The sequence below is a fragment of the Engystomops pustulosus genome, chromosome 1 (assembly GCF_040894005.1).
Source record: "Engystomops pustulosus chromosome 1, aEngPut4.maternal, whole genome shotgun sequence".
Taxonomy (NCBI): domain Eukaryota; kingdom Metazoa; phylum Chordata; class Amphibia; order Anura; family Leptodactylidae; genus Engystomops; species Engystomops pustulosus.
Genome location: NC_092411.1, coordinates 242,562,361 through 242,634,449, shown reverse-complemented (window position 1 = coordinate 242,634,449; position 72,089 = coordinate 242,562,361). Strand labels below are relative to the sequence as shown.

Below are 72,089 nucleotides of genomic sequence, written 5' to 3'. Positions count from 1 at the left end.
CAAGAGCACAAAGGTTGAGACCAAGAGCTGAGTAGTCTGCAGCACAGACAAGTCACATGTTGTTTTTTGAAATGCATCCAACCCCTGGGACTACACAGGGGATGCAAGGTAAGTTATAACACGCAATTCTATATCAATGCAAATTCTTAGATAAAGCAGAAATGCATATTTGCAATACCGGTGTAATTGGCTTCTGTAACCTGCCTTTAGTGATAGTGAGGTCCCTGGTGACATTTTTTTTAACCATATACCGGTAATATGTATGGTTTCACCTTTGGTTAACCAAACTTTACACATTCAGACCCCTTGCAAAAGGAAATACAGACAGACCATTATACAAATAGGAATAGCAAATCCTTTTTATTAGTTACAATTTATAAACAATCTATTTTTTACTAACCCAACTAGTTTTCTCATTCTTGAGACGTCGTGATGAGTCAGAAAAGTGCGGTCCATGATGTGCTGTTATTCTGGGATAATAGATACCTCTGCTGTGCAGCTCTCCCGGTGAAACACTTCAGTAAATATCTCAAAATTGCAACTTCAACGTTTATCATGTTAAGTAAGTACTTTGCAAGAATGCTTTGAACACACTGTATGACTGCAAACTCCCCCGGGCCTGGGATTAACAGTTTCTCTTCTTGCCCTTTATTTCTTTCCGGAAATGACTATATGTTGTTGTGTAACTTGAGTAAATACTCTGGAGGCAACTGAGGTTTAACTGCGATTGACTGTAATGTAATGGTCCTTTCCTAGGATGTGCAGTGAATTTTAACCCTCATTCATTCAATATATGACCATCAAGTGCCGTGACCCATCAGTTCAAGGGTCAAAGGGATATCTATATCTATAGAGGCCACTTGACCTCTAGCTGTCTAGTATGACTTTGTATGTATACATTTACAATATGTCATTGAGAAACATAAATGACTTTTAGATTAATATTTCAGATAAAGATTCAGATTAAGTAACTTATGCAATCAATTGATTTTTCCATCACTTTACATGATGAGCACTACCCTTCAAATTTAATGGGATTGCCTACTGAAACTCAATGACCAATTCATTGGATAGCAGAGAAGTGGGAGGACAACATTTGGGACCCATGGGATCAATTGATTCTCATAAAAGCAACACTGAGAAAAAACAGCACCATTCTCTATGCTGTGGACAGACTGGCTAACTGCACCCCCAATGAGTCCCTTAACTCCTTAAGGACGCAGCCAATTTATAGCTTAAAGGAAACCTACCATTTAGAATGGCAGGGGTAAGCTGTAAGTACCGAGCACCAGCTCAGGGTGAGCTGGTGCCGGTACTTACTTTCGTTAGTGTTATAAACTGCGGTATCGCGGTTTTAACACTTTTTAAACTTTAGAGCGCAACATCTCCGCTTTTTCCTATGTAGGCGCGCACACGATCGTTCGAAGCCTGTTCTGGTCTAGAGTTTAAAAAGTGTTAAAACCGCAATACTGCGGTTTATAACACTTACGAAAGTAAGTACCGGCACCAGCTCACCCTGACCTGGTGCTCGGTACTTACAGCTTACCCCTGCCATTCTAAATGGTAGATTTCCTTTAAGGCTCAGCCCCATTTTTTGGATTCTGATCGGAACGGACCTGATCGGACCCCAGGGCTGCCATAGCAATGATCGGCGCCCCCCGAGGACGGCGCGGTGGGGGCGATCATGGGGGAAAGACCACCCAAGGTCAGCTCTGCGTCCGATATATTGGATGCTGAGCGTTAACTCACTGCACTCAGCGTCCAATATATAGCAGTATATAGCAATATAGCAGTAGCACATCACAGCCACTAAACCGAGAGTGGAGCTATTTTTTTGTTCACAAGAGGAGGTTAGAATTGGCTTTTTAAGGTTATTTAGGATATCAATAAAATAGGTCCACCTCTTTTATCTTACACATATCTGAATGGTTTCTGTCTTCACACCTTTAATAAATTCTTATAATGCTTGAGGGTAGAAAAACATTTTCAATACTCTTCATTGTAGGTCAGTAAAGACCAAAGCAATTATTTCAATAGAGACACAATGTAACACTATAGATAATGTAAGTATTGTGCTGTGACTGTGTGCTCCTTCCTCATTTTACAGGAATCTATTTGAATGACAACATCCCTTTAAGACCATCTCAGATTATCTTTCAGTTACCCACAGAATGGAACTTTTATTCTTAAAATTCCATCTTGGACATGCGAGATAACATCTGAGTTCAGGCCAATTCCCACCATTTCTTAAATCAGGGAAGGTCGATATGCCAAAATCTCCTAGCACCCTGAGTAGATTATTTTACTCTGCACAGAACACCTTCTGTCCCCAGCTCTGTGTAATCTCATTGGTAATGTGGCTTTTTGTTGTAAACAGCTAGTTACTCTGTATGTAACTGGAAGCCTACAGCCCACAATGGTGATGAAAGGCACAGACAATGTCCATTGTAACTGAACTAGGCTGATTTCTTTCTTAAAATGGCCATACACCTGTGTAAAAACAGCCCACTTCTGTATTAAACAATACTTGTAAATAGATAAGACACCTACAGGAAGAAATTCTCATCTTAAACCTAAATGTACTGTCCACTTTAAGCAAATTCCAGAAAATCATTTATAATGAAAAATTATACAATATTCTAATATAATTTCTATATCAATTCTTCTCAGTTTTCTAGATCTCTGCTTGCTGGTATTTTATAGGAAGCTTCATTTACTTAATTTACTTCCTGTCTATAAGCACCACTCCATGGTCATATGATGTCACACAGGTGCACGGCCAGTTATATCCCTGGTCATGTGATGTAATACAAGTGCACTGCTCATTATATTAAAGAGTAATGTGTGTTATAAGCAACCATTCAACTGTGTGACATCACATGACTATCGGCCGGTGTTCATCCACAGGAAGTAAAAAATGAAGCTTCCTGTAGAAGGACAGCAAGGAGAGATCTAGAAAACTCTGAGGAATTGATACAGAAAGTATATTGTATAACTTTTTATTACACAAATAATATCAATTATTTGCTTGAATTTGTTGAAAGTGATCACCCTCTTTAAATCCTAAATGGATTGAATTTAATCAATTATTGTATTTAGGATCCCCGGATATTCACATTAGACAATGATCAGATATGGTATCTTGCAGATTGTCAATGTAGATGCTACACAAAAAATACAATAACTGTGGATGTGCTTTTGAAAACTGCTCTGGATTTGCACCTGTTTTGTCTGTCCAAACACTTCTGCTTGTGGCTCTTGACAACTTATGCAAAAAAAAAATTATCAAATTCAATGAACCATCCCTATAGGGTACATTCATACGAGGTATGCCCGCAGTGCGCCAGAGTTGAGGAAACAGCGTTGCATGGCTGCACACTTGAAAAAGATAGAGCAGGCTCTATCTTTTTGCAGTGGTCGCCGTGGATAGGTGCCACACATGTACGCCACTGGGCCACCATTGCCGCGTGGTGGCAATGAACGGCCGTGTGAATGAGCCCTAAGTCCTACAGAAAGCAACAAGCTTAATGGTTTTTGAGGTAAATGTCCGGCAGCTAGCTTGTCTAGCCTAATTCTCTTGTAAATTTGCAGAATCTGTTTTAATTTTAGAAAAAGTGAAGTCCACTTGGCCTACAGCAGAAACAATATGGGGGAAAATTTTCAGAACTGTTCTAGTTGCCCATGGAAACCAATCAGAGCTCAGCTTTAATTTTATAAACATCTGTGGGAAAATGAAAGCTGAGTTTTGATTGGTTGACATGGGCAACTAGAATAGTTCTGCTCTCAGACACTACTGATAAATCTCCCCATATTATATTGTTTTTCTCAGCATATCCCTTGCTCTCACCCAGAAATGCCAAGCCTAGTCCTTCTTTGTACACACTCCGGTTGTAGCAAACATCCCCCCTTCCATTCTTTTGTGCAAGTAGTCTAATAGGATGGCTAGATATACAATACATATTCTCTTACGATAATTCACAAGCCTTGATTCTCATTAAAATAGTCTCTCTCTGTATTGCAAGTCCAGGCACCAAAACATTCTGTGGTGGAAGGGATGTCAACATCTTCGAATAAGACATTCCCCAAAAATAAGACCTCATGCAAACTTAGAAATGCCTGCAAATAAGACCTAGCTAGTAGTAGATCATTTAGATACTGCAAAAGGTTGTGACATTCATGAGATGAAATGGGATCACTGACTGACAGCTGATTGGAAGTGCTCATTGAAGGAAAGAGCTATTCCTAAACACAAGTTTGAGAGAGTTTGGGACCAATGATTCGAATAGAAATGGAGTCACAAGAAATTCAGCATGAAATTCCAAGTTTGGAGAGTTATAAGGAAGTTGTTGACATAATGGTCTTTAAATAAAAAGTGTTGTTTTTTTTTGTTCATAAATACCTGCATATATATACCATATATTGTTGTGTATGGAAATAGAGTCACAAGACTTTCTTGATGTAATTCAGATGTTTATGCTGATGTATGTGGTGACATAACTACAGTATATTAAGAAATGTTCATTTTTTTGTTCAGCAATAAATGTGAATTCTTGTTCATGGAAAAATAAGATAATAATCTCCTGAAAATAAGACCTAGTGACTATTCTGAGTCTGGGCAAGATTTACTAAAGCCCCTGCGCCTGTCAAAAATGCTTGCACATGTATTTAAGAAGTGTCCGTGAAACATTTGTGGCACACGCAACACTTTGTGATGAACGCTGCACAATACTCGACATAACACAAAATTCTGCATTCTCAATAGGACCGACACATTTTTCAAGCAAAGTTCGACAGAAGTGTGTTGCACGTCCGATTTAAAGGTGCACCAAAAAGAAATGGTGCACTCTGTCGGAGCAGTGTAAAGGGCGCCAGATTCATGAAGAATGGGCGCCACAAATCATGAACCTTGCACCCTCTACACACTACACAGGCAAACTGCACATAATACAGACTACACAGTTCTTAGTAAATGTGGGCCATTGTCTTATTTTTGGGCAAACACGGTACATTCCACCCAGATTCATGATACCATGGGTGTAAATATGATATTACATTGATATTACAGTGATACATCACTAATAACTATAGCATGCAAACATAGCACTGACATACTGCCCCCCAAGGACCCCCTAACGCATAGACTGCTCCCACATTTTCCCACTGTTCTCTGTTTCCCTCAAGGCCAGGGGCGCACCTGCCATGAGGCGAGTTGAGAATCTCGCCTCAGACGGCGCGCCACCTGCTGGACGAGGGGCGGCATTGTGCGCCCGGCCGTCCATGCTACCACCTGCCAGTCTGCCTATGCTGCCGCTGGAACCCCCACCCGTGCTGCCGCCAACCGGACCTTGCTGCCGCCCGCCGGCCTGTCCTGCCGTCCACCTGACCACCATCCCAGGCTGACCCCCCCCCCCCGCTCTCCCCCTCCTCTGCTCTGTTCCGCGCCGCTCCCCAGCTCTCCTCCACTCTGCTCCGTTCCGCTCCCTCTGTCCCGTTCATATCCGCTCTCCCCCTCCTCTGCTCCGCCCCCCCTCTCCTCCACTCTGCTCCGCTCCTTCTGTCCCTTTCATCTCCGCTTCCTCCACTATGCTCCGCTCCGTCCTCCTCCGCTCAGTCCTCCCCCTCTCCTCCACTCTGCTCCGCTCCCGGCCTCCTCCGCTCGGCCCCCCCTTCTCCTCCACTCTGCTCCGCTCCCGGCCTCCTCCGCTCCGCTCCCCCCCTCCTCCGCTCGCCCCCCCCCTCCTCCGCTCCGCTCCCCCCCTCCTCCGCTCGGCCCCCCCTTCTCCTCCACTCTGCTCCGCTCCAGGCCTCCTCCGCTCGGCCCCCCCTTCTCCTCCACTCTGCTCCGCTCCCGGCCTCCTCCGCTCCGCCCCCCCTTCTCCTCCACTCTGCTCCGCTCCCGGCCTCCTCTGCTCCGCTCCCCCCGCCCCTCCTCCGCTCGGCTCCCCCCCCCCCCTTGTACGCCCAAGCCCCCCCTCCCCCGCTCCTGGAGAACCTTCCTGGAAAATACAAGAAAATAAAGTAAGTTTATCTGTTTATATGTATGGGATGTGTGTATGTAATGTATATATATGTGTCTATGTATGTGATGTGTCTATGTATGTGTGTATATGTGTATATGTATGTGATGTGTGTATGTAATGTATATATATGTGTCTATGTATGTGATGTGATGTGTCTATGTATGTGTGTACATGTGTGTATGTGATGTGTGTATGTAATGTATATATATGTGTCTATGTATGTGATGTGTCTATGTATGTGTGATGTGTGTATGTAATGTATATATGTATATGTATATGTTTGTGTACATGTATGTGTGTATATGTGTATATGTATGTGATGTATGTAATGTATATATGTATATGTTTGTGTACATGTATGTGTGTATATGTGTACATGTATGTGATTTGTGTATGTAATGTGTATATGTATGTGATTTGTGTATGTAATGTGTATATGTATGTGATGTGTATGTGTATATGTACCTGTTTATTTGTGTATATGTATTCCGTATGCATTTTATACTACATGGTGGCACGTTGTATGCGGTTTATTCTACATGGCGATACACTACATGCATTTTATACTATGTGGCGATATGCTGTATGTATTTTATACTACATGGTAGTAAGCTGTATCCATTTTATTCTACATGGTGGTACGTTGTATCCATTTTATACTACATGGCGATATGCTGTATGTATTATATACCACATGGCAATATTCTGTATTCATTTTATACTACATGGCGATATGCTGTATGCATTATATAGTACATGGCGATATTCTGTATACATTTTATACTACATGGCGATATGCTGTATGCATTTTATACTACATGGCGGTATTCTGTATGCATGTTATACTACATGGCGATATGCTGTATGCATTATATAGTACATGGCGATATTCTGTATACATTTTATACTACATGGCGATATTCTGTATGCATTATATAGTACATGGCGATATTCTGTATGCATTTTATACCACATGGCGATATGCTGTATACATTTTATACTACATGGTGGTACACTGTATGTATTTTACACTACATGGCGATACGCTGTATGCATTTTATACTACATGGCAATATTCTGTATGTATTTTTTACTGCATGCCGTATACGCTGTATGCATTTTACACTACATAGCAATATGATGTATGTATTTTATACTACATGGGGGGGATGCTGTATGCATTTTATACTACATGGGGGGACGCTGTATGTATTTTATACCACATGGCAATATTCTGTATGCATTTAATACTACATGGCGGTATGCTGTATGCATTTTATACTACATGGTGGTATGCTGTATGCATTTTATACTACATGGTGGTATGCTGTATGCATTTTATACTACATGGCGGCATGCTGTATGCATTTAATACTACATGGCGGTATGCTGTATGCATTTTATACTACATGGTGGTATGCTGTATGCATTTTATACTACATGGTGGTATGCTGTATGCATTTTATACTACATGGCGGCATGCTGTATGCATTAAATACTACAGGGCGGTACTCTGTATGCATTTTTGCATTGCTTTATTTTCACACCAAACCAATATGATGGATCTGGTCCTGACACTCCCTGAAATATTACATATATGGGCGGGGGGGGGGCGTCTCTCTATGGCTCGCCTCAGGCAGCAGACAGGCTTGGTACACCCCTGCTCAAGGCCCTTAATTTTTTCCGCTCTACACAGAGACTGCCCCTGTGGCCCCCCTCTCAAAATATTTCCTCATGTGCCACTCCATTCCTCCAGACACTTATGGTTCCCTATTCCAAACACCACGTCCCTATGGTCAACTCACTCAAACAGACTGTCCCCCCATGGATTCCACTGTTTTAGTAAAATGTGATGCTTTCAAATAGACTGCATCTCATTTTTCCCAACCCTCCACATAGAATACTCTCATAGCCTCCACTTCTGACATGGACTATATATACCCCATTGCTCTTCTCACATAGGAAGCCACTGTGGTGCCTGCTCTTATGCAAACTGACGCCCCTATGGTCCTAACTCTTGTGTACAATGTCCCCATAGTTCCCCTTTCAAAGACTTTAACCTAAGGTTTTCCCATTTATTTATCCCATGGTCTCCCATTCTCATACAGAATGTTATACGTGGCCCTCTCTTCTCATAAACTTCTTCCTGTGTTCCCCAATCCTCTTACATAGACTACCATCCATCCATTCACATACAGTCTAACTTTAGAAGGACTTTTCAAATCCTCGGTAACTTCATAGTCACCAAACCTAGACCTTTTCAAAATCTCTTGTAAAAACTATACAGTTTGGTTGGAAGTTATTTAGACATGCACGTGGCATATAGACATGCATAGATATGGCTCAGATGGCATGTGCACCTCTGCCAACCCCTACACATGGATATGTGCAGAATATACACCAGAACTTTCCCAACTCATATGCTACATAAAAACAATATAAACAAGTTTCATCCAGCTTCTATTCGTATTCTGTGTTACAATATCTCATCCAAGGAAATAAAGTAATTTTATATTATAGTTGACAACAGGAGGCATTTTCCTATGGCCTGCAACCAGTGATCCACAGAAGCGGCGGATTCCTCGCATACTTCCAACACACAGCACATTTTGAACTCCTATTCAGGTATTCTTGCAAATGAAATGCAGCCTACCATGTGAGAATGTAAGCGCGGAGCTGTGGGTTTCGTACAGAATTACAGAGTGATTTGAGAACGGCTTTTGGGCCACACACAGAGGTACAGAGAGGTCATTGTACTGATTTGAAAGGGAAAAATCTGTTGTCCTCCAGGAATAAACTATAGTCTTGGGCACTTTTCTAGAAAATGATTGAAAAAAGATTATGAGTTTACAAATAAAGTCAGCAAACAGCGGCACCATATAACTACAGTGTGGGGAACATATTGTGCCTTTTACAAAAAGCTGTGTTATTAAAGCAGCGGGAGAGAATGAAATATGTTGTAGAAGTTTACAAAGTGCCAAATTAAGTTATTTATGTATTACTTCCCCTAGTAGTCTTGACCTACCACAATCAGCTATTAGCTGCAGGAGGACTGTTATATCAGTACTGAGGGCTTCAAGGTATTACATGTATTACTAGGTAACCCAGAAAGTCACAGCATCCAATATTTGCTGTTCTTCAATGGAGCAGCCAAAGGTTTTCTGGGTCTCCCTATCTTTGTAATCATCTTTACTATCTTTACACCTATCCATTGTAATCCATCCTGTGTTCTCCTCCTGTGTGTTATCCGGCAAACACCAGATATATACCAAGCTCCAGGCTTCTCTGCAGTGCCATGACTTGTCTATTTTGTCTTTTGAAATGAAAACTATTGATGTTTTATTTACATCAGACCATAAAATCTTGATCGGGTCACCAGAAAATCCTCCAGTGGACCCAATTTATAACAGTTCATAAAGGGTCCAAATGACCTAGCAGAAGGCAAGTCCATTTTGAAGTTACATTTCAATGCCCCATTATGCCATCGCAATCATCTTTTGTGATATCATAATGCTATCATGACATCTCAATGTCTATATAACATCATGACATCATAAAGACGTTTATGACACAAAAATGCCTATATATGGACATCACATATACAGTATGGCCATTGTGACATAATAATTGTCCTTTATAATATATAAAAGTTCTACTGCTTGAACCAGCCACCGGCCACCATCTTATGTACAAAGTCCAAGGTGAAAGTGACTGCAGAGAAGCCTGGAGCTTGGGATACATCTGGTGTTTGCCGGATAAGAGACGGGAGATAGGACATAGGATGGATTAGTAAAGGGAGAGTTGACATTTCATGCAGTTAGCGAGCGTGATACGTTTGCCTAAAAAGATGGGTTTTAAGAGCATGTTTGAAACTTTGGAGGGTGGGTATTAGTCTGCCCCACTCTGACAAAACAATACTCCATTTTGACATCCCAATGGAAGTAGTAAGTGGTCATGCACTACTTCTACATGCCATGTCAGATTTTGGTAAATACAATAACACTGTGTAATTTGTCACAAAATATAGTGACAAAATATGGTTCAGGACCTGGTCTTTAGGTCAAACTTGAAACCAAACACAAATCCCACTAAAGTCAATGGGGACCTGGATGGTAACTCCCAAAAATGGCCGTAAAAGGGGCTAGTAAGACCTAGAGGACTGAGAAATGGTCTAACAAGGTAGTTACCATGCTCACAATGGACTAGGAAAAGTACTTGAAATAATAACATAAAAACTAAGAAATATTAGAAAAATATTAGAAAAAAATGAAGTCACAGAGGTTAAAGGCACTCTGGGTATTCAGGACTAGTTATTTATATTTAGGATTTGAGTGGCAATGGAAAAAACACAAACCCTTTCTCTCACTGTGGTTAAAGATGCTCTGGGTGTTTAGACCCAGTTAGCTATTCTCATAGCGGTAAAAGAAATATTAAAACCACATATACTTCCTCACACTGCGGGTACATTTGCTCTGGGTGTTCAGACCCAGTTATTCAAATGCAAATTGAAACGTTAATCTGGCCTAGGCCACTTTAGAATCTGAGGTATAATCTTGCCTATGCCAAAGTATAGGGTATAATCTGGGATAGGCCACTTAAACCCAGGGTAAAGTCTGGGCTGGGGGTATGTTCTGGCCTGTTACACCAGATTCCGAACAATGATGTGTGCTCGGTCTACGGGTCCATGGGTGCCGACCTATAAAATTTCATGAACTAATAACCAGGACCAGATTAAAAAATATATATAAAGGTAGTCCCAGGGTTTCTTACAAGATCGGTTCTGTAGGTTTGTTCTTAATTCGAATTTGTATGTAAGTCGGGACCCCAGACAAATTTTTTTGGTCTCTGAGACAATTGGATTTTAAAAATGTTGGGTTGTCATATGAACCAGGATTATCAATAAAGCTTCATTACAGACACCTTTAATAATGGTGATAGCTGTTTATTGTAGCTTAAGGCTAAAGTACAGTAAGTTACCAACATCCAGAGGTCCGATTGTAACTAGGGGCCCTCTGTAAGTCGGGTGATCTTAAGTAGGGGACCGCCTGTATTCCATAGAATTCATCCATTGCATATTCAACCTATTAATGGTTTATCTGGAATGAAATCACAGCACAATAATCCTATTAAAAGAGGATTTACTTTTGGTAGGAGAGCTACTTGCATATAACAAATGCAATTTATTATACCAGTTAATTCCATGTACATGAATTACCCAACATGGTAAAAGAAGTCAGAGATGGTATAATACATCTTACATTTGTTGTAATGATGACAATGACAGGCATCCTCTCTTCATAACAATTTATCCCAATAATTATGAAAATAGCAAAACCAGTTATACACATTTCAAATGAGTTTTTTTCATTGCTGCTTCATTGCCCATTTGGTTCTATTGTAGACACCATTCTCTGTATAGTGGCTGAGCTGTGTCACTGCAGCTCTGATCCCTTGAATTTGAACTTTGCAACAGTTCCTAGGGCCACCACTACACAGAGAATGGAGCAGTACTGTATTGGGATTGTAAGTGATTGGGATTGATGTATTGTTGGACTTGGGGCCTAACACCAACAGTAAAATTGGTTCTGGGAGTTCACTTACTGCTAAATGGATACTGTTTTTGGACTACGTTCACATGGTGGATTTAAATAGCATTTTGAAATGCATTGCAAATTCAATTAGCAAAATGCAATGCAAAATGCATCATTATTAAAGGGAATCTGTCAGCAGGGACCTCATTTTCAATAAGGACAGGTTTGCAGAAGCCCATTACAGCTGCATTGCAAATTTGCCTTTCTGCTTTCTCTAAGCATTTGCATTACAATATAACTGTGTGTTATACTTACCTTGCATCCTGACAGAATCCTCTGTGTAGTTCCAGGGGTTGGGCTTTAGTTTGGATGCATGTGACTTGTCTGTGTCACTCACTCCTTAGCTCTCAGCCCCCACATTTGTGCTCCTGTAGAGCTCCTCCCTCTGTGACATTTGTGTAGGAGCAGGAGGGAGGAGCTGCACAGGAGCACAGAGGTCAGGGCCAAGAGCTGAGCAGTCTGCAGCACAGTCACATGTTGTTTTTTTAAATGCATCAAAACCAAAGCCCTATCCCTGGGACTACATAGATGATTCTGTCAGGGCAAGGTAAGTTATATCACACAATTATATTGTAATGCAAATACTTAGAGAAGGCATAATTGCAATGCAGCTGTAATGGGCTTCTGTAACCTGTCTTTAGTGAAAATGAGGTCCCTGGTGACAGGTTCCCTTTAAAGATGGTAAGAAGAAACATACAGCCCTTGGATTTTGACACTATGATTTGATTTTGATTCTATCTAAAAACCAAATCCACACAATTTGAATGTAAATAAAACCTGCAAGTAAATAAAAGTGATGCCTTTCAGGAAACACTTGGAGATATGTTTAGAGAATTTGGGCAGTCACATACTGAGTATTGGAAGCACTTCTACTGTAAATCCTTTTCAACAATTAAAGGGAACATTTCTCTTCTTTTTAGCAATTACAATGCGTTCAATGCACGCATCCAATCTACCGTCACTAACTGACGGGCTGTGCCTAATTCACATTATGCCGTTAGGCTCAGGTAATCGATAACATTAACCCCACAATCACATGTTAAATACAAAACCTTCCATTCAATGAAAACAAGTTAAAAATAATGAAGGTTGGAGCTGTACTTTGACTTAAAGATTGTAAATAGGGTTTAAGAAAGTAATGTTTTTCTACTGAGCAGCACCGAGGCGGCGGCATCACACAGATTGGAGCTATTCTTGGTATAACTTTGCATGTTGTGGTAATGGCACTAGATTTCCATCTACCTTTGTGCAGAGCACCATTTATAGTCTCAGTTAATGGTGTGAGTTGTTTTCCTGGTAACACAATAGCTTTTGTCTTAATGTTGGCTGAATGTAAGGAGCAGGAAAACCACAAATTGATGTATACTGAGCCTTTATGTAAATGTTGGGGAAATAAATGTCTAGAGGAATGAAACATTCCTGGCATTCCACGTTCCAGAAGAATGTTTCATTTATTAATCACATTTACACAGTAGTCATTTCATTCATTTAAGTTATTAAATGTGTAAACCAGGAGTATTCTGAAGCCCAAAGCTGGGTTTATCTATAAGGCTCTGTTCACATTTGTGTTTGAGGTTTCTTTGAAGTTTTCAGAACCAATTCTGTCAGAATGGGAGACTAGAGTTGCGCGCCGGTACTCTTACTGCTTAAATGAGTATAGAGCAGTAATAGAGATGAGCGAACATACTCGTCCGAGCTTGATGCTCGTTCGAGCATTAGCGCACTCGAAACTGCTAGTTGCTCGGACGAATACTTCGCCTGCTCGAGAAAATGGCATCTCCTGCCGTTTTGCTTTTTGGCGGCCAGAAACAGAGCCAATCACAAGCCAGGAGACTCTGCACTCCACCCAGCATGACGTGGTACCCTTACACGTCGATAGCAGTGGTTGGCTGGCCAGATCAGGTGACCCTGGAATAGACTAGCCCCTGCCCGCGCTGCTTGGATCATTCTGTGTCTGGATGCCGCTAGGGAGAGAGCTGCTGCTGCAGGGATAGCGTTAGGGTAATATATTAGCTTACTGTTAGGCAGGAGTGAGTCTACGAGAACCCAACAGCCCTTCTTAGGGCTACAATAACGTTATACATTTTTTTTTTATTTGCTTGTGGCTGGGCTTGCTGGCACTAGTAGTGCAGCTAGTACCATATCGTGAGGAATTTGCAGGGGGACTTGCTACCGTTGTGTTTATCTCTTAGTGACACACATATCCACCTCAAACACCAAAGTGGGACAATTTATTAGGGGTTTGATTAGAATTAGGCAGAGTCTGCTGATTTATTTTTTTTTTACCTTTATTTCATTTTATAGCTCAAACTCATCTTGCAAAGCAGTGTGCTTTCAGTGTAGGCTACAAAATAGCCATAGGAGAACCCCAACGGCTTACTTAGGCCTACAATAGCGTTATATTTTCCTTTTTTTTTGTTTGCTTGTGGCTGGGCTTGCTGGCATTAGTAGTGCAGCTAGTACCATATTGTGAGGAATTTGCTGGGAGACCTGCGACCGTTGTGTTTAGTTCTTAGTGACATGCATATCCACCTCAAACACCGAAGTGGGACAATTTATTAGCGGTTTGATTAGAATTAGGCAGAGTCTGCTGATTTTTTTTTTTTTTACCTTTATTTCATTTTATAGTTCAAAGTCATCAGGCACAGCACAAAATCCAGTTGTGTGCTGTCAGTGTAGGTTAGAAACTAGCCATAGCAATAGGATAGCATCGTTTTGTTAAAAAAAAAAAATAAACACAAAAAAAAAAAAAAAAATTAAAAGTTTACACTTTAATTTGGAAAATGTTTAACCCAAGGGCTAGGGGTAGAGGACGAGGGCGTGGACGTGGGCGTCCAACTACTGCAGGGGTCAGAGGCCATGGTCCTGGACGGGGTGAGACACCACCTGCTGATGGGGGAGCAGGGGAACGCCGCAGAGCTACACTCCCTAGGTTCATCATGTCTGAAGTTACTGGGACTCGTGGTAGAGCACTGTTGAGGCCAGAACAGTGCAAAGAGGTGATGTCGTGGATTGCGGACAATGCTTCTAGCCATTTGTCCACCAGTCAGTCTTCCACGCAGTCCACCCAAGTCACCGAAATCGGCACTCCTCCAGCTCCTCCACCTCAGCCTCCTTCCCCCCAGTCTGCCCCCTCCCACCAAAATTTGGCATTTGAACCGGCATACTCTGAGGAACTGTTTTCTGGACCCTTCCCACAGTCACAAACCACTTGTCCGGCTGCTGCTGAGCTATTTTCCGATGCCCAGGTTTTCCCCCGGTCGCAGTCTGTGTGTGATGAAGACATTATTGACGTAGTGGAAGAAGTGTGTAAAGAGGTGTCGGACGATGAGGAAACACGATTGTCAGACAGTGGTGAAGTTATTGTCAGGGCAGGAAGTCCGAGGGGGGAGCAGACTGAGGGATCGGAGGATGATGAGGTGACAGACCCAAGCTGGGTTGATAGGCCGGGTGAACACAGTGCTTCTGAGACGGAGGCGATTCCTATAGCAGAACAGGTTGGAAGAGGCAGTGGTGGGGCCAGACGGAGAGGCAGGGCCAGAGCTGATGCATCAGCACCAAATGTTGCCCGTAGTCAAGCTCCCGTGGCGAGGGCTAGATTTTCAGAAGTCTGGAGGTTCTTTAAAGAAACACCGGATGACCGACGGACTGTGGTGTGCAACCTGTGCCAAACCAGGATCAGCAGGGGTTCCACCACTACTAGCTTAACTACCACCAGTATGCGCAGGCATATGAATGCTAAACACCCCACTCAATGGCACCAAGCCCGTTCACCTCCGGCCCGGGCACACCACTGCTCCTTCCCCTGTGTCATCTGCTAGTCAGCCCCCTGCCCAGGACCCCGGCCCAAACACCTCCCGTGCGAAAACCCCATCTTCGCCTCCACGATCCTCCACAGCATCCACCAGCGTTCAGCTCTCCATACCCCAGACGCTGGAGCGCAAAAGGAGGTATAGTGCAACCCACCCACACGCCCAAACCCTCAACGTCCACATCTCCAAATTGCTTAGCCTAGAGATGCTGCCCTATATGCTGATAGAGACCGAGGCCTTTCGAAACCTCATGGCGGCGGCCGCCCCTCGGTATTCGGTCCCCAGCCGACACTACTTTTCCCGATGTGCCGTCCCAGCCCTGCACAAGCACGTGTCAGAGAACATCATCCGTGCCCTGACCAACGCCGTTTCTGACAAGGTCCACCTGACCACGGACACGTGGACGAGTGCTGCCGGGCAGGGCCACTATATCGCTGACGGCACATTGGGTTAACTTGGTGGAGGCTGGGACCGAGTCTGACCCTGCGGCTGGTCATATACTGCCGACGCCGAGGATTTCAGGGCCTACCTCGGTCCAGGTCTCAAAGGCCTACTATGCCGCCTCCTCCTCCCACCCCTCCTCCACCTCCTCCTCTGAATTACCATCCGTGGGCATGGCGCCATCAGTCGGTAGCTCTAGGCACAGCAGCAGTGCCATCGCTAAGCGACAGCAGGCGGTGCTCAAACTGCTGAGCCTAGGCGATAAAAGGCACACCGCCCAAGAGTTATTACAGGGCATCACAGCGCAGACTGTTCTGTGGCTGGCACCGCTGAACCTGAAGCCAGGCATGGTTATGTGTGACAACGGCCGTAACCTGGTGGCGGCTCTGCAACTCGGCAGACTGACACATGTGCCATGCTTGGCCCATGTGTTAAATCTCATAGTTCAGCGTTTCCTCAAGACATACCCCAATCTGTCTGATTTGCTCATGAAGGTGCGCCGCATCTGTGCGCATTTCAGGAAGTCCAGCACAGATGCTGCCACTCTCAGGGCAGCGCAGCGCCGCCTCCAACTGCCCGCTCACCGACTCTTGTGCGACGTGCCCACGAGGTAGAATTCAACATTAACCATGTTATCCAGAGTTTACCAGCAGCGCAGAGCGATTGTAGACTGCCAGATGTCAACTTCCACCAGAACTGGTAGTCAGGTCAGTCAGCTTCCTCAAGTCTACAATGAGGAGTGGACGTGGATGTCTGATATCTGTCAGGTGCTGAGTAACTTTGAGGAGTCAACACAGATGGTCAGTGGTGATGCCGCCATCATCAGCCTCACCATCCCGCTGCTTGGCCTGTTGAAAAACTCTCTGGTCAGCATGAAGTCGGAAGCTTTGCGCTCGTCACAAGAGACGGGGGAAGAAGATTCCCTTGTTGATAGCCAAAGCACCCTTAGGTCTGTTTCTCAGCGCATATCGGAGGAGGTGGAGGAGGATGAGGAGGAAGAGGAGGAGAATGTTGGCGAGACAGAAGAGGGGACCATTGTTCAGTCCTTCACTGTTCAGCGTGTATGGGCAGAAGAAGAGGAGTTGGAGGAGTTGGAGGAGGAGGAAATGGACAGTCAGGCCAGTGAGGGGAGTGAATTCTTGCGCGTTGGGACTCTGGCGCATATGGCAGATTTCATGCTAAGCTGCCTATCCCGTGACCCTCGCGTTCAAAGAATTTATTCCAGCACCGATTACTGGGTATTCACTCTCCTGGACCCACGGTACAAGCAAAATCTTTCCAGTCTCATCCCTGGAGAGGAAAGGAGTGTGAGAATGCATGAATACCAGCAGGCCCTGGTGCACAAGCTGAAACAGTATTTCCCTTCTGACAGCGCTAGCGGCAGAGGGCGTACTTCTGCGGGACAAGTAGCGAGGGAGAGTAGGCGAGCAGGCAGCTTGTCCAGCACTGGCAGGGGTACGCTTTACAAGGCCTTTGCCAGTTTTATGTCACCCCAGCAAGACACTGTCACCTGTCCCCAGTCTCGGCAGAGTAGGGCTGATCTTTACAGAAAGATGGTGAGGGAGTACGTAGCTGACCATACCATCGTCCTAAATGATCACACAGCTCCCTACAACTACTGGGTTTCAAAGCTGGACATGTGGCACGAACTGGCGCTGTACGCCTTGGAGGTTCTTGCCTGCCCTGCCGCTAGCGTGTTGTCCGAGCGGGTTTTCAGTGCAGCTGGTGGCATCATCACCGATAAGCGTACACGCCTGTCGACTGACAGCGCTGACAGGCTGACGCTTATCAAGATGAATAAAGCCTGGATTTCTTCGGATTTTCATTCTCCACCAGGTGAAAGAAGCTGAACCTGAATAATGTATGCACTCCTCCTCCTCATTGTCCTCCTTCTCCTTCTGTACACTAAAGCAGAGGAAACTGGCTATTTTTTGCCAGGGCCAACTGTCTCTGGCTATAGTACTCTATGTATTTAATTTTTCTGGAGGACCACCTACCCGGTCCTCTGTTTTAAACAATTTTTGGGAGTGCCACATACAGGCACTCAATCTATGTAATTTTTCTGGAGGACCACCTACCTGCTCCTCTTGTTTGAAAACTTTTTTGGACTGCCACATACAGGCACTCAATCTATTTAATTTTTCTGGAGGACCACCTACCTGCTCCTCTGGTTTGAAAACTTTTTTGGACTGCCACATACAGGCACTATCCAAATTAAATTGTCTCCATAGCAGCCTCCACATGTCGTCTTTTTAGCTGGCTCCACACGTTGTCTCCATTGCTACCTCCACACGTCATCGTCATAGCTGCCTCCAAAAGTCGTCCATATAGCTGCCTCCATACATGGTCTCCTTATCAAACGAACTGTGTCAGGCAGAATTTTGGGTTGTTTTCATGGCTTCCACATCAAACTTGTTAACTTTGTCGCCACCCTGCTGTGTAATCCACAAAATATACTGGCAAACTTTTATCATTTACCGATATTATTTCAGCGCTTCTTGCGCATCTGTTTACATTCCCCTCACCCGCCATATCCCAAACTTATAAGAACGCTACTACACTTGATCTTATACAAAAGGTTCTTAGAAGTGCTGTTTGGGGAGTAGCCTAGAGACAGGGGCTTGGATTGGCGCCAGCTCCGTCTCAAGATCCAACTAACATAGTTTTAACTGCAGCACCTTTAATCTACTACTAGTTCACTGCCTCCATACATCGTCCTCTTATCAAACGAGCTGTGTCAGGCAGAATTTTCAGGTGTTTCACCAGATACATAGTGGAACTCGGCCCATCTGTCGCCGCCATGCTGGAGACCTGAAGTTGCAATCATAGCAGCGCAATATGGATGCCCCATACTGTCGCCCTTAATCATGGAACCATTTCCGTAAAAACAATTAAAAATAGAACCACTATGCTATTCCATTATTCCTAGGTGAAATATTCAAACGACCCGGCCTGCTTTGAAAATTATAATTTTTTCAAAGTAAACGCTTCTGGCCCCCAGGCCCATTTTGGGTGGGGAGGATCCGAGAGACAGGGGCTTGGACAGGCGAAAGCTCGCCTGGCAGCGGACCGCCAGCTCCATCCCAAGATTAGGCAGCCTCAGATGCATCCATGCATGCTGCCCCTGCTGTTTCCTGTCCATTTTGCCTCCACGATCCTCCACAGCGTCCGCCAATGTCTCATTTCAACTCTCTATACCCCAGACGCTGGAGCATGAGATGATATGCAGCACATCATCCACTTATCAAACGAGCTGTGTCAGGCAGAATTTTCAGGTGTTTCACCAGATACATAGTGGAACTCGGCCCATCTGTCGTCGCCATGCTGGAGACCTGAAGTTGCAATCATAGCAGCGCAATATGAATGCCCCATACTGTCGCTCTTAATCATGGAAGTCGTCTCCATGGCTGCCTCCACATGTCGTCCCCTTATCAAAAGAGCTGTGTCAGGCTCATTTTTCGGGTGTTTCACCAGATACGTTATGGAACTTGGTCACTATGTCGACACCATGCTGTGTTATCGACTAAATATACCGTCAACCTTTTGTTCACATAGGAAATCATTTCAGCGCTTCTTGCTCACCTCCTTTGGTTCCTCTCTGCCACCCATTGGTTTGAAGCCTGAGTCCATTTAGGGTATGTCGCCATGACACTCTCTAGCCTGCCGCTGCTGCCGCTGCCTCTGCGTGCCGTCCCCTATAGTGTCAGGGTCAATTATTGCATGTTTTAGATGCTATCTAGCCTCATTCGGTCACTCTGTCATTGCCATGCTGTTGCCCATAATTTTGGCATAATGGTGCGATTAAGCAGCCTCACATGCATCCATGCATGCTGCCCCTGCAGTTTCCTGTCCATTTCCATGGTGTTTTCATCCTTTTCTGAGGTTCCCAGGTGCTTGGCCAAGCTTCCCTGTGCAGATCCTTGGTCCCCTTGAAAAATGCTCGAGTCTCCCCTTGACTTCAATGGGGCTCGTTATTCGAGACGAGCACTCGAGCATCGGGAAAAGTTCGTCTCGAATAACGAGTACCCGAGCATTTTAGTGCTCGCTCATCTCTAGTAGGTAACTTTAAAGGGAACCTGTCAGCTAAAAAAGCAGGACTAGCTTTATATACTAATAAAAAACTGTGCCTAGCCCTCTTCTATTAATGCCACTGTCAAAATAATTGAGGAAGCATAACATACTGACAAGCACTGCCACACTGTGGCACTTAGCGGTCCGACGACCGTATCTTTCAGTGGTCCAGCGTATTCATCAGGGGGTCGTCCAGGCACTCCCCTCTTTTCTGTCTCTCCGCCCCTCCCTTGCTAGATGACTGCAGAGTGGGCCAGGTTTGATGCTGCAGTCACCGTCCCCCTGGACGGCCCCCTCACAAATACGTCGGCCCGCTGCAAGATATGGCCAGCAATCAGACTGCTAAGTGCCACAGTGTGGCAGCACTTATCCGTATGTTATGCTACCTCAATTATTTTGACAGTAGCATTAATAGAAGAGGGTTAGGGACAGATTTTCATTAGTGTAAATCTAGTCCTGTCCTTTAACTCACCCTATTTTCAGTCAATAGGTTCTGTCAGGTACAGTAGCCATCAGTCCTGGGGCATAACCAGAGGGTGTCCAAGAGTCTAAAAATTTGTCCCACAAAGTTCCAGTAGTTTCAAGTTGCATCTCTACATCAGTCACATGAGAGATGGCAACTTGGATTCCGTTCTGAATAAAAAACGCAAAACATATATTAGAACAGAGCTTTAAATAGCTGCAATAGATGGACATGTGTAGAGTTCACAAATGTCCCATATTGATGTTCACATGAATAAATCCACATAATATCACTAAAACTGTAAAATATATCAATAAAACAGAATAAAAAGTAAAGGCGCCATAAAACCTATAGAATTTTGAAAGCAGACAACCAGGCGATGTATTTGGCAATTAATATTCAAAATTTCCTCTAAAATATGTACAAATCCAGAATACAGTACTTATATAGAGAAAACACACTTTCCAAAAACAGCAAGATGTGAGGAGATCATACAGACCCACATGTGTATATTCGCCAAAATATTCAGCAAAGGGAACGTTTAAATCCACAGGGGACACCAAACTGTGCGAGATCTATCATTATATGTTCCTTTAAACAATGGTAACCCAAATAAATAACTATATATCAATAAACCAAGCTAATGAGATAATAAAATTTACATGTGTGCTAATGTACTATCCGCACAATAACAGAACCCTCCGCGCTTCATAAGAATTTGAGTAAGAACATCATAACATAAGTGTAAGTAATGGAGGATGGTGGGAAATAAAAACTTTATTCCAGAACGTGTGTGTTTTTGGTGTTACATATGGCTTTATGGACATGTTCTGGGTCGCGGTGTTAATATGTAGTCACATTAGGCGAAGAGGATCGAATGTTTATCGTATCAGTCATTTTTTGCAAAATAAAAAACTAACAAGAAATAAAAGGCAATAAGAGAGAAAGTGTGTTCTTAAGTAGTTCTGCATTGAGGAGGGCTAAAAACATGAATATTAGTTGATATTATTCCTTATCAGAATGTAGTAACATATAAAGTGAATATTTCCATTATCTGTGAGGTGCAGCAGTTCCTGTGTGCAGCAAATTCTCCCTGTAGCCTGATGGCTAAGAATCTGGATGGGGGGGGGGACACTTCAGAGGGCTGTATCTCTGGCTCTGTGACACATAGAACAACACTTCTTTTTTTCCTATGAAAGAAGAGAGTCTCCTCTTTTATATGATATTCTCACTTTAAACCTGAATATCTCTGGATCCATGGCACTTAGAAACAAGATTCATTTGAAAGAAGAGATTCTCCCCTTTCAGGGGGCCCTGGGCAATAGCGCCGGCCCTGACAATCAGTAAGGGGTTCACATACATTACATTAAGACAAGTACAAAATACAAAACTACAGTAATCAGCAGACAAGTGGGAGGTGGCCCCTACCTGTGAGGGCTCACAATCTATATGGGAGGGTAGATGAAGACACAAGGTGAGGGAGCAGACCAGTGCAGTTATTCTGCATTGTAGGAGATCCTGAACAGTTGGGGTAAAGTTTAAAGGATTAGACAGTGGGGGACAATTTGACACATTATGGTAGAAAGTATGGGGGATGCACAGCAGAAGTCATGGAGACGGTTGTGGGAAGAGCTGATGGTAATAGAGTGAAGCTGAAGGTCCAGTTAGGAACAAAGATGACGCCTTGGCTGATAAGTTCAGAGATATATGGAGGGGACAGGTTGTGGACGGCTTTGTTGGTAATGGTTAGTATTTTAAATTGAATTCGCTGTGCAATGGGTAACCAGTGGAGAGACTGGCAGAGAGGAGAAGCGAGGAGACAGATGGGTTAGCCGCACAGCAGAGTTGAGGCTTATTACAATGGTAATACGTAATTGATCCTACCGGTGTTCACCCTTTAGCCACATGAGGGACTCTGGACTTTGCTGCAACAGGTTCACAAAACCATGACGGAGTTTCTGTATTGGTGGCATCTGGTCAATGACAGTCCCAGGTCAGGGCAGTCAACAGACAGGAAAAAATCCATGGAACAAGGTAAAGGTCAGGGCAGAAAGCAGTCAGACAGAAGCAAAGGTATGGGTTGGCGGATGGGGTAAGTAGATATGGGTCAGGGTCAAGTCAGGCCTTTTGCCTTTCTCAACAGAGGTCTCAGAAGTGTTACAAAAAAGGATCTGACCTTCATCATCTTATGGCTGATTGATTTATAATAACCTTACACCTTTTTCATGCCCAGCTATGACATTGAATTTGTCTTAACAGAGGCCCTGTATATTGCCTAAGGGATTTGGATGTAACGTAAGCCACTCTTATGCTTGTTTCTGTAACATTGCTAGAACAGCATATATTATTTGCCTCCAAGCACTCACCAGATGTTTATGTACAGCCATTACCATTATTCTGTACCTTCTAAGAGGGTTATGATATCACCAGTTAAAGGGATTGTGACACCCATACTAATCTTATTACAATGCCCCCCCCCTCCCCATTATACATACAATCATAATCATTATGTTGTAGTCCCATAAATTTAGAATGGGAGTGAAAACCTAAAATATTTTGATATATGCAAAGTGCAATGAAGAAAGACCTGTTTAATGATAATATTTCTAGAATTATTCCTTCTAATCTTTCTGTGCCTTATTGGTTTTGTTAACGTACACGATGCATATTTTCCAATTAGCTTTCCCCAGAATATAATCCTCACTCATTGGTATATCTATCATGCATAATATGATTTTAAATAAATCCTAGGCTATGTTGGGTAATCTGCATTATTCATGTGTCATGGATAATATTAGCTTCCCAGGTTCCAGACGTACTTTACTAACATTAAACAAGATAAAATAGATAGTGTAAGAATAGCAGGCTGCAAAGCCAATGGAGATACTACTCCATCTGTCTAACACAGTCAGGTGACTCCCATTTCTAGACACAGCATATGGGAATAGCAGGGTATAATGGGATTATTAAAAATCCTAGACAATACAGTGAAATAAGGTTACCATATCCACTTAAAATATAGACATTGAACTTGAATTCATGAATATACAGTAAGTAAACAGGTACTGAAAGTCAATATGTTAGGTACTATTCACATGCGATTTTCACCAGATATTAGTAACAACCTGTTCAGACCACACAGGGAAAGAAATTAAGCCAAAGATTTCATAAATTTACTTTTGTGTAACAATGAAAAATTACCCTGGGGCAAAGTATGAAACACATGAAGTAAGAGCAGTGCGAAAGCAAAGAAAAGTCATAACACCAGATGAAATCTATCGGTAATCCTACGATTTACAAACATAGAAATAAACTATTTGGGGGAGATTTAGAAGCGCTTGTTTTCTGGCATATGTCCAGGTCAATATTTGAAGCTATGTTCTGCTCTTTTTTAAATGACGATATGTTTGAAACATCTTACAAATCATGTCATTTTTATTTAGCTTTTTCTTGATACGTGAGACAATCATTTGATAGGATAGTTTTATGAATTACATGTTTTTTGTTTATGGAATTAGCAGATAAATTACTAAAAGTTAAAGTTGCGAATCACAAGCTGTATATTAAAAAAACCCACATCTTCTTACTGGAACTTTAACAGTGGATATTAACCCCTTAAGGAAGCAGGGTTTTTCCGCTCATTTCTCGCTCTCCAACTTCAAAATCCATAACTTTTTCATTTTTACATGTACAGACCTGTGTGAGGGCTTATTTTGTGCGTAACAAATTTTACTTTCCCGTAATATTATTTATTTTAACATGCCGTGTACTGCGAAGCTGAAAAAAAAATCCAAATGTGGAAAAATTGAAAAAAAACCGCACATGCGTCAGTTTTTACGACTTTCACTCTTCGCTCCAAATAACACGCCTACTTTATTCTTTGGTTCGGTGATACCAAATTTAAATAGGTTTTATTGTGTTTTAATACATTTTCAAAAAAGAAAAAAAAATTTTTTGAAAATGTATTAAACGCCGGCGGCGTTGAGAGGGTTAATAGCCGGGATCGGTGCAAGCACCGACCGCGGTTATTAGCGGTGGGGGTTTTCTGCAAAATGCAAAAAACCCCACCTTTGTATAAAGAGGACTCAGCCCGTGAGCCCTCTTCATACACTCCTTATACCTCTGCGCCGTAGAGCTACGGGGCAGAGCGTTAAGGGGTTAATAGCTCTGTGGAACTTAGAAACACAATCCTGATGTCATATTAAAGGGGGGATTTTCATGTTAAATATGACACCAGAACTGTGTCACAATTGTGAAGATATAACTGTTTGAAGGCATGATTTCTATACATGTGCTATATGCACAGGGAATGTGCAACTGGGACATATATATCTATATGACAGTTGTGAAGGGGTTAAATAATAATATATAAACTATTGAATGTTGGAGTGAGCACTGATGGGGCCATAACCTGTAAGTAGGAAGAGCATCATTTTACCATAGGAGAGCCACAGGCAGGTGCCCCCTGCGAGATTTCAGACAGAGGAGTTAGAAGAATTATCAGAGTTGACCAAGAACCAATGACCATCTATGGAGAACTACAGAACTAAAGACAGAGCTTAAATATGAAGGTACAATTGTTTAAAGAACATGCTGGGTTATACATTCAGCCTCCATGGCTTGTATGCATGCTCACCATGCAAGACTACATTGATGAACCACAAGCATCTTCAAGCTGGTTTCATCAACAACATGTTTGCTTAACAACATTAAGACCAGCAGAAAAAATTACTTTTAGACAGTTACTTAATTTACCATAGAAAATCTTTATAGAATCATACTGGGAAGAGAGACTCTCTGCACCTCTTAAAGCAAATCCATCACCAGGAATGTAATTTTTAGATGGTGACCTGGTGACATGTTTCAATAGACTATGCTATGCTGATTTTAAAAATGCCTTTTTCAGCATTCTCAATCATTTCAGTAGTTTATATTAGTTTATTTCACATTACCTGGCTCCCTACCAGCAACATTTGATGAGTCCTGGGGGGGGGGTGTAGCAGTCTATGTGTCCTTTGTCTCCTCGTACATTCTCCCTCTCCTCTATACCTTACCCCTCCATCCCCTGCCTACTCTATGCACATGATAGGAAGTGGGGAGGTGTGAGGGAGCCATATGAGTGTGGAGGAGAAGAGACTAACACAGGCAAACTGGACTCAACGCACTCCTGGCAAGGAGCCAGGTAATAACATTATATAAAGTACTCAAGTGATTTAGAATTCTGACAAAGGAATTTTTTAAAATCTGCATAGTATTGGAACCTGTCATCGGCTAAAAATGATATTCCTGGTGACAGGTTCCTTTTGAGTCTCCCTCCTGTATTAAAGCTCACTGAATATTGGGGGGCAGGCTAAAAGAACAAATGAGGATTACCTCCACTGTCGTCCGTTGAAATACAGATTTATAGCTGTTTTTAAATCATTCTCCAAGAGCAAAGAGCAGTTTGCAACTGTGACCAACTTTCATGTAAAGTCATATATTAGGAAGTGATATTATTTTTATTTCCACACTACAGAACAAGTTAAATAAAATGTTAATTTCAGTGTAGAGAAGAGACCATTTTTTCAGTTTGCAAAGTTCAAGTATAAGAACATTGTACCATCTACTGGATAAAAATGAAATTGCAGGAGGCAAAAATCGCCAACCTTTACAATGTATCACATGAACCCTCAGTTATAAATTGTTCTTTAAAATTACAATAAAAAAAATGATGCATTTGAAAATTTTCTTTCCAAAAGCTCTTTTCCTTCCTAGGACCTCCATGTGAAGATTTTGGGTTTATCAGTGGTATACCTCTAATGGAGACAGGACACATGACTGCTAGAGGCCCAAGAGACCCCCAAATAGTTGTACATTCTAAGAGCAAAGCAGTCAAATGTTATTGGCCATTCCGTACTTAAATAGGCTAAATAGTGGAGTGGCACCTGGTACAGTGAGTGAGGGCCCGAAATTTGGGACTGCCCTGTTGGATCCAGGATGGTTGGGAGGTATGAGTATCTTAGCAAGACTAAATAATATCTTATATATCTGTGTAAATGAAAAATAAAAAGGTTTAGGCTTTTGGAAGGTGCCTGGATCTTTGAGTAAGTGTCTCTGGTTTATCATGCTTGATAAACACATCACATATAAGTCCCTGCTGAGGTTTTAGGGGAATTAATAGTGACCCCCACCAATTTAATATTAAGAATATTTTGTAAAAACCTGTTTTCTATATATCCAACCCAGAAAACCAGTTTGAGCCTTGTAGTTGTAGTACTGTATATATGTGCAGTATAGAGAACCCAGAATGCTCAATTATATTACATTACATCAATGAGTTAGAAAGGAACCAGGATAGAGACATTGCATAACGCCACAATTAGTCTCTACTCTGTTACTTCTTCTTTCAGCTGAAAAAATAGATTTTCTGCTTATATACAGCAAATTGTGACTCAGGAAATGCACATAGTACGTTTACTTATAGCAGATGTAATATTTTTTCTATTTACAGTTGCATGTGTCTTAAAAGGTAAAAAGTATCTTTCTTAGGCCGCATGCACACAAACGTTTGCCCACCGAGCCATAGCCGGACGGGATACGTTCGGCACCATGGAAAGGAGAAGTGACCCCTCCCCTCTCTATAGCATTCCACAGTGTACGGGCTGTAACACCGGGAAAGATCGCACATGTCCTATCTTTTTCCTGTGTACGGAGCGTTACGGTATTGTTCGTACGCCCATTGCAGTCTATGGGGGATGTATGTACAACCGCAAGTTGGGGCCTTAAGCTGATAGAAGAACCATGGCTGTAGCTTCTATAGAACCCAAGATATGGGAGTCTGCTCCCCCTCCAGCCTCTAAGCTTGACTCATCTCTGCAAATAAATTACAGTTTTCTGCTCATTTTCAAATGACTTTGGAATAGATTTCACATAAAAGAAATAAAGGATATATCATACAATTACTGCGGTGGCTGCTTGTTTAGTAGGGGAAAAGAGTCCCTATAAACGATGTACACATTTCCAGACAAATGAACATAAGAAACAGTAAATTTGATTCCAGATTGCCTAATTCCTATATCCCCCAACACCAGTAGTCTAAGGAGAGTTGGGTGAAAAACCAAATCAAAAATTAATGGTTGGTAAAGCTTGCTGAAATGGACAGGTTTCATGTTTTTCGCAATATACCGTATATGTGTTTCTCATCAATCCCCTATACTACTGCAACACCCTCGCCGATGCAATGGCGAGGTAGTGCTTGCGAATACGTCCCACCTGCATGTACCTACATTACATTACATGGTCCTGATAGGACATAGGGGTATTGCAGTGGTGAATCCTGCCTGGCAAGGCAGGAGTTAAGTATTTTGTATAATGCCAGATGCTGTTATCCAATGATATGTGTTACATCCTGTGCTCTGTAAGCTGAGATGTGATTGGAGGAGCAGCCACCACCTGACCAAAGGAAGGTAATAAAACCTCTGGCCAGGAATGTTCTAGAGAACTCTGGAGAAGTCTCTCTCAGGAGAGAGAAGAGAGGAGTTAGTGATTATTCTAGTGTGGAATCCTAGGAGAATCAGTGAGTGAGTGAGAAATCTCTGTCTAGCCCATACCAGAGCAGGAAGAGCTTAGCCCCTGCCTCTGAAGAGTGGAGCATTAGACTAGAGTTAGTGTAGTGAGGAAAAGGGGTATCATCTTACCTTTGAAGGTGATACCTGAAGCCCTACAGGACAAGCTGAAGCTTCCTAGCAGGACACAGCTGCCTCCCAGCCTGCTCTCTACATCCAGGCTGGTGAACTATCTCCTGAGGCTCCCTCCAACTCACATCTCGGCACCCTACCTACCTGTTAAAGGCACGTTTGCTGCGGTTCCTGCGGTTCAAATAAAGAACTGTAAGTTGTTTTCTTCAACTTCTGTCTCCGTCTGGTCCCTGCTAATACGGCTGCCTTCATCACCGGCACCCTGTCCATCACCCAGAGACTCACACTCGGGACATTAAGGGGTTGCCCCAGGGAGATCCGCTATAGCAGCCTCTCCCTCATCATTTCTTGCCAACACCACCCTGCTGGAGACCTGCCAGGCTGTAGGACAGCCCTCCGGTTCCCCTGTACCAAGCACCGTGACAATAGCGTGCTTAGGCCGCAACCGCCAGCCACTCCGGGACAGCGGGCCCCGGCTGTCTCCAGGCCTCCCCTTTAAGGCTAGGCCCCGGTGGGGGATGTTGCAAGTGGCGTCACGAACAGGATATATACTTCTGTGCCTTATCCTGGCACTAAAGACTGTACTTTATTAAGAAAAAGACTGTGCTGCCTAACCCTGCTGCCATCCGGGTTTAGGCCCAAGTATTTGTGTGTTTCTACATTGAACTTTATACTGCTGCCACGTGCTGTCGAGCGCCGCTCCAGCACTCAAGAGGTTAATTCCTGCAAGGACTGTGTCAGCTCTGCTACTTCCGGCGCTGCTGCGCCTGAAGCATTTACCTCAGAGGCGTGTGGCGCAGCAAGTATTTCCAGCCCGCCAAATCCTCACTGGCGGGAATTCCAGAGGCGTCACTAGGCTCCGCCCCCTGCACGAGTGGCGCGAACTACCGTGGAGGAGGAGCTGGAGCGTGTGCGGCCGGCAACGAAGAGGGTTAATCGGCCATCTTGGATTTCGGCGCAGGCCGCGCCTGAAGCCTGCCAGCAGTGTGCGCCTCATCCGGAGTTCCGGCGCACGTGTCCTGCGACTGGAGGAGAACACCGCTGAGCATCACCGAGCCCCTGCTGCCTGCCGGACATCGGGAACGGAGACCTTCGTGCACCGGAGCTGTCCTGTCACCGCGGCTGATCCTGAGTGAGTACCGCTGGGGAAGTTAAAGGGGGGTAGAGATTGTTTCCGATGCTAGGTTATTGGCTCACCTCCCAGGGAATAGTGACTGTGTCTTAAAGTGCCCACGTCCCATTCTAGCCATCGCCCATAGCAACGGACATTGTGTAACCCTACAGACTTCCCTCAGCTAGGCCAGTCATGTCCGCCCAGGACGAAGATACGGGACTGGCGCAAGTCCCGTCCCCTGGTCCCTCCTCAGGGTACCGGAGCATGTTAAGTCCTCCAGAGAGTCCTTTCAGCCCTGCTACAACTAGTGTCCCTGGGACTCCCACCATGATGCCTCTGACTATGCCCTACTATCCGGGGGCCCCCTGGTTACCCCACTACGAGGGAGAATCACACACTCTCTCTGAATTCAGAGACAAATTGTTAGCCACCTTCGCCCTGTGTCCGTTTACAGAGGAACAGAAAGTGGGCATCCTCATCGGGCAGTTGAAAGGACCCGCTCTCCGGGAAGTCAAGTCTTGGCCCCGAGAACAGTGTCAGAATGTGGTCCAGATTCTTGATAGGCTACGCAATACCTTTGACAAGTGTACTGTCTCCGAGTTGAAGCAGAAATTCTTCGGGAAAAGACAGAAGCCCCAAGAGTCCCTCCGAGACTTTGCCCTCTCCCTACAGGAGACATGGAAGGCCATCACCTGCCTTGAGCCCAAAGACGCTGAAACCTCTGATCAAACCTTAAGGGAACAATTTATTAATGGACTTGTTGATAGAAATCAAAGGTGTCAACTAAAGATCATCTCTTCTCAACATGCCCAGGCCTCCTTCCTTGAGTTTAAGGAAATTGCCATTGACATATTAGGGGACCGACCGCCTACTGGACCGCAGAAAGAGCCTGAATCCGTGGAAATGGAGGAATCTGCTCTAGCTTGCTATCCAACGCAGTCGACATCACCTACTCCTGCGGCTACGGAAGTTGCTGGCATAACAGGACCGGTCCCTAATCTGGCGGACACCCTGCATCAAATCCTTGATCGGTTGACCCAGTTGGAAGTAACTGTCTCTGCTATGAGGAGGAAACCTCCAGAGAACCCGGTACGGTCAGCTACTCCTCGTGAATCTCCGACTAAACAGCGCCCAAAAGAAGCGAAGTCGTTAAGCACCTGGAGTCAGAAGAAACCCCGCCAGCGGTGCAGCTACTGCCATAAATATGGGCATGAAGAGAATGATTGTCGTCAGTTAAACGACAAACCCTTGGAGCTAAGGGACGACCTCCAAGGGAAGAACTTGTAAGTCCCCGAGATGCTAACTCGATGCCCAGGTTCGTGGGGACTCGCCCCATGGTTCATGTAACCATCAACGGAGTTACCCTACCGGCCTTAATTGATACCGGCTCTCAAGTGACCACCCTCCGGAGTGCTGCCTTCGAGAAATGCCGAGGAAAAGCATCCTTAGTCCAGCCTCCAAAGGCTTACTTGAACATTATTGCTACGAACGGAAAACCCGTACCCATCCGCGGCTACTGGGAGCCCACGCTAACCATTGGAGACACTGAGTTAACCAGACAGGGCGTAGTGGTGACACGTGTGGCCGAAAACGGTAACTTCTCCCTGGTACTGGGTACCAATGTCCTCCGCAATTGCTACCCTGAAGTGCTGAAGGCTCTCCACGACTCCCTGCCTACAGTGCCCAACGGTTCCCGGAAGGTAATTCAGGAGACTATGCAGGTTCTAGCGGCGCAACAGAAGTTTGCTGGCCCTAATGGAGAAATCTGCAGAGCCCGGATCAAGGATCCCCAACCTGTCCGCCTTCAACCTGGGACTGAGACGTTAGTATGGTGTCGAGCCTGCATGGGCGTTCAAGGTCAAGACTACCAGGCGATAGTAGAACCTCTACCAGCTGATGAAGACCTGCCCATTCTAGCCGCCAGGAGCCTAGTCACCGTATCCCGAGGACAAGTACCCATTCGATTACTAAATGTGGGAGACTCCCCAGTGGATCTGAGAAAGTACCAAGCCGTAGCCACTCTCTTCAGTGTCCATCCTGAAGACTTGGTGGAAACCGCTCTGTCTGCCTCCCAACAGTTGGAAGTGAAGCCAAGTGCTGAAGGTGAGCCTGCCGAGCAATCCTGGTGGCTTGAGCTCAATATTGGAGACGACGATTTTACTCCTGCAGACCAAGTACAAGGTGTCCTGGATGTCGTTATGAAGCACCACCAGGCCTTCAGCAAACACCCACTGGATTTTGGGCAGACTACTCTGATCCAACATACCATCCCTACTGGCTCTCATCCTCCTATCAAGGAACGATACCGGCCCATACCTCCAGCCCGCTACCAAGAGGTGAAAAAGCTGGTACAAGAGATGAAGACAGCCAACGTTATCCGGGAGAGTCACAGCCCATGGGCTGCCCCGCTGGTCCTTGTGAAGAAGAAGGATGGAACCCTTCGATTCTGTGTTGACTATAGGAAGATCAACAATATCACCCACAAGGACGCCTATCCTCTGCCTCGAATCGAGGAATCCCTCGCAGCCCTAGGGTCAGCTGCCTACTTCTCTACCCTGGACCTGACCAGTGGCTACTGGCAAGTGGCCATGGCGCCAGAAGACAGAGAGAAGACGGCTTTCACCACCCCAATGGGCCTGTTCGAGTTCAACAACATGCCGTTTGGGCTATGCAACGCCCCAGGCACATTTCAAAGGCTGATGGAGAGATGTTTGGGTCATCGCAACTTCGAGACCGTCCTGCTATATTTGGACGACATCATCATCTACTCCAAGACTTATGAAGACCACCTCCAACATCTGGCTGAAGTCTTCCAAATCCTGACCCAACATGGGTTGAAGGTCAAGCCATCCAAGTGCCACCTGCTACAGCCTAGCGTCAAGTACCTGGGACATGTGGTGAGCGTTCATGGAATTGAGCCAGATCCAGAGAAGATTGCAGCTGTCTACGACTGGCCTACCCCATCCACCGTACGGGACATCAAAAGCTTCCTGGGATTTGCCAGTTACTACAGGCGTTTCATCCCGAAGTTTGCCCAGCTGGCGGCTCCCCTGCAAGAGCTTCTAAGGGGCCTGCCAAAAGAGAGCCAACGTTCCCGAGTATCCATTGAGTGGACGGCCGAACGAGAAGCTGCCTTCCAGATGCTCAAGCAACGGCTGACTGAACCTCCGGTGTTGGGATATCCAGACTATAGTCTGCCTTTCACCCTATACACTGATGCCAGCAAGCAAGGTCTAGGGGCGGTATTATCCCAGCTCCAAAACGGAACTGAAAGGGTCATAGCCTACGCCAGCCGTTCCCTCCGAGAACCGGAGCAAAACGACCAGAACTACAGTTCCTTCAAGTTGGAGTTTCTGGCGTTAGTCTGGGCTGTGACCGAAAAGTTCAAGGACTACCTAGCTGCATCATCTTTCACTGTCTTCACAGACAATAATCCTTTGGCGCATCTGAACACCGCACGTCTTGGAGCACTGGAACAACGGTGGGCCTCCAGACTTGCCAATTTCAGCTTTACCATCAAGTACCGGGCTGGTAAGACCAATGACAACGCCGACGCTCTGTCCCGTCTCCCTGACCAGTGGGAGGGACCCTCCACGGATGCTCAGTGGGAAGATGTGGAGATGCCAGCGTTCTATGCCCGGTTTGTGCGTCAAGATGCCCAGAGAGTTTACTCCCTACCGACAGAGGCAGAGCCAGCGACTCCTCAAGAAGAGTCAGAGCCCCCTGCGGAGAAGGACCTCTGGATGAGTCTTCAGGCTGATAGCCGTGCCATAGGAGAAGTAATGGACTATCTCTCTAGTGGGCGAGTGCCTGAAAGAATCCGGCGCAGAAGAGCTGATGGAGAACTGTCTCAATTGTGGCGCCAGAGAAAGACTCTGAGCATGCACCAAGGTCTGCTCAAGAGAAGAACTCTGGACCCTATCACTTATGATCGGCTATACCAGATTGTGATTCCCAGGAGGGACGCCAAGATAGTACTGGAAATGTACCATGACCAGTCCGGACACTTTGGCGCTCAGAAGACTGAAGCCACCCTCCGAAGGCGATTCTTCTGGGTCAACATGAAGTCCGACATTGAAGCCTGGTGTCGAGAATGCCCAGCCTGCGCCATCGCTCGAGGAGAGCGACACAATCAAAGGGCCCCTCTACGTCCCATTGTGAGCCAACGGCCCTTGGAGATCCTGGCATTGGACCACGTGAAGTTGGAGCCCAGCAGATCTGGTCACAGTTATGCTCTTACGATCATCGACCACTATACCAAATTTGTGGTTGCAGTACCTGTCAGAGATCTGTCTGCAAGGACTACCGCAGCGGCCCTGTGGAAGAGCTTCATCCTCCCCTATGGCTGTCCGGACCAGATCCTTACAGATCAAGGAACAGCATTTGAGTCTCAAGTCTTCCAGGAGCTGTGCACTCTATATGGCTGCAAGAAGCTGAGGACCACAGCCTATCATCCCCAAGGCAACGGGCTGTGTGAAAAGATGAATCAGACTCTAATCAATATGCTGAGGACTCTGACCCCTGCAAAAAGGGCTGACTGGCCAAAACTATTGCCCGAATTAGTGTACCTGTACAACAATACCACTCATTGCTCCACAGGCTACACCCCGTATTATCTGATGTTCGGGAGACACGGCCATCTCCCTGCTGATATGACCTGGGACATGGAGTCCCCTGATTCCCAGTCTTTACTCCCTCAGACTGACTGGGTTCACGAACACCAGAGGCGCCTGGCGGATGCCAGAGAAGTTGTGGATCTGCGGTTGGAAGAGGCCCGAGAGAAACAAAAAAGGGACTTCGATCGTAATGCCTGTGCTGAGCCTTTTGCCCCAGGAGATCGAGTGTGGCTGCGCAACAACCATCCTACCAGTAAGCTAGATGGGCGTTGGGAGCGTGAGCCATACCTAGTTAGGGACAGTCTCTCCCCTGAAGTCTACGAGATTTCAAGAGGAGACCGTCCACCACTCCGGGTACATAGGAACCGGCTGAAGAGATGTCTTCGTCCTTTTGCCCCTATGTCTACACCTCTCACCTCGACCCCCAACTTACAGACCTCCTTGTGTTCGCCTACCCCCAGTTTCTTGGAACTTGTGACTGTGCCTCAATTCTGTTTTGTTTCCACTCCAGTAAGAGGTACCTCGCAGAGACCATCATCCCCACCGCAGTCTCCAATACTGCTGCCTGTGGAGGATGATCCGGCTCCACTGTCTGCAACCCCTGAAACATCAGAGCCAGCTGAGACTCCGACTCCAGCGCCTGAATCAGAGGACGACGATGAGGAGATTGTTATCTTCTCCAGGCCGGAACTTCGAAGGTCTCAAAGGGAGACAAAAGGTAAAGCTCCTGCGTACCTGCAGGAGTACCAGCTGGTGACACGCAGAAGCAGGAGACAGGTACGTTTTTCTGATACCGAAGTACTTACCACCGAAGAAGATGCAGAGTAACCCCTGAAGGGCTGTAGCCCACTTCAGGTACTGTACATATTGTGTATATTTCTGTCCTTACCCCAAAGAGCCAGAGACTTTCCTGAGACTCTTACCCTTATTTATCTCAGTCAAGAGACATACCTTGAACTGATTATTGGCCTGTGCTATGATAGCACCCCTTCCTCTGCCACAGCAGAGAGTTTCTTCAAAGGACTCTGTCCCTCTACACATGGAGGAGACCCTTTGCTTTTTCCATTGCACTTTTCCCCACATCAAGGGCTGTACCCAGAAGATGGACTTTGTCATTAGAGACCTTCTGTGAGACTTTTGCCAGATACTACAAGGGAAAAGTGGCTATTGACTTATTATTTTGCACTTAATGCCTTCCTTTTTAGGTATGGACATTCTGTTTGCACTTTTTTATGCCTTTTCTTTGCAGGAAAGAGACATTTACTATCGTGCTACCCTGAGTAGCCTATCCACCTCTGTAACGTTTGCAATGTTATAAGATGTGTACCCATTGGGCTCCTAAGCCAATGTGATCTTAACCTGTTTGCACACTGTCATATATGCCAGTAGTCTGCATTAACCCTTTCATAGGCTTTTCAGGTTGTAGAGTGGCTGTGTCGGACCGTCTCTATGTAGTACAATGTTTTATTGTGTCACATATGCCAATGTATGCATATATACACTATATAATTGCCGCCAGGGAAGAAGTGTTGATAAAACAAATATACAGGCCTTGGTGCAAGGAGTGGATTACAGGACATGACACCACACCTTTCCTACTGTACAGTTCGGTTTAATGGCGTCAGCGACCAACTGTCATACAGCTACATGTTTTGTCTTAGTCCGACACCAACCCAGGTGCCTGTCTCCAGGACCATGGGCGGTTTGTCCCTACACCTCACATAGCCTGCACTTCCCAGAAGTGCCCTTAGCCCCCTCTGTGCCCCAAAACAACTGTAGTCGAGCCGAGGGCGGCTCTTTCAATTGCCCCCGGGGTATGCAACACCCTCGCCGATGCAATGGCGAGGTAGTGCTTGCGAATACGTCCCACCTGCATGTACCTACATTACATTACATGGTCCTGATAGGACATAGGGGTATTGCAGTGGTGAATCCTGCCTGGCAAGGCAGGAGTTAAGTATTTTGTATAATGCCAGATGCTGTTATCCAATGATATGTGTTACATCCTGTGCTCTGTAAGCTGAGATGTGATTGGAGGAGCAGCCACCACCTGACCAAAGGAAGGTAATAAAACCTCTGGCCAGGAATGTTCTAGAGAACTCTGGAGAAGTCTCTCTCAGGAGAGAGAAGAGAGGAGTTAGTGATTATTCTAGTGTGGAATCCTAGGAGAATCAGTGAGTGAGTGAGAAATCTCTGTCTAGCCCATACCAGAGCAGGAAGAGCTTAGCCCCTGCCTCTGAAGAGTGGAGCATTAGACTAGAGTTAGTGTAGTGAGGAAAAGGGGTATCATCTTACCTTTGAAGGTGATACCTGAAGCCCTACAGGACAAGCTGAAGCTTCCTAGCAGGACACAGCTGCCTCCCAGCCTGCTCTCTACATCCAGGCTGGTGAACTATCTCCTGAGGCTCCCTCCAACTCACATCTCGGCACCCTACCTACCTGTTAAAGGCACGTTTGCTGCGGTTCCTGCGGTTCAAATAAAGAACTGTAAGTTGTTTTCTTCAACTTCTGTCTCCGTCTGGTCCCTGCTAATACGGCTGCCTTCATCACCGGCACCCTGTCCATCACCCAGAGACTCACACTCGGGACATTAAGGGGTTGCCCCAGGGAGATCCGCTATAGCAGCCTCTCCCTCATCATTTCTTGCCAACACCACCCTGCTGGAGACCTGCCAGGCTGTAGGACAGCCCTCCGGTTCCCCCGTACCAAGCACCGTGACAATAGCGTGCTTAGGCCGCAACCGCCAGCCACTCCGGGACAGCGGGCCCCGGCTGTCTCCAGGCCTCCCCTTTAAGGTTAGGCCCCGGTGGGGGATGTTGCACTACAATGCTACTGTATTATGCTGCAGACTTGCCTCTTGTCTGAGAAACGCTGCATGCGCACGTAGCCAGGCTGTACTACCTGCAGGGCTGGATTTAGGACCCCACTAGTGCGCAACAGGAGCTGGCGCCCTCCATCCTGCCTGCCTCCCCACCTGCTTTATGATCAGAAATATTGGTGTCCATTGGAATAGTTGGTGGTATTCAGTACCTGGAGTTGTAAACTGCATGTAAAGTCCTGGTCTGCATGTAAAGACATTCATGGAAAGGGGGCGGAGCCTCATGTGTCAGGTCTGCGCCCTACATTGTGCATTCTAAGGTCTGGACATAACAATGAAAACAGTCAGTGCACTCAGGTGAGAACAGCTGGGGGTGATCAAGGAAAAAAGCAACATGTGTAGGATGGAAGACAAAGAAGAGGGGTTCTAAGGTGTGTATTAAGATTCTGCAGCAGCTGAGGTGTGTTTTATGAGGTTCTGCAGCTGAAGTGTATTTTATGAAGTTGTGTGGCAGTTAAGGTGAGTATTATGAGGTTCTTCTGCATCTGAAATGTGTATGAAGAGATTCTGCAGCAGCTGAGGTGTGTATGAAGTGATTCTGCTGCAGCTGAGGTGTGTATGAAGATTTTCTGTGGTAGCTACAGTGTGTATAAAGAGGTTCTGCAGTAGCTGGGGTGTGTATGAAAAGTTATTGTTGTAGTCCTTTTCTCTGCAAAGGTCTGTAGAGCTATTATTTTTAATTATCAAGTATTTAATTTATTTAAAAAAGATTGGGGACCCCATCCAGTTTTTTGCCCAGCAGCCCCCACCACCCTTAATCTGGCTCTGACTACTTCTCCTCCACTGAACCAGAGCACATGCGCGGGGGAGTAGAGAAATTGGATGAGCATAGGTTTTTTCTACGTGGCCCAAGGTGGGACATGCACAAGAATCTGTGGTGGTTTAGTGCCCCGAATCAGCCTGACAGGCACTTTTTAAGCCCCCAAAGAGGATTTTCTCAATACATCAGATCTACTATCACACCCTTTTTTTGGTAAAATTCTGCCACATCTTATTCAACAAGTCACATCTCATAATAAATGGGAAAGACTGTAAAAATGCTCACAACACATCTGCATGTATTCAAGATATTTTGGGAAAATTACTGTAAGCTACAGAGACTATGGGGCACATTTACTAAGGGTCTGTATTACGTTTTTCCGTCGAGTTTCCAGAATTTTTCTGATTTGTGCCGAATTCCCCCTGGATTTTGGCGCACGTGATCGGATTGTGGCGCCGGCTTTCACGCAACATAAATGGGGGGGGGGCATGGCCGTCGGAAATCCCGACGGATTCGGAATAACCGCAGAATTTTTAAAAAAAAAAATAGCACTCACATACACCGCAACAAAGGAGGTAAATTCCAGCGGACGTCAGCGCAGCAGCGACACCTAGTGGACATCGGGCGCACGACCTAAGTGAATCCCGAAAGAACCCGAATCAGCGTCAGAGAACGCGCCACTGGATTGCCACTGGACTGGATAAGGAAATCTGCCTTTATAACTTTTTGTTCTATAACAAAAGTAGATTTTATTTTTATATGAGCAGAAAAGCTGAAAAGAAAAAGGAGCATCTTAGGTCCCTTACACACGAGCGGGTTTGATGTGTCCAGCTGTCTGTGACGGTCGGCCTGAACCATGACACCCAGAGCAGGACTGACATGCTGAGTGCAGTTCTGGTTGCTCAGAGTTCGGGACGGACATTCCAGCCTGCACATGCTGCAAGTGTGATACATCAAACCCACTAGTGTGTAAGTGTCCTTGTTCTGTTAATTTATAGACAGTTCTATAAAGTGCAGACGACTGCCTGGCGCTAGAAATGAATATGATTTGTGCGTTGCACATCTGCCATCTAGTGAGTGCACGCTGCCATCTAGTGAGTGCACACTGCCATCTAGTGAGTGCACGCTGCCATCTAGTGAGTGCACACTGCCATCTAGTGAGTGCACACTGCCATCTAGTGAGTGCACGCTGCCATCTAGTGAGTGCACCCTGCCATCTAGTGAGTGCACCCTGCCATCTAGTGAGTGCACGCTGCCATCTAGTGAGTGCACCCTGCCATCTAGTGAGTGCACCCTGCCATCTAGTGAGTGCACGCTGCCATCTAGTGAGTGCACCCTGCCATCTAGTGAGTGCACGCTGCCATCTAGTGAGTGCACCCTGCCATCTAGTAAGTGCACCCTGCCATCTAGTAAGTGCATGCTGCCATCTAGTGAGTGCACCCTGCCATCTAGTGAGTGCACCCTGCCATCTAGTAAGTGCACCCTGCCATCTAGTAAGTGCATGCTGCCATCTAGTGTTGGCTGTGCATGGACACTTGTCACATTTCCATTCTATTCACGCTTCTGTTTGTGTGTGGTTTCTATAGACTTTTCTCACAGTATAATTGTTCATTCTATGGATCTTTATGGATCATGATGTGTTTCCTCATGCAGTTGCATGCATTTTGTAAACACAATGTTGACCGCAATGCAATTAGGTAAATTTCCTCTCCACAGCTGTTGTGATGCATATGAAAAGGCATGGACTAAAGCCACATGTTAACGCACCATCAGGGTCACGGCTAGGAAGTTTGGGGCAAATTTTGTGGGCCCTCCACAGAATGATAATCCGGCCCTGTGTGCACAGTGAGTTGCACCTGTGAATGGAGGAGGGTTTTCTGTAACTTGGGGTTCCCTGAACACAGTAAACATGGCTGCCCTGCAAACTATTACATCAAGCATTGGGAAGGGGTTAAGAAGTGAATTTTCTGGTTCCTTACAGGACTGCTGGCAGCACATTGCCCTGTGTAAACAGGTATATGCTGACAGTAAACTGGAAAACTGTATGGAGGAAGACTTTGTAGCTGTGGTGATTGTAGTTTTACTCTAGATTGTAAAAACACTGTCCCAGTTTTCTAGCGTAATAAAGTTTCAAGAAAGTCACAAAAGTAGGATCCGGGGTTAAAGTGTAAGCGTAAGTATGTGTAATCCTAACATCAATAAAATCGCTGTCCGTATCCTGGTTTAGTTTTTTACTAAGGATCTGTAAATCAGCTCCAGTGGGAAAATTGTAAAATGAGAACGTGTGAAGCGCCCGTGTGGACATCTCATAGTACAGGATGGGTGGGTCCTAGTCTTCCCAGGGGGTAGCTATTGATATTTACGCCACATGCCCTCTTCTTGCACATCTGGATGATCTCCAGCACTTGAGTGATTATAAACCCTTCTCTAGACAGTGCAGGTGAAATAAAGAATCTTTTGCAGTAAACATGCAAAATCAGTACAGGCAGTCCCCGGGTTTGTATTTAAGTCGGAACTGTATATTTTATCATTGTAACCCCAGACAGAACTTTTGTGGTCTCTGTGACAATTGAATTTTAAAAATGTTGGGTTGTCATAAGAATCAGGATTAACAATAATGCTTCATTACAGACACCTTTAATACCTGTAATAGCTGTTTATTGTAGCCTGGAGCTAAAGTACAGGAAATTGGTAATATCCAGTGGTCCGTTTGTAACTAGCGGTCGTCTGTAAGTCGAGTGTTCTTAAGTAGGGGACCGCCTGTAATCTTTAGTTACCTTTTTTGATTTCACTTTTTTTTACTTTTTATGGGGCCGCATTTGTATAGATTAAGATCTATTGACTGTGTGCGGTCACAGACAATATTGTGATGGTTGGCCGAATATATTGCACCACATGACTCTCAAGATCATGGGCTGCAGTAAATCAGAGTAGTATAATGAACAGCTGAAAGGGGAGTGAACATACTTGTCTACCTACTGTAACAGTAGCGAGAGTGAAGCCCTGATAATGGAGACACGGATCTGCCTCAGAAATGTTTTAACTTTTCTAACCTTCCTTTGGTAATTGGTTGTTGTAGTCAGGTAAATTAGTATCTGATGTCTTACTTGACCTAACTTTTCTTTTTAGCATGGTCTTTCCAAGTGAACTTCCCTATTATGACTTGTCGTCTTATGTTGTCTTGTGATGGGCATCAGAGGAAAGTTCACGTTGTGTTTTGTCTTATGTGGCAAATGTTATATTTAGTCTTTAAACCAGGGGATAGACTGATGTAACATTCTGAGTGGCACTTACATGTAGCTGGAACTACTTATGTTGTATAGGTCATATGGTTAATCTCTGCATGTTACATTCTCAGACAGGAAACAGAAAAACACTCATAACACGGATCTTACAATAGTGTGCACACATTTTAGTTAGGTGTAGATAAAATTCTGCAAAATGCAATATAATAGTATTACAGCAGTACAATGACCCCGGAGAGAATTTATTAAGAGCTTGTATGTGGGTTCCACCCGCCGCTCATGGGAAGGTTCCAGATATATTGGGGCACATTAAGGGTAATGACATGTACCGCTTTGTCTGCATTTGCAAACGCAGACAAAGCCGCACCTACCGGGACGTGCCATATTAAATTAACGCAAAACACCGGCGGCTCATTCCCGATCGCAGGCGTTTCCATAGAAGCGCTGATGCGAACGGGCCGCGGCCCGCCCCGGTAGGTGCGGCTTTGTTTGCATTTGCAAACGCAGACAAAGCGATAAGTGTGTCATCACCCTTACTTACCCGATACCTGCGCGATCCTCGATCCAGAATGTCCGACGAGGATGAAGTCTGCTGCGATTCACTACGAGCGTGCTCCCGATATCCTGCATGTGTCACTTCCCCGCTCAGGTCCGCCGGAGCTAACCTTCTTCTTCCAGGTGTATGTAAGTGCTTGGCTTGCGACACAATTTTAAATCCCATGCGTTGTCCAAATATGTTGGATCGTCCGATGGCCCGCCCCCTGATTTGTGTCGCAGGAAAGCCAACGTGATTCCGACACAATACGATCGTATGCGAAACAATCCCAGCCGCGAACCCCGAAAAGTCCGGAAACCCGACGAAAATGCGGCCGCGGGACCATTAGTAAATAAGCCCCATTAAGTGCACAGGTTAATTCTACAGCAGGTCCTGTCTGGTATAATTGCTCTATAACCTGTGCCCTCCATGTCCACTTGGTTCAGTTCCTGATAAATGAGCTATTAACTATTATTGAAAGCATTCTTACTCTGCAGCCTTGTATAATAATAATAATCTTTTTATATAGCGCCATCAATTTCCATAGCAGTTTACAGATTCTGGGGAACATCCTTTGCACAGTACTGTACACAGACCTTCGTTGAATGTATTTTGTATATGAAAGAGGGTCCAGAACATCTCTATATTGTAAAACCCCCTCTTAGTTTTTGCAGTGTTTGTTATTATAATGGATATGCTATTGTGAAATAGACACTTTACTTTTCATTTATTTCAGTTTTGCATTTATAAATTTGATTTATTTCTTGGTGCAGGTGTCCTTAGCCTTGTAAAAAGTACAAAGGTTATGATTATGTTGTTCAAGGAATTTAGTTTCCTGTTTATTGAAAGTAGCTGTTATTGTTAAAGAGAATCTACGATCAAAATCCAGCATGATAAACCAGGGGCTCTTACTCATAGATCCAGGCACTGCGACTGTGGTAATCTTCTTATATTTGTTATCCATGGCCTTCTTCCTTCTAAAATGAACCCTCTGTCATCCGGCTTTGTAGGCTGTTACACTGTCTCATCCTCCCCCTGCTTGTGCAGGTGTGGTTGTTCCAAGTTTTCTGTTCAGTGGACCACAACTAATCACAAGACCAGGGGTCCATTGTACTCCGAAACAGAGCAGTGGTGGCACAGGTGTGGACTGCCAAAAAAGCACTTGGCAATCAGTGTTTATCTCATACAGTTGAAGTGAGTTTTACAAAGCATTCACAATCACTATTGTATACAATTTCAGGTACAAAGGATGCACAATCTTCTAATCGATAGAGGTCCCTGTGGTGGAATCCCAACTGATCAATCACTTACCCCCTATCCATTTTATAGGGAAAACATCAGAAACTTGGCACAAAGCGTTAAAGGAAATCTACCATAAAAATCCATCATGATAAACCAGGGGCGCTTTCTCATAGATCCAGGCACCGGATCTATGATAATCTTCTGTTATCCATGACCTCCCTTCTAAAATCAACTTTTATTCGGAGGGGTTCCTGGGCAGTTCCCAGGGCCCATCTGTACTGTAGATGCACAGACTGTCTTAAAATCCCCCTATGCTCCCTCAGCACTTCCTCTCTCTGCCTGATGTAATCTCACTGCAGCAGAGGAAGCTCCGCACAGTGTAGCGGCCTGAATCTGCAGCACGGATGGGCTCCGGGAACGCCCCAGAAGCCCTTGAGGTTCATTAGCATCATTTTAAAATTGATTTTAGAAGGAAAGAGGTTACAGATAACACATGTAAAACAATTACCACATTCCCAGTTGCTACATCTATAAGTAAGTACCCTATCATGCTTGATTTTGATGGTAGATTTCCTTTAAAGGGATTTTCCTAGCTCTCACTATTGGTGACCTATCTATACAGTAATAATAATAAAAATATGTATATGATATGATAACACTTTCATATTCAGCAGTGCTTTACATATCAGGGGGTTCATACCCAGGGCCGGATTAAGGTTGGTGGGGGCCCCTGGGCGCAAAATCTGGTGGAGGCCCCCACTGATTGTAGCGTGCACACACTTCCTGCTGCTCACTATCCACTATCCCCGCAGTAACACAGCTACATACAGCCACCTCGCCCGCAGTAACACAGCTACATACAGCCACCACACCCCAGTAACACCACTACATACAGCCGCCTCACCCCCAGTAACACCGCTACATACAGCCGCCTCATCCCTATTAACACAGCTACATACAGCCGCCTCATCCCTAGTAACACAGCTACATACAGCCGCATCATCCCCAGTAACACAGCTACATACAGCCGCCTCGCCCCCAGTAACACAGCTACATACAGCCCCCTCCCACCAGTAACACAGCTACATACAGCCGTCCCGCTCCCAGTAACACAGCTACATAAAGCAGCCTCGCCCCCAGTAACACAGCTACATACAGCCGCCTCACCCCAGTAACACAGCTACATACAGCCGCCTCATCCCCAGTAACACAGCTACATACAGCCGCCTCACCCCTAGTAACACAGCTACATACAGCCGCCTCGCCCTCAGTAACACAGCTACATACAGCCGCCTCATCTCCAGTAACACAGCTCCATACGGCCACCTCACCCCCAGTAACACAGCTACATACAGCCGCCCCACTCCCAGCAACACAGCTACATAAAGCAGCCTCGCCCCCAGTAACACAGCTACATACAGCAGCCTCGCCCCCAGTAACACAGCTACATACAGCCACCTCATCCCCAGTAACAAAGCTACATACAGCCGCCTCATCCCCAGTAACACAGCTACATACAGCTCTTATCCCCAGTAACACCGCTACATACAACCACCTCACCCCCAGTAACACAGCTACATACAGCCGCCTCACCCCCAGTAACACAACTACATACAGCCGCCTCACCCCCAGTAGCACAGCTACATACAGCTCTCATCCCCAGTAACACAGCTACATACAGTCACCTCACCCCAGTAACACAGCTACATACAGCCGCCTCGCCCCCAGTAACACAGCTACATACAGCCGCCTCGCTCCCAGTAACACAGCTATATATAGCCTCGCCCCCAATAACACAGCTACATGCAGCTGCCTCGCTCCCAGTAACACAGCTGCATACAGCCGTCTCATCCCCAGTAACACAGCTACATACAGCCGCCTCACCCCCAGTAACACAGCTACACACAGCCGCCTCATTCCCAGTAACACAGCTACATGCAGCCGTCTCATCCCCAGTAACACAGCTACATACAGCTGTCTCATCCCCAGTAACACAGCTACCTACAGCCGCCTCGCCCCCCAGTAACGCAGCTACATACTGCCGATTCGCTCCCAGTTACACAGCTACATACAGCCGCCTCACTCCCAGTAACACAGCTACACACAGCCGCCTCGCCCCCAGTAACACATCTACAAACAGCCGCCTCATCCCCAGTAACACAGCTACATACAGCCGCCTCTCCCCCAGTAACACAGCTACATACAGCCACCTCGCCCCCAGTAACACAGCTACATACAGCCGCATCATCCCCAGTAACACAGCTACATACAGCCACCTCATCCCCAGTAACACAGCTACATACAGCCACCTCACCCCCAGTAACACAGCTACATACAGCCGCCTCATCCCTAGTAACACAGCTACATACAGCCGCATCATCCCCAGTAACACAGCTACATACAGTCGCCTCATCCCCAGTAACACAGCTACATACAGCCGCCTCCCCCACAGTAACACAGCTACATACAGCCACCTCGCCCCCAGTAACACAGCTACATACAGCCGCCTCATCCCTAGTAACACAGCTACATACAACCGCCTCGTTCCCAGTAACACAGTTACATACAGCCACCTTGCTCCCAGTAACACAGCTACAGACAGCTGCCTTGCTCCCAGTAACACAGCTACATACAGCCGCCTCATCCCCAGTAACACAGCTACATACAGCCACCTCACCCCCACTAACACAGCTACATACAGCCGCCTCATCCCCAGTAACACATCTTTATATTTACCTTCACCCCTATCAGATATGCAGTCCCATGTAACATACACCTCAGCCTGCACAGCCACACACACACACACACACACATTCACTATATAGAGCATATACATAAATACCATATACACAGCATATACAAAAACACACATCATATATATACATATATTTAAAGGTGCACCTATATATGTGCATATAAATTTATGCATGTATAAATACAGTATATGCATCTATACATATATACACAGTAGATGCATATATACACAGTAGATGCATATATACACATATATACACAGTAGATGCATATATACACAGTAGATGCATATATACCCATATATACACAGTAGATGCATATATACCCATATATACACAGTAGATGCATATATACCCATATATACACAGTAGATGCATATATACACATATATACACAGTAGATGCATATATACACAGTATATACATATTTAGGGCTCATTCACACGGCCATCTGGGGGATGTACATGCGGCTGCAAATTTGCGGCCTCATATACGTCCCCATAGAGGGCAATGGCGGCCCGGCAGCGGTACAGTGCCACACATGTGTGGCACCGATCTGCGCCGTACACTGCAAAAAGATAGAGCATGCTCTATCTTTTTGCGAGTGTGCGACTGCGCAACGCTGTTTTCTATGGAGGGAGGAGGGGTCACCTCCTCCTCTCCAGCACACGGTGGTGCCCGCATGTCGGGCATACTGAGTGTGAATGTACCCATACACAGTATATAGAAAAATATTTATACATTTACACAGTATATACACGTATATACAGTAGATGCATACATACATATATACAGTATATACATATATACAGTAGATGCATATATACATATATACAGTATATACACATATACACAGTATATACACATATATACAGTATATACATCTACACAGTAGATGAATATATACACATATACACTTACACAGTATATACACATATATACAGTAGATGCATATATACATATATACAGTATATACATATATACAGTAGATGCATATATACACATATACAGTATATACATATATGCAGTAGATGCATATATACACATACACACATTTACACAGTATAAACACATATACACAGTATATACACATATATACAGTAGATGCATACATACATATATACAGTAGATGCATATATAAACACAAATACATATTTATATACTTACCTTTAAGGGTCACTGGCCAAGGCGTCAGGTGGGTGTTCGAGCTGGTGGGGGATCTTGCGGGTGCTTGTTTGGCGGGGAAGGGGGAGGATGCGGCGGTCGGACGCTTGCTTGTAAGGCCGGGTGGATGGGGGGATGCATTTTCCGGCGGGGGGAGCTGCGGAGGGCGGGTGCTCTTTCGGGCGTGGGGCGGCGGGGTTGCTTTTTCGGCCAAGGGGGGGCGGGGGTGTTCGCGCGGGTGCTTTTTCTGGCGGAGGGGGCGTTGATGGAGGGAGTTGCGGAGGGCGGGTGCTTTTTGGACGGTATGTGATGTGTATGTGTATATGTACGTGTTTATATGTATTCAGTATGCATTTTATACTACATGGTGGCACGTTGTATGCGGTTTATTCTACATGGCGATACGCTACATGCATTTTATACTATGTGGCGATATGCTGTATGCATTTTATACCACATGGCGATATGCTGTATTCATTTTATACTACATGGCGATATGCTGTATGCATTATATAGTACATGGCGATATTCTGTATGCATGTTATACTACATGGCGATATGCTGTATGCATTTTATACCACATGGCGATATTCTGTATGCATGTTATACTACATGGCGATATGCTGTATGCATTTTATACCACATGGCGATATTCTGTATGCATGTTATACTACATGGCGATATGCTGTATGCATTTTATACCACATGGCGATATTCTGTATTCATTTTATACTACATGGCGATATGCTGTATGCATTATATAGTACATGGCGACATTCTGTATGCATGTTATACTACATGGCGATATGCTGTATACATTTTATACTACATGGTGGTACGCTGTATGCATTTTACACTACATAGCAATACGATGTATGTATTTTATACTACATGGGGGGGGGGGTTGCTGTATGCATTTTATACTACATGGGGGGACGCTGTATGTATTTTATACCACATGGCAATATTCTGTATGCATTTTATACTACATGGTGGTACGCTCTATGCATTTAATACTGCATGGCGGTATGCTGTATGCATTTTATACTACATGGTGGTATGCTGTATGCATTTTATACTACATGGCGGCATGCTGTATGCATTAAATACTACAGGGCGGTACTCTGTATGCATTTTTGCATTGCTTTATTTTCACACCAAACCAATATGATGGATCTGGTCCTGACACTCCCTGAAATATTACATATATGGGCGGGGGGGGGGGGGGGGGCGTCTCTCTATGGCTTGCCTCAGGCAGCAGACAGGCTTGGTACACCCCTGACAACATGCCCCCTCCTTACACAGCATGCCCCCTCCTTACACAGCATGCCCCCTCCTTACACATCATGCCCCCTCCTTACACAGCATGCCCCCTCCTTACACAGTATGCCCCCTCCTTACACAGCATGCCCCCTCCTTACACAGTATGCCCCCTCCTTACACATCATGCCCCCTCCTTACACAGCATGCCCCCTCCTTACACAGCATGCCCCCTCCTTACACATCATGCCCCCCCTCCTTACACATCATGCCCCCCCTTCTTACACCGCATGCCCCCTCCTTACACCGCATGCCCCCTCCTTACACAGCATGCCCCCTCCTTACAGTGCAAGCTCCTGACAAGCTGTAGTGAAATGAATGCAATGAAAGTTACTTATGATTTACTTAGTGTCGGACAACAGTAAGCATCGAAATGAAAAGAGGAAGCATTCCTAAAGTAAGAGTGTGTAATCTTGGTAATGTTGGAGTATTGAGCATAAGTATATGGGTCAGACAAAAGTAAAATGACATTGCTGGTGCTAGTGTTATGCGTATAATAACCACTCCCAAGTCAGGGGCTGCCCCATAGCCAGTGACTCACAGCTGCCAGATCTCGCTCCTCCACCTTCTGCACAATGTGCAGCCTTGGTTCTCAGTCTGTTTTTCTGTGATATGGCGCCCAGGCTCTACCCTGTAAGAAGAACTTAACTGTTAGCTCTCCAACCCACAAGAAGAGTCTGTAAGTTTCTGATATAAGTGAATGTTATTATCTGTAATACTGGTCTATTTAGCTGGATCTTTGGTTATTACTGTAGTATGCAAACTCTTTTGCACATGAATTTAATAATTACCATTGCATCTGATATCTGACAAGTTCAAGGTGTTCTTAGACCTTTAGCCGTAAAACTAATCTTATTGAAATTATAAAACTCTTTTTATAAAAAGAGGAAAGAGAAACAATTCCACTTACTGGCAATTGTAGGCATGCTGAGAGTTGTAGTTTCACGGGTGTTCTAGGGCATAGGAACCACATTTTCCAAAAATAGATTTAAAGGGGTTGGCCATTCACAACAAGTCATCCCCTATTCACAGGATGTGACCCCCAGAGATCATAATAAGGGGGGGGTCTGTTGTACCACAAATGAATGGAGCAGCTGGTTAGATATGTCAGACTGCCACTCCACTCACTGCCTATCGAACTGATGGAGACAGCTACAGTGTTCGGCTATCTCCGTCAGCAACATAGGGGCACTTACTTTACTTTACTTACCTGTCCTGACGCGTTCCCCAAAAGTGCATTGTCCGACCGGTATGCACATTTGCCGCGATTCACTAATATCGCGGGCCTGATATCCTGCATCTGTCGCTTCCCCACTCAGGTCCGCTGGAGTTCACCTTCTTCTTCCTGGTGCATGTAAGTGCTTGATCTTGTGAAACAATTTGAAGTGAAATCCTGCGCTCAGTCCGAATCATTCGGATCGTCCCATGATTTCTGTTGCATGAAAGCCAGCGCATCTGCGCCACAATCCAATCGGGTGTGACACAATCCCCAGTTAAATACCTGTCACAGCGGCGCAAATCCCCAAAACGACGGAAAATCCGACAAAAGCGCGATCCACAGACCCTGAGTAAATAACCCCCATAGAGTTAAATAGAGCAGCATGCACATGTGCAAATGAGGGTAGAACACACTTCTGTTCTTATGATTTTGGGGCCTGCCAGGGTTGGGATGAAGCATTTTGGTGTCCTTGTCAGACATGCAAAATTGTGCGCAAAAAGACAGCAGAAGGAAGGCCAGTCCTGAGGCCAGTCCCCCCACAGATCCTCCTGCAAGTGGCTGGTTGGCTATATACTGGCGGAGGGGGGCTAGGTAGCTTTATAAAGGGGAGCAGGGGGCTGACTTGCTATATGCTGGGGGGATGCTGTGACATGCATTTCCAATCATAGGCTTATACTCGAGTCAATAGGTTTTCTCAGTTTGTTGTGGTAACATTAGGGGCCTTGGCTTATATTCATGTCGGCTTATACTCGAATACATACTTATAAAAATATACCCAGAATGCATATACCAAACAAAATATAGGGAATTAAGGCTCAGTTTACACCACTGCATGGTGTTCAGCATTACATTTAGTTATCTCTATAAAGGTAGAACAGGTGGTAGGTGCATGTATTGGACGTGAGGATTTTTAGAGCTAATCCTCACGTCCCCGCTATCTTTTTAAAATCTTTATTGCCCTAATATGCAAATTTTCTAAAGCGGCTACTGGGGCGTGGAGTAGTCAGACATGATGCTACACGTCGTGGCTACTCCACGCCTCAGTAGCCTCTTTGTTCCTCCTACCCTGACATCTTCATCCGAGAAGCTGGTGTTCTGCGCATGTGCAGAACAGCAGGCCTGCGGCTGTGCGGCCACTTATCCGAAGCCGGAGCTACTGTGTATGCGGCAAACTCCGGCTTCTCGGACGAGGGCGCGCAGCTACGAGCAGCTGCGCGCCCAAGATGTCAGGGTAGGAGGAAGAAAGTGGCTACTGGGGCGTTCCAGCCAGCCAGCCCCCATGAAGTATACAGCCAGGCCCATGTAGTATATAGCTGCCAGCCCCCCGCCCCCAGTATATGGCCTGCCAGCCTCCCCTAGTTTATCTATTAGCCTTTTCTGAGAAATGTGCTGGTAAATTCATTATGGCCAATAGCATTGCAGTATTCTATTCATGCCTCTTTGATGACTTTGATGAGGGAGAAGATCTTTACATACACTAAGAGACTGTTTTGAGTCCTAGATAAAAATCTCTAACAATAGGGAAATGCTTCTTCTTATGCATGTAGTAAATAAAAAGGAAACCTAAGAAGATGTACCATAAGGGCACATGTTTGGAAACTGTCTGAATTACCTTTATGGTATAATTTCAGAAGGATCCCTTTTCATTTTGCCTATTTGTTTTTAAACCTTGTCTTTATTTGCTGTAAAAATAGACTCTGGTTATCCGACTACCTTCCCGACTAATTGCAAGTCACCCATTATGTGCCCAGCTTCTTCTTGCAAAAGTTACCGTAATGTTAGAAATATGCAAATTAGTCTGAAGGACCTCGGAGGGCATTAGCAGAGAGTCCACAACAGTAATAAAACCACTGCTACACCTCACCTGCCCAGCACCTCCTCTCCTGCTTCCCCTTCAACTATGTCAATCATAGGTCCAGCAAGATGTGGACTTCAGCCTAATTTTCATATTTCTAAAGTGGAGTTTGAGCAGGAAAGGAGAAGCTGGACAATATAAGCAAAGGTATAGGTGGCACGTGTGGGCATTGCCCTGCATACCATAACAGTTAGTTCAGGTGGGTAAATCATAGTGATGAAAAGAGAACCTGTAATCAGGAGCCCTTTTTCTGGTTCCCCCATGACCCATAGAGAATAATGTGCACATTGCCAAAGCCTTTCTCTGATAAAAATAAGATTTAGATAAAGATTTACCTTTCTCTCTGCAGAGCAGTGTCCCATGGGAGTGGCCAGAGAGAAGCAGTGTCCCACTGCACCCTTGGGAAACTGCTCCGTCATGCATCTATTTTAAATTTTAAAAAACGCCAATATCCCTTCTATTTGAAATAGACGCATGACTTTGTGGTTTCCTGAGCGTGATGGTTTTGGCAATGTGCACACTATTCTCTATGGGGACATGGGGGATCCAGAAAAAGGGCCCATGATGACAGGGTCCCTTTAACTTCTTTAAAATCAAACAAGTAGAGACAGAATGGTTGAACTGTGTGGCTATATGTCAGTTTTCAGTGTGGGGTCTCGTATATTTTAGTAATTACATTTTGCTATAATTCTTAATGATATATTATATCTTTTTTAAATAACAGAAACAAGATGAAATCTACATTCATATTCCCTGTGTACGTGCTCTGCACTGCATATGTCATTATCATGGTTCCCATCATTGCAGAAAATCGCTGTAAGGTCACAACAGAAAAAGCGGACTGCAGTCACCTGGAATTATATACCATACCTTCTGACCTTCCAACAACCATCAAAATCCTGGACCTTTCTCATAATCGACTGAAGACACTGCCTGCAGCCAACCTCTCCAGATACGACAAACTCCATCATCTGGATGTTGGATATAATACTCTCCATATTCTTGACACTGCCTTGTGCCAAAAACTGCCATTGCTTAAAATACTTAACCTGCAGCACAATGAATTTAGCAAGATCCCCGAAAAAGGCTTCCTTTACTGCACAGACCTCGCCGAGCTGCGGCTGAATTCCAATGGAATTAAAGGAATAACTGGGAACCCATTTGAAAGTCTCCAGGTAATATTCACTTAGGCCTATAATCCGAATCAGCTTGTGATATCATGTGATTAAAGTCACGATATTATTCTTTACAGAACCTGAACGTCCTTGATGTGTCTCACAATAAAATGACAACCACAGCTTTAGGAGACAAAGAGCAGCTACCCAACCTCTCCGAGCTCCTGTATTCACATAATATGATCAGTGAACTAAGGAAAGAGGATTTTATGTTTCCTTTTAACAATTCTGTGCAGAAGCTGGATCTTTCAAGCAACCCTGTGAAAGAGGTAAGGTGTAAAATAGCGGTCACAGAACAAAGATTCATATGGGGTTCCCTTCTGTTACTGTATAACACTACCACACCCATAGTCTACTGGAATTGCGACATCTTGTGTACATGTACACCCATTGATTAGGTTACATGCAAAAAGTCCCACCACACCAGCAAAACTTGTCTGGGACCATTGCAGCTGCCAACCCTATGCAGGCAGTCCCAGGGTTACGGATCAAGATCGGTTCTGTAGGTTTGTTCTTAAGTTTGTATTTTGTATGTAAGTCAGAATTGTATATTTTATCATTGTAACCCCAGCCAATTTGGTCTCTGTGACAATTGTAATTTATCAAGTTACAGCTTTATGGACCTTGCTTTGTAGATGGGGTAAAGTCATATCAAAACTGAAAATTATCTTCACCAATCTGTAGCCTGTAGTTGAAAATAACAACAGCGTGAATATATTTTTGAATGGTCAGCTTGTCAATTATTGCTGTGTATACAGGGTGCGTATTACAAGCTACATTGGAGCAGTGAAAAACAGCAACAGAAACCAGTAATTTTTGGTCACAATCGCTACAGAAGACATATCACAGTTCAACTAGCATTCAGCTATAGCCGGGGTGTAACTAGGAGAGGCTGGGCCCATAGCAGTCTTCTGAATAGGGCCCCCCTTCCCCTTAAAAATATACAAATTACACTCACATTTACTCATATGCTGTATATACTTGTGTATAAGCCGTGTTTTTTAGCAGAAAAGATGTGCTGAAATACGTCCCCTCGGCTTATACACGAGTCAATACACACATACACTCACCGGCCACTTTATTAGGTACACCATGCTAGTAACAGGTTGGTCCCCCGTTTGCCTTCAGAACTGCCTCAATTCTTCGTGGCATAGGTTCAACAAGGTGCTGGAACCATTCCTCAGAGATTTTGGTACATATTGACATGATGGCATCACACAGTTGCTGCAGATTTGTCGGCTGCACATCCATGATGCGAATCTCTCGTTCCACCACATCCCAAAGATGCTCTATTGGATTGAGATCTGGTGACTGTGGAGGCCATTTGAGTACAGTGAACTCATTGTCATGTTCAAGAAACCAGTCTGAGATGATTCCAGCTTTATGACATGGCGCATTATCCTGCTGAAAGTAGCCATCAGATGTTGGGTACATTGTGGTCATAAAGGGATGGACATGGTCAGCAACAATACTCAGGTAGGCTGTGGCGTTGCAACGATGCTCAATTGGTACCAAGGGGCCCAAAGAGTGCCAAGAAAATATTCCCCACACCATGACACCACCACCACCAGCCTGAACCGTTGATACAAGGCAGGATGGATCCATGGTTTCATGTTGTTGACGCCAAATTCTGACCCTACCATCCGAATGTCGCAGCAGAAATCGAGACTCATCAGACCAGGCAACGTTTTTCCAATCTTCTACTGTCAAATTTCGATGAGCTTGTGCAAATTGTAGCTTTCCTGTTCTTAGCTGAAAGGAGTGGCACCCGGTGTGGTCTTCTGCTGCTGTAGCCCATCTGCCTCAAAGTTCGATGTACTGTGTGTTCAGAGATGCTCTTCTGCCTACCTTGGTTGTAAAGGGTGGCGATTTGAGTCACTGTTGCCTTTCTATCAGCTCGAACCAGTCTGCCCATTCTCCACTGACATCTGGCATCAACAAGGCATTTCCGCCCACAGAACTGCCGCTCACTGGATGTTTTTTCTTTTTCGGACCATTCTCTTTAAACCCTAGAGATGGTTGTGCGTGAAAATCCCAGTAGATCCGCAGTTTCTGAAATACTCAGCCGTTCTGGCACCAACAACCATGCCACGTTCAAAGGCACTCAAATCACCTTCTTCCCCATACTGATGCTCGGTTTGAACTGCAGGAGATTGTCTCGACCATGTCAAGTTGCCGCCATGTGATTGGCTGATTAGAAATTAAGTGTTAACGAGCAGTTGGACAGGCGTACCTAATAAAGTGGCCGGTGAGTGTATATATACTTAAAAAATATTTTAAAAATAATTAACTTATATACTCACCCTCTGGTGGCCCCGACGTGCAGCGCTGCTCCCCCGATGTCCGTGCTGGTCCTCTTCTGGCTTCCGCGTCTTCTTTCTTCTCTAACTTTGTGCTGGGTGCCACCATGTTTTTCTCCCAGGCGGCGCCTAGTATGATGTCAGCAGCGACGCGTCATACTAGGCGCCATCCAGGGGAGAACAATGGCGGCGCCCACCACGAAGTTAGAGAAGAAAGAAGACGGGCGCGGAAGTCAGAAGAGGACCCGCGCGGACATAAAGGGAGCAGCGCTGCACGTCGGGGCCACCGGAGGGTGAGTTTATTTATTTTTTTTTTTATGCTGGGCTGTATACTACTGGGGGCAGGCTGTATATTACTGTGGGCAAGCTGTAAACTACTGGGGGCAGGCTGTGTACTACTGGGGGCAAGCTGTATACTACTGGGGACTGGCTGTATACTACTGGGGCAAGCTGTATACTACTGGGGGCAAGCTGTATACTACTTGGGGCAGGCTGTATACTACTGGGGGCAGGCTGTAGACTACTGGGGCAGGCTGTATACTACTGGGGGCAGGCTGTATACTACTGGGGGCAAGCTGTATACTACTGGGGGCAGGCTGTATACTATATGGGGCTGGCTGGCTACATACTGGTGGTCTGTGACCAATACATTTCCCACCCTCGGCTTATACTCGAGTCAATAGGTTTTCCGAGTTTTTGATGGTAAATTTAGGGGGCTCGGCTTATACTCGAGTATATACGGTATATATATATATATATATATATATATATATATATATATATATATATATATACATATATATATATATATATACATATATAATGGGCCCCCTGACAATGCAGGCCTCATAGCAGCTGCTATGCTGCTACCCCTCTAGTTACGCCCCTGAATTATAGGATATAGATCTCTGTTTTAGCACTGGGATTAACAATACTTGTGATCGTAGAACAAGAATATTTTTATGACAATTCTCACTAATAAAATCCCCCAGGTCTCCTGTACATCTTTTTCATGTAGGCTAGGATCACATGTGTGCTATTGCTATATTTCCCTTTTAGGAACAGATGCTTTGCTATTTTTTTTCAGAGTTTTGTGACAGTTGAATGTAGGTTCCCAGAGAAGATTTTAGTGCAGATGTGAAGTAATAGCCAAAAAGAGGAATAAAAACCCTCCTGTCCTTACAGCAAATAAACCCCACTGAAATTCTAAAAACAAACAATACAGGTTGGTTTCTGTGGCTTTGTGGTTTATGCAGGTGTAAAAGTGAAAGTGCAAATTGAGGAATAACAGGTAAAACTTCTCTAGGGTCTTAACACTACAGTAAGCCTTTATTCCTGCCCATTGTTGAATGTATCCTTATAGAAGTGCCTATAGAGATAGTCCATGTGCGGTGCTAGATTGCTATCACATAACATCAATTAACCCCTTAAGGACACACCTTTTTGTTTTTGCAGTTCTGTTTTTTACTTCCCACTTTCAAAAATCCATAACCTTTTTTTCCATATACAGAGCAGTATGAGGGCTTGGTTTCTGCTTAACAAATGGTACTGTATTTAATATTACGGTATTAAATTATTACAGTATTATTACGGTATTATTATTGGGAGGCTGGAAAAAAAATTCAAATGCGGTGCAATTTTCTTTTGGAGTAATTCTTTGGGTTGGTACAGTCACGGATATACCAAATTTATCTAGCTGTGGGCTTTTAAATGGTAACACCCATGATCGGTGCCAGTTCCGATCTTAGGTGTTAGCAGTGTCCGAACACATATGGTACACTTATAGATGGGTATACGTCTCTCAGTGTATCATCCTCCCCCCCTGAGTCTGAGAAACAACCTAAACAGTGATTTGATGCTGCCTATGTTCTAAGACTTTTCACAGTGATGTCACTGTCATTTTATGGCACCATGGGGTCATCACTGGGGCCCTTCCTCCCACTGAGCGACATATATGCTCAGTGGAGGGTGTACTGCAAGCATGATGTTCAGCAGGAGGCAGCAGGGTGGAATTTGCACCTTGGTAAATTTTTCCATCCGGCTTTTTGCATAGTATATGGTGTATACTGGCCAGACGGATGCAAATATGGGAACTTTACCTGTGATATACGCTCAGCGTATACAGAAAGCAAGATAGAAACCTAGCCTTAGCGCTATCTGGAGACTTAGGTGGGTAAGCTCACTTAAACATATTCCATACTCCCCAATGAGAACCCAGGGGCAAACTGATTTTGTATTTGTGTAGAATCATTATGTGGTTATAAACAAATATACATCTAGTATGTACACATAGCATTGCTGACCAATATACCCATTCCCCACATCACATGTATGATACATTGAGCAACAGAGACCTATTATTGGTGGATACTTGCATGAACTGAACTGGAATAATATTTTTTTTTTTATAGTTTCAAGAGGGCTGTTTTCAAAAACTGCCGAATCTTCGTACACTTATCATGGCCAACATGACACTTGGACCCAAGTTAACTGAGAAACTTTGCTCACAGTTACCAGGCACACAAATTACTGTTCTTATTTTGCTTAATTCTCAGCTTACAAAAATCTATAATACAACACTGAAAGGCTTAGAAACAACAAATGTACTAAGTTTGGACATTTCCAAAAACGTTATGTCACAGATCGATAACAATTCATTTATCTATCTGCCTAATTTGAGAATCCTAAACTTAGAAGAAAATCAAGTCAGTCATCTAACATCCAAAGCTTTTAAAGGTTTATCAAACCTGAGATACTTGAATTTAAAAAAGTTTTTTAGCAGTTCAAAGTCCAAAATTGATGACTTATCATTCCAATGGCTTCAAAACCTCCAATACCTCAACATGGAACAAAATAAAAAAATCTTCTTTTCTGAATTTACTTTTTCTGGTCTGACAAACCTTACAAACTTGGACCTTGGGGGGTGCAGTTTTCAGACTATTAGAAACGAGACATTTTCATCTCTTTCAAATTCATCCCTGATATCGCTAAATCTGTCAAAAATAGATTTAACCAAAATAGAATCTAGAGCATTCTATGGCCTGAAACACCTCGAAGTGCTGGATTTAGGCATTAACCAGATCGACCAATACCTTACTGGCCAGGAATTTGAAGGTCTTCACAAAATTAAGCAGATATATCTCTCATATAACAAACATTTGTCCTTAACGCGTAGTTCATTTTGCAGTATTCCAAGTCTTGAAAAACTGAACCTAAGGAAGACAGCGATAACATTTAAAAGCCCAAGCAATTCTCTTTTTCAATGTTTACACAACTTAACCCATCTGGATCTTGGTAACAACAATATCGCTAACATAGACGAAGATATTTTTAGTGGTCTTCATAATCTAAGAATTCTAAGCCTTCAACACAACAACCTCGCTCGATTATGGAAAAAGGCAAATCCTGGTGGCCCAGTATTGTTTTTGAAAGGCCTTCAGAACTTAGAAATACTTGACTTGCTTTCCAATGGCTTGGATGAAATACCTGCTGAAGCTTTCAGGGGGCTTTCGGATTTGAAAATCTTGAATTTGGGCGAAAATAATATTTATGTATTTCCACAATCTCTGTTTGCAGACCAAGAATCACTACTTGACCTCGACCTACATAAAAATCTAATAACATCTGTTGAAGAAAATACTTTTAAAAATGTTTTAGGTAGTTTGAGAAATTTAAGTATGGGTAATAACCCGTTTGACTGCACATGTGAAAGCATAGCTTGGTTTGCAGATTGGCTTAATAAAACAAATACAAGTGTCCCGGGGCGAGACTCACAGTATATTTGCAATACACCTAGCAATTACCATGGCGTTTTGGTTAAGAATTTTGATAATTCACCATGCAAAGACCATGCTCCTTTTATGGCATTATTTATATTTAGCTTTACAGTTACAAGTTCTCTGGTGGTTTTTGTTTTGCTGCTAAACTTCCAAGGCTGGAGAATAAAGTTTCATTGGACAGTTTTGGAAAACAAAATACTGGGCTTAACAGAAATCGACCTAGGTGACAGAAACTTTCAATATGATGCTTATATCATACATGCCAAGAAAGACGAGTCTTGGGTTTATCGATATCTGCTACCACTTGAAAATGGCCGCCAATACAAATTCTGTTTTGAGGAAAGAGATTTCGAAGCCGGAGAATCAAATCTACAACTGATTGTCAACAGCATCAGAAACAGCCGAAAGGTCATTTTTGTTATAACACGGTATTTCCTAAATGACCAGTGGTGTAGAAGGTAAGTGCTCCATTAAAGTAGTTCTATATTCTACTGACCATATGATTCTTTGATATAGCTATAATGTAGTGTAACTTCATTAAGACTAATGTCACTTAATTAAGACTTTTCTAAAGCCACTGATACTAGTTTTCCTAACATTGTGACTGTTTTGTTTTCTTAAGATTCAAGGTTCAGCAAGCGTTCCAGCAATTTATTGTGGATAGCCGGGACTCCATTATCCTCTTATTTCTGGAGGACATTCCCGATTATAAACTTAACTACAGCATAAAAATGAGAAGAGGCATGTTCAAGTCTCGATGTATTCTAGAGTGGCCTCTTCAAAACGAGAGGATCGATGCTTTTCAGCAAAAACTAAAAATTGCTCTAGGATCACCCAATGTAGTAAATTAAATGTGGACTGTATGTTCTCATGGATATGTCGGTACAGCAAGATATGGAGGATAGGCAAATCACAATGCATACTAAAGAGAAGAATGTTCTGACCGAGTAGGTAATTTTTTTACTAAGGTATGCTTTGGGAAGGGAGGGGGTGGGGCAACTGTTTTACATTACTGTAACACATGGATCATGTGGAAGTAAATTAAATACTTTTAAAACATTTTAATGGAAAAATAAAAGCAGAAAACCCAACCTTTTTAATATATGTTTTGTATGTGTAAATAGTGTGTATGAAAAATTCCACATCAAAACGTGCATATCTAACCTTCAATATACAGAAAATTCAGAGCCCTCGTCTCATTTTCACTCTGTCTGGGATTAGATAACATTTGAGAAAGCCTACTTACATTATATCTGTGGTTAGTTCTCAAAGCTCAGTTCTTTTATAGAAAAAAATGGGTGCAAATGTCCTAAAAGGATCAAATTGTGAAGAAAAAAGCTGATTACACCAAATATTTTTGTTTTGTAACTATATTAATTGATTAAATGAAAACTACAATTCTAATTTTTAAACCTGCCTAAAACTTTTGCACAGTATCATATGTTAATGCAATACCATGCTAAATGGGAGTAAATTTGGCACACTACACAGGAACCAAAGTCCTTTATACTTGTATTCATGATGACGTAAGCTGCCTATTTCTCCCCGATTTACTGTATAAGGTCTCATGCACATGAATGTATGTTACGCCCACGTAAGGAACATACGGCCAGCTGGAGAAGATCAATAGGGAGACGAGTTGAATTTGTGATGAAAGATAGAGCATGCTCTATGTTTTTTTAGGCTAAGGTGTGGTAGGGTGACACATGTGCATGCTCACCATACAGTGACTTGCACAATGCAGTCCTATGGTGGCCAAGGTCGGTCTGGCCCACCAGTGGGCTGGTGAATCCCCTGGTGGGCCCAGTAACCTGGTCCTATGGCAGGGGCCTCCGCTCGGATCCATGGGAGGCCCCTGGCAGTGGCAGCAATAGTACTCAATACAGCCGGAAAAGGACATCATTGCATCTCTCCATATCCCACAGCACCAGCGACAGCAGCAACAGGATGCAGAACAAAGTGAGTAATTTTTTTTTTTTTTTGCTATTGGCAAGAGAGGTGAGGGGGTGGCGGTGTGAATGGGGGGCCTTACTTATTAAACATGTCACTAGGACCTAAAAACACCCATTAAAACACAAACAGAGGTGGTAGGTTATTACATGGTACACATCCTGGTCCTCAATACATATTAAAGCATTAATTTCATAAAGAATGAAGGTGGATTCAACAATATATAGTAATGGCCTGGCGTGAATTCTATTGTATCAAACAGCAAAGTGCAAATATAAAGATACAGGGGCACATTTACTTACCCGGTCCAGTCGCGATCCAGCGGTGCAGCCTCCAAAGCTGATTTGGATATACCAGGATTCACTAAGGTCTGTGCGGCCGATATCCACCAGGTGTCGCTGCTGCGCCGGAGCCGCCAGAGTTCACCTGCTTCGTTCCGGTGCATGTAAGTGCTGATTTTGCGGCACAAATTTTTTTTTGCCTTCCGCGTTTTATCTGAATCCGTCGGGTTGTCCGACGGCCATGCCCAGCGATTTATGTCGCGGGAAAGCCGGCTCTGATGCGTCACAATCTGATCGCGTGTGCCAAAATCCCGGGGCAATTCAGGGCAAATCGGAAATCGTCGGGAAACCCCACAAAAGTGCGCGATTCGGACCCTTAGTAAATGAGCCCCATTGTTACGTTCCACCATGCTAAAGGCAAAGGTGACTCCTCTAAGGTGGAGTAACCTTGTATTGGGCTACTTGTGCTACTTATTTACACTTGCATCAGGTGTGCTAAAACCCAGTCCAGCGTCCGCAGTATAGAATATACACTCACCGGCCACTTTATTAGGTACACCATGCTAGTAATGGGTTGGACCCCCTTTTGCCTTCAGAACTGCCTCAATTCTTCGTGGAAGAATTCCTCAGAGATTTTGGTCCATATGATGGCATCACACAGTTGCCGCAGATTTGTCGGCTGCACATCCATGATGCGAATCTCCCGTTCCACCACATCCCAAAGATGCTTTATTGGATGGAGATCTGGTGACTGTGGAGGCCATTTGAGTACAGTGAACTCATTGTCATGTTCAAGAAACCAGTCAGAGATGATTCCAGCTTTATGACATGGCGCATTATCCTGCTGAAAGTAGCCATCAGATGTTGGGTACATTGTGGTCATAAAGGGATGGACATGGTCAGCAACAATACTCAGGTAGGCTGCAACGATGCTCAATTGGTACCAAGGGGCCCAAAGAGTGCCAAGAAAATTTTCCCCACACCATGACACCACCACCACCAGCCTGAACCATTGATACAAGGCAGACTGGATCCATGCTTTCATGTTGTTGACGCCAAATTCTGACCCTACCATCCGAACATCGCAGCAGAAATCGAGACTCATCAGACCAGGCAACGTTTTCCCAATCTTCTACTGTCCAATTTCGATGAGCTTGTGCAAATTGTAGCCTCAGTTTCCTGTTCTTAGCTGAAAGGAGTGGCACCCGGTGTGGTCTTCTGCTGCTGTAGCCCATCTGCCTCAAAGTTCGACGTACTGTGCGTTTAGAGATGCTCTTCTGCCTACCTTGGCTGTAACGGGTGGCGATTTGAGTCACTGTTGCCTTTCTATCAGCTTGAACCAGTCTGCCCATTCTGCTCTGACCTCTGGCATCAACAAGGCATTTCCGCCAACAGAACTGCCGCTCACTGGATGTTTTTTCTTTTTCGGACCAATCTCTGTAAACCCTAGAGATGGTAGTGCGTGAAAATCCCAGTAGATCAGCAGTTTCTGAAATACTCAGACCTGCCCTTCTGGCACCAACAACCATGCCACGTTCAAAGGCACTCAAATCACCTTTCTTCCCCATACTGATGCTAGGTTTGAACTACAGGAGATTGTCTTGATCATGTCTACATGCCTAAATGCACTGAGTTGCCACCATGTGATTGGCTTATTAGAAATGAAGTGTTAATGAGCAGTTGGACAGGTGTACCTAATAAAGTGGCCGGTGAGTGTATGTATAATGTCCAAATCTAGCAGGATGGCTTATTATAGCAGTAGAGCCTTTTCTATAGGTACTTATAGCGTAGATGTTATTAAACTTTGGACGGAGGCAGTGTGTGTGTGGGCTCCTTATTAAACTCTGGAGAGGGGCAATGTGTATGGGGGGGCCTTTAAAACTCCGCAGGTGGGGCAGTGTGTATGGGGAGCTTATTAAGCTCAGTGGGGGCTGTGTGCATGGGGGATCTTATTAAAATCTGAAGGGGGCGCCATGTCCATGGGGGGTCTAAAATCTGGAGGAGGCAGTGTGTAGGAGGGCCTTATTAAAATCTGGAGGGAGGGCAGTGTGTATGGGGGCCTTCTTAAAATCTGGAGGGGGGCAGTGTGTATGGGGGGGGGCTTATTAAAATCTGTTTGGGGGGCAGTTTGTATAGGGGGCCTTAGAAAAATCTGGAGGGTGGCAGTGTGTATGAGGGGCCTATTTAAAATCTGAAGGGGGCCCAATGTTAAATTCTTGGGTGGGGTGTGTATGAGGGGGTCCAATGTTAAATTCTTGGGAGGAGTGTGTATAATGAGGGGGAAATGTGAATAAGGGGGCCCAATGTTAAATAATTGGGGGAGTGTGTATAATGAGGGGGCAGTGTGTATGAGGGGTCCCAATGTTAAATTCATGGCGGGGCCCAATGAAGGAGCCCAATGCAAAATTCATGGGGGGACCAATGTTGATTTCAGGGGCAGGGGACTTATAGTATGAAGGGAGAGCTCTAGTAAAATTTATGGGGTGAGCAGTGTGTATGATGAGGGTGCCTATGTAAAATTTGTAGGGGGGCAGTGTGTATAATGTGGGGACGAGGCAGTTTATAAAATTGATGGGGGGCAGTGTGTGGAATGAGGAGGCCCATTATATAAAACTTGGGGGGGGGAGGCAATGTGTATAATTAATGAGGGGGCTCAGTGTGTAAAACTCATGAGTGGATCAGTGTGTATAATTCATGAGGGAACCCAGTGTATAAAATTCATCAGGGGGCTCAGTGTGTATTATTCCAGGGGGCCCGTTACTTAAATTCATGACCTAGTTTGTAAAATGCATAAAGGTGGAAGCATATAAGATGTCTGGGGGCAATATACTGAAATAAAACTATTTATATGTAGAGGGAACGTGTCAGCAGGGAGTTTCCCAGTAACCAGCGCCATGTGCAATGAATAAAAATAATTCACAGGGCAAGTTGGGCAACCATATATTATTAATTAATTGGGGGGAACGGGGGAACCACATATGATTTTTTTAGTGGGTGGTACAGTATTATTTATTCAGGGACTGTAGTATAGTAATATATTTGGGGGTAACAATGTAATTTTTGATATGCTGGGGGCGCAGAGGGTTTTGTTATGTAGATTCTTTAGAAGCACAGTGTGGGCATTGTGTTATCCAGGTGACATTATACTGTAAGTAACTGTGGTTACAGCCCAGCCACCAGCAGAAAGCCCAGTAAACCAGGGGTAACTCTTATACTATCCCTAACATTAATGCCCTGAGATACTGCAGTCATTACTGCAGCCCCTGTACACAAACCAAGAGCCGAGCACTAACAGAGAGGGAGGGAGAAAGGGATTAGCTTATCCTTTGTGTTACTGGCCCCGGTAGTGCTTAGAAATTCCTTTATCCCACAATATTTCTATGTAGTAGTAGGTGGGCCCCCAAAATCAATTTCACTGGTGGGCCCCAGGTACCCCAGTCTCACCCAGATGATGACTGTATGCTAGCTGGCATTCCTATGGCTAGCATACTGCCGCCATAAACCTTTGTGTGCATGGGGCCTATTATCTGAAAACAGTAGTCCTGGAGTATATTATGAGAACAATAGAATCTAAAAATGTAATGAGGTTGTTCTATGACATGATGTGGGTGCTAACTGAATGAGCAGCTAAGATAAAGGCCAGGTGCGTTGCTAGGGTCATAAAAGATTCGGGGCACGGGCCCCAATTCACATGTGCTTGTGCTAATAACAACAGTACTTGTACATATACAGCTACATAAACCACAAGTGAGATTGATACCTATTTCCTCTGGCGCCTCAAAGTGTCAACCACCTAATAGCCCCTCAATTAGAGTTGAATACTATAAATGCAAATTCCCCTTGAATATCCCTTCAATATGACCCTCACTAATTAGGGTGACACCCACCTATTAATGCTTCAAACCTGTAATGACCCACACTAATTGTGCCACAATGCCACCACGCCAGTAATACCGTCACAATAATTATGCTATAAGGCCAGTAATGCTCCCATGCTAGTAATGTCACCAACCAGGTAACAACCCCACACAAGTTATGGCCCCATGCCAGTCACATACCTCTCTTCACTAAAGGAGGAGGTGCGTTGATATGATTATACCCCGTCTCCTGCACCCGGCCACTGTACTGAGCTGCAGGAATCAGGAGATGCGGTGCAGTGATGTCACCCAGTTTCCTGCACTCTCTAGTGGGGTACGGAGCGGATGGCAGAAGGCAACTCTTTATTTTTATTTTAATATTTTAAGAAATGACTACTCCTACCTACGGGGGTCTGAAATAAAAGTTAAAAGAAAAAGTTTTTAAAAAATCCTTTTTCCATATAACACAAATAAAAATAAAATCATGAACATGACAGGTATTGCTGTGTTTTAAAAAACCTGATCTATCAAAAGAGAGTTATGTATACAGAAAAATCTAAAAAAATATGTAGTAAAGATCAAAAATGCTAAATCCTGTAAAAACCTGGTCCTGAAAGAAAGGCTGCATTCACAGTTATGCGGCTGGATATTCGTCCCTATAGACAGCTATGGTAACCCGGCAGTGGTACTGTACATGGGAAAAAGATAGAACATCCTCTATCTCTCCCCATGCATGTGGCTGGGCTGCACCATTTCCTATGGAGAGCTGCTCACCCCTTCTACTCTCCAGTGCGCCATTGTATACGAGCATACGTGAATGTGAATGCAGCCTAACTTCAATGTCTGTTGTGATTATCTGAGGCATCAGAACAATAGAAGTAATGGTATTGTGAGCACAGCATCAATTCAAGTGCAATGTTCAGTGCATATTTGAATTTATTACTGATTTTTGGCAGTTCACAGATGAATAATAGTTATGATTTTTCTTGACTGAGAGAATCGTGACACTTAATGGTCAGTGTAAAAGTGTACAATATACACAGGTAAACATCCAACTCAAATATACATATAAACACACCTCAGCATTTTCATAGCATGTGTTTATCCATGTACATTGCAATAGATTCTATACATACTTCACACAACACATTTACTTGGTAAGCCTGTAACTTCAGAGGAATCAGTAAGCAGGACATGGAGACTCACACTTGCTGTATGTATCCTCCCCAGTCTCTCTGTCCCGACAATCTGATAATGAATCACAGCAAGTGCCGGCTAGTGATTAGCTGATGCTGTGGTGGGGGCTAGATAGCACAGGGAGCAGTGGTGGGGGATGGGGGTATACAGATATAGAAGGAGCTGGAGTTTATAGCAGAACAGTGCAGCACAGAGGCTATACACAGCTGCTAAGTGAAAGTGTCTTCCCCTGGAAGCAGTAAGCTGCTGCCGCTGGCTTTTACATGCTGCTAAGATGCACAAATGTACTCCCTGACCCTGTTATTAGCCTAGTCCCTAATGCTGGCCCTGACTACTCACCTCTGTCTGTGTCCAGAGAGTACAAATAAAGTTGAGAATGTAGAAATGTGCCAGACAGCACGAGCAGAAGTGTCCTATTGATCCACAGGCATCCGGGGCACAGGACAAAAGATCTGGGGCACGGGCCCCGGATCTTTTGACCTAGCGACGCCCCTGATATTAAAGGCATTGGTTAGCAAAACAGAAAAAGCTTTCAGCAACACTGCTAAATGCAGGACACAGGGAATGGAGGATGTGTCCCTTCTGCCTGCTTTCAATCTGCAGATTCAGGACCTCTAGAGGACATCCAAAGGTACTGAAATGACTCGTGTATGAAAAGCAGGAAGAGATGTAAAGTTCTCTCTGTATAAAACTTGGTGGGTGGGTTGGGTGGCCATGGGCACACTAGAAGGTTTGGGCCCCAGGCTACCACCCAAACCGTCTATATTATAATCTACTACTGATAGGGTGTTATTGTTCTTCTTCAACCTCCAGCCCCTGTGCCTGCCATAGTGTCCTGTACAATACAAACAAATAGGTGTCAAGTTCCCCTCTATTGGCCCACATATATAAATGTCTTAGTGTGTCATGTGTTCATCCAACCACCTGGTGGCAGCGTTTTAGTTCACATAATTCAGTGTTTAGTGTTGTTGGGCTCTTATCTTTCCCTGTGTCTGTATATTATTATGAAATACTAATATTAAATTACGTAAATAATTACACAAATTTTCTTATGTATTAATATAAATTTTTTTATAATCATTGTATAATAGCGTAGCTGACTCTTTCCTATACTGTGTGTGTTATATGGCTGTGTTTCTTTTGATTTGTAAAGCGCTACTGAATTTGATGGCGCTATATAAATAAAGATTATTATTATTATTATTACAACATCTTTTCTCCAGACACTTCACATGGGCTAATGACTAATAGAAATGCCCTATATGTCCATAGTGGATGAAATATATGGCAGCTTCTCTGTTAGGCCAGCGGTCTTTCAGCTTCTTCTACCTTCCTAAAGCTGAGCATATTGAGCTTTCAGGACATTATGAAGCCTTGTAAAAGATACCATTTTACAGCCAAATCCAGCTCATTTCTACTGAGCATGCCTGACCTGTAACAGCCTTCGCCTTATGGACATGCAGAAAATCAGTGAGAAGGAACAGAAGGGGGCGCAAATCATATGACTTATGGTGGCAAACATCGTAAAATGTCCATTGTTTCCAATGACCTGTACAACTCAATGGGGCCGGTCACAGATCTGTTTTTGTTTAAATTTAAATATGTCCTATTTTCACCTGATAACTTTTCAATAAACTAAAAACCGCTCATAAAAATAAAGGATACATATTTGAACTATATGGTAGTCTCTGCCGACTCTCTGAATTTCACTTAATTACTTCATATGTCAAATGTCTGGGCTTGGTTATGAAAGGTGGAAGTTGTGGTTACTGCATGTCTAAAATTATAATTGTTAGGAAGTGAAATGAAATCAACGTTGGATGAAACATTTGACTGCAAACTGTATATAGTAGACTGGGGACACACTGGACTTTATGTGAGTTTCCATGGTATAAATAGACAGTGCAAAATAGTTTGAATGCGGTCGGTGTTACTACTTTGTGTCCCCCTCTCCATTGTATGTACCGGAGTGGTGGTGGGGGAGCATCAGGTGACATTACATGACAAGCATTAAGTTTCCTTTTTTAAGATTTTTTTATAAATGTAGCCATTTTTATATGTATTTTTAGACAATGGGGATCATTTACTAAGGATCCGATTCGCGTTTTCCCGACGTGTTACCCGAATATTTCCGATTTGCGCCGATTGTACCTGAATTGCCCCGGGATTTTGGCGTACATGATCGGATTGTGGCGCATCGGCGCCGGCATGCGCGCGATGGAAATCGGGGGGCGTGGCCGAACGAAAACCCGACGTATTCGGAAAAACCGCCGCATTTAAAAACGGAAAATGTGTCGCTCGGGACGCGCTTACCTTCACTCAGCCGGCCTCTGTGAATTCCGGCGCGTTCAGATGCTTTTCAGTGCAGCAGCGCCACCTGGCGGACGGCGGAGGAACTACCTTATTAAATCCCGGCCGGACCCGAATCCAGAGCAGAGAGCACGCCGCTGGATCGCGAATGGACCGGGTAAGTAAATCTGCCCCATTGTCCTAGAATGTCATTCTGCTTTAAGGGAATGGACAAAGATGGAAAGGTAGAACAGACACAGACAGTGGGACCTGAGGCTAGATTCCCCAGCTGTCCCTACCTAATTTCTCAGCCTACTCCAGACAGTGTGTGACAACTGGTGACATTTCCTTCCTGTAGCAAAGTAAAAACACAGAAGAATAGTTGCAAAGAAATTGGATAAACCCAAGAGGCAATACAGTGTAGAATTTAGATACCAATGGATGGACAAAAGGTCAAAAAATCTAATATATGATCCAAAAAAAGGCAATAAAATGGTTACGGGCCCAAATGTAGACCTGCAAATGGTCAGACAAACCTCTTATGAAATATCAGAGTTCAGAAGGTGATTGGAAAGGTTTTATGACATCCAGACTAGCAGGGGAGGAATGTGAATGGAGAGGGCACCAGTCCATCACATTAGGTAAACTGTCTGTAAATAAATCAAGACAGCCAGGAGTGAAATAAGGCAGTGTTCACATTAATAAAGAACAGAATGTAAACTAAGATCACAAATCCAGTAATCAGCGCATCTTTTGCTGTACTTTACAGGCAAAGGATGAAGCCTGAATGGGCACAGATGTTACATAAGAAAGCCGAATGAAAAAATGTATGAAAAAATGCCATGCCCTTGTTTTAAAAAATTAAACCATTGACCCTCTTCTCCTATATAAAAAAAAAAAACAGATCAAGAAAAGTCACAATCACTGTTGACAATCCTTTATTCCCACAATGTGCCATGTTTAATCTCACTGGGAGCTTAAAGGGGTATTCCCATTTCAGAAAATGAATGTTAATGTTTTATGATAAAAAGTTAGACAATTTTCCAATATACTTTCTGTATCACAGCCTTGCGGTTTTCTATATCTCTGCTTGCTGTCCTTCTACAGAAACTTCTATGTTTACTTCCAGTGGACAGAAATCTGCCCATGGTCACACAGGTGCACGGCTCGTTATATCATATAGAGTAATCAGAGCTGTGTGATACGAGCCGAGCACCTGTGTGACCATGGTCAGATTTCTGTCCACTAGAAAATAAACATAATTTTTATAGAATGACAGCAAGCAGAGATCTAGAAAACTGTGAGGAATTGATACAGAAAGTGTATTGGAAAATTGTATAACTTTTTATAATATAAAACGCCGCACTTTCGTCGGGTTTCCCGAATATTTCCGTTTTGCGCGAAATTGCCCCAGGATTTTGGCACACGCCAGCTTGCACGCGGCAGAAATCGCGAGTGGGCCGTCGGACAACCCGACGGATTCGGACAAACTGCGGAATATAAAAAAGGATTTGTGTCACAAGATCAAGCACTCACATGCACCAGAAAGAATAAGGTGAACTTCGGCGGACCTCGGCGCAGCAGCAACACCTGCAGGAAATTGGACGCATAATCTTTGTGAATCGCGCCGGACCCGAATCCTCGTCGGAAAACGCACCGTGGGATTGTGACGGGACCGGATAAGTAAATCTGCCCCATAGAGGCAACATCTATGTGTAAAAGCTATGATAACATTAGTGTTAGACTGGCCACAATGTGAGGGAATGGTGCATCATACATGGTGGGGTCCATCATGGTAAGGTTGGGATAAGGTGCAGGACAAAGGGAAAGGCCTCAAGGACAACTGCTGATATCATCAGGTCTTGTAAATGAGGACGAGCGGCAATAACAGACATGGCCTAGTGATTAGAGTGGCTTGTTATTCATATCCCTGTCAGTCCCTTTAAACCTCCTGCGCTTCTATCTATCATGTTGGTTGTCACTCAAAATGACCACACCCATAAAAGCAACATTTTTTTCACGCAGCTTTATAACCAGGGGTTGTGTCATCTACTATCTGGTAAGAAATCCCCCCCATGTATCTGATTACTGATAATCTGTAGGGACACTGGTTTTAATTACTTGTGAGTTAATATATGATGATTTTCTAATTAGAGCGAATGGATAATCCTTGAAGTGATACCTGCAGCTCATATTCCCTCTTATTTCTCTTCCAGTGTGTTCACACGTGTGTAGTACACATGTGAGCTGCGTGAAGCATGCCACACACACGTGATAAAATGACACTATCCGGCATAACGTCATGATGAGCCGTCCCTGAAGACCAGACATATCATATGGCACTTGCATCATCCACAACCGCTGTAGGTTGTAATCTAAAATAGCTGATACAAATGAGTTATTATTGTTGCTTTGTCAAGAGGGAGTAGGAAGAGCAGATAAGATGCATGTGATATGGTCCTAAAAGCCTGTAAATTAACCATGATGTTTCCCAAATTTCCCAAACTTATCGCAGCCCTGGGACCAGAACTCATCACAATCACAGTCATAGTAAAGTTATACACCCAGTATACGACGTAATATACCAATCTACAGCCTCATCTATTATCTACTTCAGTGATTTTCAACCACTAAACACTAGTGTGCCGCGACACATGGTCGGGTGTGCCGCAGGGAAAGTTCCCCAAACTATGGTGCCCCCTGTGTTTTGTTTCCCGGCAATGCGCAGCGATGCACAGTCACGGCTTCTTACAATGTAGGAGACGTGTACAATAACACATGTGCAAGCTTTGAACCTTGCGCGACAAAATGACGTCACCGAGGCCGGCGCATCATCCTGAGAGCGGAGAGACTCTTGCATTTGCCCACCGCCAAGGTAATGCCCACCAATAATGCTGACTATATGAGCTTTTGCCTGAGTATATGAATTGTTGGCAGAATACTCAGCATATGAGTACTTTTAGTACTGCAGAAGTATTCTGCATATAACAATGAGAAATACTATAGTCATGAGGCTGGAGTACTACAAGTACCAGCTCATATGCTGAGTATACGAGCTGGCACTTGTTCTCTGGCCTCATGGCCATAGTACTTCTCATTGTACCCCTTTATTTTGCAGTATATGAGCCATATAATAATCAGCACCATATACTAAAAACAGGGAGAAACTGAGAACTGTTGAGGAAGAGCTTTGTGTGCGTCTTTCCACCATTCCTGCCAGGATATCCCTTTTGTGTTTATCGAAACAGGCCCAGGTTTCACACTGAGTGACTAAAATAAATTTAGAATCTATATTATTAACTATATGTATAATATGACTGTTTTAGTGTCATTTTGTGCTATTTTGGTTGGTGGTGTGCCCCAGGATCACTGATCTACTCTATGCGTTTCCTGCTTTCTTGAATGTAGTAATGACTGTGACATCATGCGTACCAGGAGCTCACAATGCTGATGACATCATAGTGTCTCAGATGCTTCCCAAGGACAGCAGAAGGAACCAGAAATCTCCTTAATAGTGAAGTGTCTGTTTAGGAAAGAGAGATGGTGACTGAGGCCGCATTCACACGTTGCGTTTTGGTTGCGTTACAACAGCTGAAGAGGTGATTTACCTTATTACATTACTGTTTACATTTGTTAACACGATGTTAACACATACTTAACAAAATACATGTATTAAAGTATTGCTAACATATGTCTTAACATCGTGTTAAAGATGCATTTTGTAAACTCAAATGTTAACAGCAAAGTAATTAGGCAAATTAACTCTCCTCAGCTGTTTTATTGCATTTCAAAATGGCCTAAGGGTGATGCCACACATGGCGTTTTTGGTCCGTTTTTAAGCATGCGTTTTCAGGCCGTTTAAAAACGCATGCGATTTTTAAAACAGTTGACAGTTAGAGATGAGCGAACATACTCGTCCGAGCTTGATGCTCGATCGAGCATTAGCGTACTCGTAACTGCTCGTTGCTCGGACGAGTATTTCGCCCGCTCGAGAAAAAGGCAGCTCCCGCCGTTTTGCTTTTTGGCGGCCAGAAACAGAGCCAATCACAAGCCAGGAGACTCTGCACTCCACCCAGCATGACGTGGTACCCTTACACGTCGATAGCAGTGGTTGGCTGGCCAGATCAGGTGACCCTGGGATAGACTAGCCGCTGCCCGCGCTGCTCGGATCATTCTCTGTCTGGATGCCGCTAGGGAGAGAGCTGCTGCTGGTCAGGGAAAGCGTTAGGGTGTTCTATTAGCTTACTGTTAGGCAGGAGTGATTCTACAACAACCCAACAGCCCTTCTTAGGGCTACAATAACGTTATACTTTTTTTTTTTATTTGCTTGTGGCTGGGCTTGCTGGCACTGGTAGTGCAGCTAGTACCATATTGTGAGGAATTTGCAGGGGGACTTGCTACCGTTGTGTTTAGCTCTTAGTGACACACATATCCACCTCAAACACCAAAGTGGGAAAATTTATTAGGGGTTTGATTTCAATTAGGC

The 72,089-nt window shown here is 44.4% G+C and overlaps 1 protein-coding gene across 1 annotated transcript; it reads left to right on the top strand.

The window, feature by feature from the left end:
- The first annotated feature begins 48,243 nt into the window (after window positions 1-48,243).
- Window positions 48,244-59,880, top strand: TLR3 (toll like receptor 3). The gene is made up of 5 exons (XM_072122642.1): window positions 48,244-48,380; window positions 51,500-51,950; window positions 52,028-52,219; window positions 56,662-58,487; window positions 58,652-59,880. Exons 2-5 carry the CDS (start codon window positions 51,507-51,509, stop codon window positions 58,878-58,880), a joined length of 2,691 nt encoding a protein of 896 aa, XP_071978743.1. The 5' UTR covers window positions 48,244-48,380; window positions 51,500-51,506; the 3' UTR covers window positions 58,881-59,880.
- The last annotated feature ends 12,209 nt before the right edge of the window (window positions 59,881-72,089 follow it).

Coding starts and splice junctions, on each gene's coding strand:
- TLR3 (XM_072122642.1), top strand. CDS start 51,507: ATGAAATCTACATTCATATTCCCTGTGTACGTGCTCTGCACTGCATAT. Junction 51,951..52,027: donor ACCCATTTGAAAGTCTCCAG/GTAATATTCACT, acceptor TATTCTTTACAG/AACCTGAACGTCCTTGATGT. Junction 52,220..56,661: donor CAAGCAACCCTGTGAAAGAG/GTAAGGTGTAAA, acceptor TTTTTTTTATAG/TTTCAAGAGGGCTGTTTTCA.